A 71466-nucleotide genomic window follows, 5' to 3' on the forward strand; every position below is an offset into this window, starting at 1 on the left:
ATGTAAAAACTGGTAATCCACTTAAAGGAATCAACCTTGTGGGCATTATACCTGTGGCGTGTCAGTTAATCTTGTCCGGCCCTACAAACCGGCCCTAATGGACGACAAATAAGTAAAACTGTATACAAGATTATTTTTAATAATTGTCCCAAGTTATAAAAGATATTTTTGCCTAAGCGCATTCAAATTAATTTTCAAACTCTTTTCAAAATGAGTCAGTTAAGTTGTATTTACCAGTGTAAACTAACGCATTTTCCAAAAAGGCTAAGTGCAGGTACTATACGTAATAGGCTGGCTACTCCAGGCATCAATAATCAAGTCTCGCAAGCTCTAGATGTTAAAGCCTGTTGAACAATTTCCTTTTTCTTTCGATCCGCCTGTGGATCTGTTTCAACTATTTTGTTGTAACACCCCGTGTTTTCGAATGTCAAAGTCAAAGTCAAATTCCAAGTCAACTTTGACCTTCTTTGACTGTAAATAGTCGATTTTGTGTTTTAGTTATATTATGTGGAGTAAGTGTTGTAATCAGCAAGAATCGAAGTATTCGAATGTGTTTTAAAGCGAACCGACCTACGACTGTGAATAGTAGGAAGCAACAATGCGATAAAGCTAACTAATCAGTAATCAAACCGATCTAACAATCATCGAACTCGAGATTCGAATTATGCGAACTTTGGTATTGTTATACGTGTGTGTGTGCCTTATGTGTTACTTGTGCGTGTTTACTTTACGTTTGGTGTGGTATTCAAGCGAATCAATCGAAAATCAAAAATCGAAACTCGAAAAGCAATCGAACCCAATCGAAATCGACATCGAAACGCGACTTATCGAAGATTGTATGTTAGATATAGTGGTTGGGATTAAAAGTAATTTGACTAGGAACCCTATCGTATTCGTATCAGCGTCCATCGAAATCGAAACATCGAAAACCGTCGCAAAATACTCAAAGTGTGTCGCGGATCGAACAGGAGGCGCCTGATCGAACAGGCCAGCCGATCGGCTAGCATCTTGCCAGCCGATCGAGCGGCCCATTCGATCAGAGCTCCTGGCCGATCGGCTGCCACTTTCCTCTTTTGGAAGCCTATAAATAGGGTTGTCCTTGTCTTCATTTACACTTTTGGAAAGTTCTGACCGGCCAGCTCCTATTCTTCACCTTTTCTCAGATTTCTTCCAACTCCGGTAAGTTTTCACTCTAAATCTTGTACGTTTTTTATCATTACTTGATTCTACACCTTTCTATCTTTCAAAACTTGGATTCTAACCGTGAAATCATCAAGATCTAAGCGTTCTTGGATGATGTCATCATGGTGTTCTTCAAGAACATCATATTTTGGCATTATTCAACCGTGAATGGCTTAGATCTAACCGATTTCCACATAAACAAGCTAAGATCTATCAAAGATCTAAACATCCACAAGTTGTGAAGGATTGGAAGAAGGAAATCCCAACTTTCTTTTAACTCTTTTACACTCAATGCCTTTAAACCGCTAGAAACGGAGCTTGAACCGGCCAACTAATCATTCTAACAAGTTAAAAGGTTCAAGATTCGGGTTCTATCTACGAGGTTCACCGACAGTGAGTTAAACCCTAAGCCGACGCTCCGAACCACTCAACGGACGGATTTGGGTGATTCCTGTCCGAGCCGGAGAGACGGGTAAGAACGAAGGTATCATGGTTCAACTCGTTATCAAACTACCTCGATATAATGACAAGTAACCAGACGACCAAGTGTTAGACGAAAGGCCGACCAGGTCAGACTTGCTGGCCGAACGGCTAGGCTGATCGAACAGCCCAGCCGATCGGACACACCAGCCGATCGACCGGGCCAGCCGATCGGCTAGCACATGGCGTCTCACTTTTCCAGACTTTTGAAGTATAGTATTGACGAAGTAATGTTCGATCGAATAATTCACTCGATTGGTAAACATTACTGTTCGGATCATGAGATACTATGCTTCAACACTTAACCATATTCACAACTCGTTCGTAGTAGGGAATGCCAGCCGATCGAACAGACTGTTCGATCTAGTGTTCAGTTGAGGACAAATTCTGAAGTTCTAGCCGATCGAGTGAGCTAGCCGATCGAACGAACCGTTCGATCGAATGACTTGAAAGGTAGGAACACTTCAGTGTTCTCAAATACTGCAACAAAAACTTCAAAAGTTCAAATCCTCTAACACAAACACACCAGAGGAAGAAACAATCCACTCGAATGGTCCAGCCGATCGAGCCTACCGGCCGATCGAACAGGACTGTCCAACCGGACATACCAGCCGACCGAACATCCCGTTCGATCGACCAGCCCATTCGATCCATCCATACTTGTTTACTTTTTCTGCATTACTTATCGTTATGCTATCGAACTATTCAGGCTAATCTTACTCTCAGCGCTCCCTTCAATCCATAACCAATCACTGTGAGTATACTCGATCCCTTTTTGCTTTTAGCACTTTTGGGTGTTACATACGTTACCTATCAAATCACAATCAAACACAAACTATTGAACGCTGACCATTTGCATGTGCTACTTGACTAAATGAATACTGTTTATTATGTTTACACGTGGAGTGCTATCTACCTGCCTTAGCAACATAGTACTATAGTTTGGACTCAGCACCCGTTCACACGGGGGTTGTTAAGGACAATTACTTGCATGGATTACGGTGGTAATCATGTATTGCGAACCGTCTCGGACGGTCATCCCGCAGTTGTTGGTATCGATGGTCCCATGTCGATAATAACATGCATCGTTTTCCTCTGCGTACGTGCCTGGTTATGCGTAAACTATTCGAACTCTATATGCTATTATCAAACTTGTATGCTCACCTTTACATTTTATGTATTGACTTTATTTTAACGTATGTGACAGGTGTTTAAGGTGTTAGCTTGCTAGGAAAGCGAGGCAATAATAAAGCTTTAGAGCCCAACAAATAGTTGTCGGTAGAGGTCTACCTAGGGGTCTCTAAAAGCAAATAAACAATTGCCATGGAGCCGTTGGAGTTGTCCGATCAAGGGTCTATGGCATTAGCTATCTGTAGATCTTGTCCGAATAGGTCTTAATGACTTCAAGCAATACTTTTATTCATTTGGTTTGTAATAATTAAATCTGAGTTATCGGAACGGAATTACTTGCCTAGTTGCTTTCTATGATAACTTGTTTATTTATTTGGGATACGGTATGGGACGTATCATTTAACTGGATTTGTAATAATAGTTGTTGTGGAAACTTCTGAACAATCTGTTTCGCTCAGTTCCGCGCCCCGATGATTCCGCCATCGGTTGGGGTGTGACATTTGTGATACTTAATATTACTATTTATTCAGTTGAAATGAATCTATTTTTTTGCTTCCGCTGTGCATTTAAATTTGTGTTTTTTGACTATGATGATATCAACTACGTCACGATACTCCCCACCGGGGCCACCGGTAATACGTGGAAATATCGGGGTATGACATAGCATTTGTTATCTTCGTTATTCTACTTTGTTGGTTTTACATTTTGGGTTTTTGTTTCTTGATTTCGATTAAATGCATCAAAATCATAATGTGGTGATGTTGAAATACAGAAATTGTATACAAAGTTGTTTTGTTAGTTTTATAATAAGATTTATATGAACTTTTTTTTGTTTTGGATGAGTTGCGTCTAAGTAAAATTCTGACGTAATGTTGTTTGAAATATAGTTTGTTGAATATTTTCGGATTGCTTGTAGAATTATTGTGTAAAACTACTACAATAGGTTTACAGTGTTGATATATCTAATTTGTCATCGAATATAGTGTTGATTTTTTAAAAACATTGATGTTTCAAGTTGGGACAAAGATGTATGTTTGGAAATTTAGGGTAATATGGATGGTAGTGGGGACCGACTTGCAGTAGAAAGATATGACTTTGTCATAGAAAGTCTTAAAAGTTATTTTAGGGCTTACATATTATGATTTTGATATAAAACTGATTTATTGTTAAACTGTTTGATTTTTACTTTTTGTTTTTGAATTTCAGATGGATTTTATCATAATTGTGAATGTCATTGAACTGAAGGAAGACGGATTGGTAAGATACATTCTTAGAATTGTGTTTATATTTATAGAATAGACTTGAATGTCAGTAATTGAATTGTATGTATAGGTTTTACCAAGGATATTAACTAACCAAATACCGAGAGATTGTGAAGTGATAAAGCTGGTTGATTATTTGGGGGGTAAGTATAAGGTTTCTGTACAAAACATGGGTCATAGAAGTAGAAAGATATACGGTTGTGAATGGATTCGGTTTCTTGAGTCGTACAAACACAAGAACATAGAGAAGCTTTGTTTTAAAAAAGTGAAGGAAGCAAAATTTGAGGTGTTTGTTCTGAGCAATGAGGGTTTTGAAATTCGAAAGGATCGGTCGGAGAAAGATTATGTGCATGGTTGCTTGGTACGGGCTTCGGAGGAAAGTTACTATAAGCAGGTTAAAATTTCCTATATTGTTTTTATATTTTGTCAGTATCTATTTATTTGAAAATAAAGTTATAATATATATGTTGCATTGTTTGTAAAATGTATTATAATGTTTCTGAAATTTATGAAAATTGTAGGATTTACCGCATGGATTGTTGTGGTTGTTGTCTGAGAGACGGTTAAAGATTAACAACTTACATGCAAAAGTTCACGGACCGAAACAAAGTTCAAAGGTTGATGTCTGTTATGATTTCACTCCAGAAAATCAAAAGGGTTTAGCTGGTGGATTTATGGGGTCAGGATGGACCACATTTTGCTTCGAGAATGACATTGAGGAAGGTTGCCAGTTGCTTTTTCAATGGATGGGAAGTACCCCAGAAGAGCATTTTAACTTCAATGTTAACATTTTCAACAAAAACGGGGTTGGACTGCAAGTAACGGCTGAACATCAGTGCAGCCGTACCAACCACCATCACAGCAAAAGGCGTCCATCATACAAGAAAAGGTTGAATATCATGTGACAAAGACAAACTACATGGTATTTACATAACAACTTTGCTTTTTATAAATTATTTTCATATAATGTTGTCTTTAACTTTTACTTAAACTAAGGGTCATGAAGAACGAATAATAAAATCAATGATTTACTTTTACAAACTATACCAAAAAAGTTGTTCGAGACAACCAGCTGAATAGGTACGGTTGTGCAGTCTTGTCGTTTGGTCATGTCAGGTTTCTGGTACCCCAACGTGTCAGGACAGATGATAGAAAACCTAGTGATGACACCCATCTGGTAATGGTTACGGAGTGGCAGCATATACTGGATAAAACGGGGATGTCTGTGGACAAAGTATTGAGGTTTGAGATGGTGGAAGAAAAAAGTGTGACAGGTGACAAAGTACACTTTGAAGTATGTTGATGTGTTTTATGAACATGTTTTTAGGATTTTATGCTTTATCTTTTGGTGGTTATGTTGGTTGGACAAATTTCCTTTTCTTAACTTAAACTTTAACAGTCACATCCCGTTACGATGGTATCGTAATTTTGTTTTTGGGATGTATAACATATATAACTAAATTTGGTATATCGATTTTGTTGGACAGTGTTATATATAACTATATATTATGTATAGTATATCCATGGAGAACAATATAAAAATATAAATATTCATGAAAATTAGGAAAAATATGCAAAAGTACAGGAAACATTAAGGAAACATTGTCGTTTGTTACAAATTTTGAAGAACTTCCTTGTAAACAACATTAGTTGTAGTGCAGCTAATGTTGTTGTCTTTATCACATATCAATATCTTCAATCCTTTTTTAGTCTTTACCCTTGAAACGACAACATATAACTGTCCATGAGTAAAAACCAGACGTGGTAAGTACAAACTAACATGTGATAGAGACTGACCTTGACTTTTATTAATAGTCATGGCAAAGCAAAGGGCTAAAGGAAACTGCTTTCTGTTTATCTTGAACGGTATCCTCTTGTCAGAAGGAGTTAATCGCATCCTAGGAATGAACACGTGGTTTCCAATATTGGTACCAGTCATTATCTTAGCTTCGATTAAATTCTTTCCAAGTTTCACAATCTGCAATCGAGTACCGTTGCACAAGCCATTTGGTTGATTGATATTTCGGAGCAACATGACCGGAGCATTCTGTTTGAGTATTAGCTTATGGTTTGGTAAACCAGATAGTTTGAGGCTGTTAAGTACTTCAGGAGACCATAAAGCAGTATTCATTCCCGAGACGTCTTCACACTCTGAAATGCTATCACAACTAAGATAAACGGTTTCAGTTCCTGGAATCATTGACAGCAATTTGTCATTGATTGTATCTACAACTTCATGTGTTGGGCCAAGAATAACTCTATCGCGAAAATAAGAAGGATCAGAAACATTTCTTGAAATATCAGGGTATGTGAATGATATGAGAGAACCAATTGGATCAACTGTGTCTGTAATAAGCAACTCTTCAGGAATATCAATAATGCCATCTCCATCGTTTAGTTCTCCGATTTTACCATCACCGATCTTTAATATCCAATCTGCAAACTCTTTGATTTCATTTTTATCACAGCCTGATCCAACTTGAAATCTCATATTGACATGAAGCTTAAGGACTTGACAATGACTCCAAAGGTGAGAAGAGTTCAGGGAGGCATTCACTATGTCATGTCTGCTTCCTTTAGGAATGACGGGGAGAATTTGCCTGAAGTCACCTCCAAAAACCACAACCATTCCTCCAAATAGCCTGTCTTCGTTAGATGCATCCTTAAAACGAAGAATATCTCGAAGTTTTCTATCTAGAGCCTCAAAACAATGCCTGTGAGTCATTGGCGCTTCATCCGAAATGATAAGTTTGGTCATCCTCAGAAGTTGTGCCAAATCACCGTTAGGTTGAATAGAATAGACTGAATCCTCGTTAACGTTAATAGGAATGATAAATCTGGAGTGAGCGGTTCTACCACCACTTAACAAAAGGGATGCGATTCCAGACGAAGCAACGTTTAATACAATATTACCTTTAGAACGCAAGGCAGAAAATAGAGTTTTCCAAATAAACGTCTTACCAGTACCACCATATCCATAAACAAAAAACATACCTCCACGTTGATGCTCAACAGCTGCGATGACAGTTTCATAAACACACCTTTGCTTACTTGTGAGACTGGAAAGAAGGGTACTGTGCTCATCTTGTAACAAATCTTTGTTATATAAAAGTTCTTGATGGACCAACAGATTGGATGAGCTAATGACGTATCGTTGATCAGGAGAAGGCATGTCGGGAAAATTGGACAACGTGCTGCCATTGTTTCTAAGCAACCATTCTATGTCAGCTAATGCATGATTCTTAATCTCTTCTGGTTGGAGGGTTAATACTGCAAAAAATAAAAATGTCTATTAAAAATGATAGAGAGTATACACGAAAAATGATAAATCCAGTTGAGAAACAGAGAAATATTACAAAAAATATTATTAGTAACCTGGGTTTTTAGTACGATTCCTTTGTGTATGGAGAATGTCATCTGACATATCCTCCCATGTTTGGCACCATACAGATGTTGGTCTGGATAAACTGTTAAACAGCAACAGCATCACAAAAAGCGAACGAACATATCTACCCGATGCCCATGCATTAGCTTCTTTAATACACAAAACATACTCTTTGTCGTCATCCAATAGACCTAAAGCAAAACATGCTTCTTCATAAGAAGGGTACACTTGACCATTGACGGTACGAATATCTTCAAATGAAGTTGGCCCTATAACTTTATTTAGAAGAATCCGGAGATAATAGCATTCTCCTAGAGATGGAGGGACATAATGAATTCTTCCAACAGATCCACGTTTCTGTCTAGCTACCCATCTTCTGTGTTTAGAATTCCAAACATAAAACATTGGAAACTGGACATAGGTCAGTTCCCTTGCCTTTGGATCATTTTTGTTGCGTTCCATCCAACCCAAAAACATGGATGTACCAACAGAAGGCTTGTTTATAACATCACATAAATCGGAATCGTCTTCGTAAGTCACATAGTGTATGTCATATTTAAAAATTCTCCAGGCTGCCTCACATGCAGATATATATCTACAATCATAGAATTGTTCAATCTCGTCAACATTTGGTTGATCATTCTGATCATTAACATTTGCCTCACCTGAGTTGTCATTATTAACAGCAATAGTAACTCTATCAGGACCCTTGTTGATATACTTAAACAAATACTTGATAGCACCAGACTGGTTGCACCATTCCACATTAATATGTGCCTGGTACTTTCTAAGTAGAAAACCATTATAAGGAACAACGTAACCATTGTTTAATGGAATTCCACTTTTAATGACAAAATGTGAAGTATCTCTTCTCCTGTACACCGGGTAGCCTTCATCATTAACAGAAGTATGCTCTGTAAATGGTTTAGGGAACCTTTTAGAACATTTACTGTCAATCATACATGGGCAGCTTGGATTGTCGAGGCCACATGGACCATGAATCATGAATTCTTTCACAAGTTGATACAACTCAGGGTCAACAGCTTTGTCAGGAATCTCAGCACATATTACTCGATCAACAGATTCTGAGGAAGGGAACTTATAAGAAGACTCCAAGAAAAGACATATATGAGCATGAGGAAGGCCACACTTTTGAAATTCGACGGTATAAACAGCTGCAATAGTTTTAAGTCGAATTAGTTGGCATATCTAACATTGTTAAATAATTTGAGGTTAAAAATTAATTCACCTGATTGCAATTCTCCAAATACTTTGTTTTTTTAAATCTTTAATGATATCATCAAGCTTTATTTTGAACAATCGACATAGAAGATCAGGTCTATCTTCGGCGTTAAGGTTCTTTGCTTTTAAACACCGGACAATCTCAGGCCACTTTGGATTACATGTTACTGTTATAAACAAATCCGGATATCCAAATGTTTTACAGAGTGCCATGGCATCCAAGTACTTCTGCATCATATACCTTGAACCACCGGTAAATGCAGACGGTAGTATAACTCTTTGACCGGTCTTTAATGCGTCTGTGTTACCTGAAGCAATGGAAGCTGAGATGTTTTTATAAGAATCATAACGAAGTTTTGTCTGTTGCCTACGAATAAAGAATAATCTTTCAGACTCCACCATAGTGTATGCATCCACCAAGAATTGCTGGAAAAGTCTCCTTGCATTTAGCAATAGTGAAAAAACGACATCCCTATCTTGAATCCTGTAAGCAAAGAATTGTCTCATAGTAACATCAGTTCTAGAACCCTCTACATCGTCTTGCAACATTCCATGTTTTATACCAGTTCGGTAACCATCTTCTACTGTTGGGAAAATAAGAGGATACTGAAGTGGAAGATACGAAGGGTGAAGTTCAGAGATGCGTTTTAAATGGCCGGTTTGAGTCTCCACGATAATGTCCCTTTTATCGAATAATTTGTCGATGTCACCAACTACAATGGCAGCAACTTCAGAAGCAATTGGAAGGTTATGTGTTCTTCCATCGGATTGTCTTCTTCCAATAAGCCTGATATGCACATTCTTTTGACCAGTTTCATTTAAACGATCTCTTGCAATACGATAAGTTTGAACCAGCGGATTGGAATGATCCAAAAGATCCTTAAGATCATTAATTATCTGAGCATCCAAAGTATTTTTATTTTCAACATTTACAGCGGCTCCTAAACTGTCATTATAGAAAGTATGTAATTAGTGCAAAAACAATGAAAAGAATTAATGATTTGAAAAGGAAATGAATATAAATAATATAGGATGAGTTGGGGTACCTAATAGCATTTGATCTATTAGAAACTTCATTCTCTGTGTCGTAAATATATAGCTGACCAAATTTAGGACGGTCACCTTGTGTTGGCATCAAACCACCTAACAGGTGATAATTTTTGCCTTTAATTTTATATATATATGGGCCTCGTCCTCTGTTAATAGTTGAATCAACCTTCCCTAACATTGAAGTGAACGTAAACATCATATTATAAGCCCTGATGTTATTAATGAATTGGACGCTCTTTGGATGTTTATTGCGATATAAGTTGTACAAAAGCCTTGGAGGATCTTCGGTTGGAGGAAGAACCACATTGCCACCACCACAACAAAGGGAATAACTTGTCTTACTACAGTTACGATTTCCACGTCTTCTTTCTTCATCCCACAACAAAGCCCCACAACTATGACATTTGTTTACAGGATCTCCATGATCAAGATAGCCTGTATTAATTAAAGATTACATTATTAATGAATATGAATATGAATATACTAATATAAGTGGCAACTTTCTTACTCTTTGATATGCCAAAAATAGATTGCACTGCAGTTAAACATTCTGTTTCATCGGTATCAAGATCAAATTTAGGTATCTCATTTGTATTAAATCTTCTGGCTGTACATTTGGCTTTTATTGGTGGAGGTAAACAATTATCAAGTAAAGTTGCAGAAGAGCTGGAGCTGGAAAATGGTAATTCATAACATGTTGGTGTGAAAGTAGGTAAACCTACATTAACATAAACAGTTAGAGTGGTAACAAATATCAAATGTTTTCATCTGGTTGACATGTATCTTATTGAAAAGAATAAAAGACTATTGAAGATTAAAAAAATAAAAAAAGTACCGTTTTTAAAGGAATGAGCCGGACTTGTAAACGTAGGTGATAAGGAATACCGTTGGACAGATGATGAAGGAATTAAAGGAGAATGATGTAAGCTAAACTTGGTTGGTAAGGGAGTCGATTCATAAGCGCTACCATTTAAAACAGTAGAACGACATGAAGAAATAGGTGTGGGTGAATAAGGGGGGCTGTTTTGGAAATTTTGTATGCCTGAAACAGATTTTCCTTTATTGATAACATTGGTTTTATCTGTTGCTTCAGTTGCATTATGAACTACAATTGCTGGTTCCTGCAATAATCGTTTATAATTGTGTCTATGAGCAGGTTGACTGCTTTGTAATGCAACGACTGAAACACACGAAGAAAGAGGTTGGGATAAATAGGGTGGACTGTTTTCAGAATTTGGAAGAGGTGTAGCAGATTTTCCTTTATCACCACGATAACTACTATGTATAAATTCATCGGATTTTTTTTTACTCCCAACGGTTCTTCAAGAAACAAACGTTTGTAGTTGTGTTTAGGTACACGTTCAACAGGAACTGCAAAAAGAGAGTGAATGACATATCTTCTAAATAAAACAATAAACTTGGTTATAGAAGATGAACTATAAACTAACCGTTCGTAACATCTGTTGGAGGTGTTCTTGTTAACCGACATGAGTTTACTGCATTAGAATGAGCATGAAGTTCTGATTGCCGACGTGAGTTTACTGCATTAGAATGACCATCAACTTCTGATTGTTGAAACAAACTTGAAGATTTACGTTTAGGAGGAGGTTTGGATGTGCTTTGATGAAACTGATTTCTGGTGTGACTATTCATTTCGAATGCATATAATGAGGATGAAACTAATGATGTACTTAAAACTAAAACATATATGTAATTACTTGGCATAATTATCATTAATTAGAAAACATAATAATTAAGTAGTTACAAAAAAAATAAAACAATGATTAGGTACTTTTTCTTATTAACTTGGAAAAAAGGTTAGATAAAGGTGACACTTAAAGTATAATAATTGTGTCTACATTAATTAGATGAATAGTTACCAATGTTGTCTTTTGGTATTAACTTGAAAAAAAGTTAGCTAAAGGTGAGTGTTAAAGTTTAATAATTATGTCTACATTAATTACATTAACAATTACCAATGACACTTAATTAACATAATTTCTTTTGAACGGATCTTTGTTTAACATAATGATTGTTGGCTATTAATTTTTGTCGGTTTTTAAATAATTATCATAACTTCTGCATGCCTGCATTGAATGATTACTTGAAACACTTGTAGATAAAGTTAACAGAAAACGAAAAGTCATTTAAAACATCAAGATTTATTTTGTAAACATAAAGATTTAAGTTAAGTAGATAAAATGAAGAGGCGTTTAAAATATCAACATTGATGTTGAAAACATCAAGATTTAGGTTAAAGAGAAAAAAAACTGCCATTTTAAATGTGAAGATTTATTTTGTTAACATCATAATTTAGGCTACTTTAAATGATTTAAAAAACTTCAAAAACATGAATAAATACATCAAAATATATAAACAACACAAGCAAAAAGTAACTTAACAGATCAAAATTAAACGAAAAATAGGACCAGAATAATTGTTCGGAACTTGCATATAAAATATACAGAGAAAGTAGCAAAATTAAATTGTTCAACGATTAATACCAAAAAAACAAACATATAATCAGAATAAAATAACGTTCACTTCTCGAGTTTGACATTCAGAAGCCTTCGTTTTGTTGAAGAAGAGTCGCCATTTTCATCTTTTGAAACATCACTTGAACGTTTAGCAGCTTGAGGACTTGTGGCATCATCATTGGCAGCATCAGTTGGTACTTCCGAGTCTTCGGTAAAAGAAAAGGCCTCCTATGCACAAACAAAAAATATCCTAACGCATAATAGTGAAAAAAAATTATTATGAAAAGGATGTTTGAATTTAATAAAGAATTTATAACTTATTACCTTGAAACACGTAAAGGATCCAGATGCGGGTTCAGAATTGACATCTTCCACATCCTGTATTTTAATAACATGACATAAAGTTACATTTATTTAATCTAAAAAAGATAATTAGAAATTTGAATGATAATATTGATTACATTAGAATATAAGTTAACCTGCTCGGCGGCATCATCTTGCAACATGACTTTTATTATTTCATTGTCATCACATAGCTTCAATACAGTATAAACATGATAGTTGGACGTCAGATTGAAAGTTGAAATTTCAATTTTGAAAATGTATCTCTTGCCGACCAACTGTTTAACTTCCCTTGGGCAGACATTTTCCTCTCCATCCTAAGAGTAATAATTGAGTATTATTATTTTTTTATTATATATTAAAAAATAAATTTTACAAACATACCCTAAGCTGTTGATCATGTATATCACGAGCAGACCTCCCAATAACTTTGGAAACATCCTTGTCAAACATAACAAAAGATATAGTGCCAGTTGCATCTTGAACCCTCACACGTATCTTGTATCTAGAATTACAAAAATTATAATAAAACTAATAAATTAAAACATATGATTTTAAATAAATGTTGAAATGAACAAAATATCAGAATAAGGGTACCTAAGGATAGTTGTTGGAGAACGGATTTTACACTTAGGACAGTAAAGTACACCATCATCAGATGCAGCGTCATCTGCATCTATATCATCAAGGCCACCAACATGATCAGAAGCAGGAATCACCTTCTTGCTACACTTGGAACACCCAACATAAAACCATCCAAAATCTTCCTCAACGGACCTTATAGTACCAAGAACAACAAAGACAGATTCTTGCAAATAAAGTATTGTTTAACTTGAAATCTGGAACATAAATACTACAAAAAAATAAACAACGATGACTTACAACGGCGACGTCCCAAATCTCTTCGACAGACTTTCTCTCGTACTTCTTCAGGAATTCTTCATGAGAAGAGTAAACAGTTTGACTGGACAACGAAGCTGGTGTAATCTGTGAAGATCCTTCAACTTGGCCCCCTTCAATGAGCGTAAGAAAACAGTAAACAATCATTGAAAATAATAAGTGGAATGACACTAATTGTAAATAAAACAGTAATTATAAATCTTTAAAAGCTATCTAATGTAAATGGAGATAAAGATTAACTGATCTATTCCTGAAACTTGTAATTTCCTCAATATCATCATTGATAAACAAACGACTACCAAAAAATGCATTTTGAATATTTGGGCTGCCTACAAAAGTAAAGAGAAAACATCTTTAAACTTTCACAGTAATATTTAAGAAGTTAATATATACTATGATAGATGATAAATGATGGTTATAGAGTACCTCTCCAATTCTTAACTTTAGCAAATTGAATTAGAACAATGACAACGACATCACATGAATAACCCTGAATAAAAGTGGAAAATTGTTGTGCAAAACTATCCCAGAAAGTGCAACCAATGGTGTCTCCACTAACAACAGAACAAAAGGATGTAAGAAAACATAAAAGGAAAATAAAACAGATACAAACATAAAAATAAACCTAAAAGGTATGCAAGTTCATACGTAAAGTTAACAATCTCAAAACTTATCCTCTTGCTTTCCTTTCCAAAATGATTAAAAACTTCCATATCGGTAGTAGATACAACATAACCGATAACATCTAAAAAGGCAAAACACAAAGATAACTAACATTAACGCATCAACAATAAAATAAAGGAGCAGGTATATCTAGTTACGTGAAATACAAAAAAAAAACAAAAAAAAAACTAGCCCACTGTCGATTCAACTTCAACCTCACGATTTATAATATGATGTAGGTCAACAAACTGAAAACCATATAAAGGTCCGTCGAAATTCTCACAATGTTTGACATTGGTATGACGGTAGAATATGAGCTTATAGGAATACTTGATTACAGGAAACTTGCCATTCATCTCACCAACACCAAACTTGCTGAGAAACACCACACTACCCTCCTCAAGCTGGTTTTCAAACACACACATCAACACCTTCTTTATGGTGGCCTGAATCTTATCACCCTAATTAAAACAGAAGATAAAAAACATAAAAATAAAATCTTCTATAAACAAATACAAATAAAAACATAAGAATTTGTATTATCCAGAATACCTTTTCGTCCATCAAAATCATGTCAATCTGATACGATTGCTTCCACAAACGCAATACTCGCACCTTCAACTTCCATGTATCTTTCTCGGTAGATATTTGATGAATATAACTGCAGGAATCGTTAGACATTGTTGGATGGTTGCAATGACAAATATAGTAGAGCGGAAATATACGAAAGAGGTAAAACGGAAAAGAGGAATATGAAACCTGATTATGATGTTGAGTATTTAAAGACTATCTTGCATATTGAATGGAGTATCGATTTCTGCATATCAAATTCGAATTTGAATTGGGTAAAATGGCGTGCAAGGAGGAGAAGGGTTTAATTGGGGGAGAAGGGTTGGCCCAATCAAATGCAAGAATTGGTATTAAATAAAAGTAATTACAATCTTAATATTAAATAGAAAATTGTTTTATTGGTTAACTTATGTATGCATGTATGTATGTGGTCATGTATGTGTTTTAGAAAAAAAATGACATTATTTTTTGAAGAATTATTTTAAAATACCTGCCTATGATTGGGGAGGGCTACCTTATGACATCAGCCTTAATTCCCATTTATTAGATAAAATGATATATATATATATATATAGGGGAAGGTTCAAATGAAAACCACTAGTTATTGTGAAAACTCGAAAACTAATTAAAAAAAGCCAAAAAAAAAGATACAAATTTTTTTTTTGCAAACCAAATTTCGCAGGTTTTTTTATATAAAAAAAATTTTCAAAAAAAAAAATTTTTTTTGTGTAGTGCACATGTGTAATACTACACATGTGTATGTGTACTACACATGTGTATTATTACACATGTGCACTACACAAATTTTTTTTTTTTGAAAAGAAATTTTTTTTATATATAAAAACCAGCGATTTTTATTAAAAAAATTGAAAAAAAAATTGTGTGTTTTTTAGGCTTTTTTTAGTTAGTTTTCGAGTTTTTGCGTTAAAAGTGGTTTTCATTTGAACCATCCCCTATATATATATATATATATATATATATATAGGCAAGATTTAGAGAAAACACCCTAAAATGTGAAAACAGTGAGAACGATTCTAATCCGTTGGATCAAACAATGTATGGATTAGATTGGAGCGGTGGCGTTTTCGTAAATAACATCAACATTATTACGTGCACGCGCTTCATTAATGGTAAAAGAGTCTTTTTACTGCTCTAATACAAAACGCCAAACTCATGATCAAAACGCCATTAAAATTCTCGTCTTAACCTACAAGCCATACACATCAGTCCCTTCCAGATGAAACACCATATTTATCTAAAACGTCATTCATACTAAAATACCAGACTTGATGATGAAACGCGTTGCAGCTTTAACATATAGAGGTGAACAAACAGTAACTGAAACTTTATTACTAACATTTATTATAAAAAATTCTCTCCTAAACTACACGCCAAAAACATCATTATATAAACAGCATTACCATCTCTTCCATAGATCATACAAAAAAATGCCATCTTTAACCAAAACACCAAACAAACGCCATATTTACTAAATATCATTCAATTTAAAACGCCAAAAAGTTCAAAAACCACGCATGGCAAGTGTTCTTGGAGATTTAGTTTTGTTCTCAATAAAGTTTCACTCAATGTGTTGGACAAAATTCTTAAGTGAGAATTTTGTCCATCTCATTGAGCAAAATCTTATTGAGTTTTCCTCACCAATTTTTTTTTTTACTAAAAAGTGTTCTTTTTCTTTGGCGTTTATGTATGTGTATGCGATCTTCTATGGTTTGTTATGTACCTTCCAAATCACATGTTATGCACAAAAAAGTGATACATGAAGAAGGCCAATGAAACATAAACGCCATTTTCAAATATTACTTTGAAAAAAAAACGCCATTGAAACAAGCATAAAGAACAAAACGTCTATCGAAAAGTGTTCTTTTTCTTTGGCATTTATGTGTATGTGCCATCTTCTATGGTTTGTTATGTACCTTCCAAATCACATGTTATGTATAACAACCCTCTTAAAACCCCTTAACTTGACCCTAAACGTCTTAAATTATACCTCGTATACGAGAAACGGGCCTACAATACTTTAATATTATTAAAAATCAAATAAAAACCCAAAAATGGGGTTGTCGCAGGCCGCGACCCGGACTCCTCTAGCTATCGCGGGGCGCGAGGCCCAGAGACTTGCCGGACACACATAGGCGCCACGTGTCGACACGTGGCAGGTCTATATTCGCTGACTAACCATAGCTAGATCCTACCCTACGTTCTCGCGGGCCGCGAGAGAGTTAGAGGGGGTTTCGCGGCCCGCGAGCCGCCTCTCGACCAGCCTATAAATAGAGGCTTCAGGCCTCATTTGTTCCTCGTTCAAAATCTGAATTCTCTCTCAAATTCTCTAGGCAATTATAATACTCGGGTATAATACCCTAAAAAGCGAAGCTCTGCCTCGTTGTAAGTATTATAACCCTATTTGTTACCCTACACGATCAATCTAGGGCTCCGTAACGCATGTCAAGGCTCTGCCTGACTCAGTTGTTGGAGTTCTGTCTCGTGTCACACCCGATTGATCTAGGACTCCATAATGCATGTCAAGACTCTGCCTAACTCAGTCATTGGAGTTCTGTCTCGAGTTATATGGTTAATGTGATTTGGGTTATTTTACTAACACGTGTGCATTGTTTAATTTTAATAGATAATAACCAGGAGATTCACCAGGAAGCCTTAGTTATACTTAAGTAAACAATGTGAGTACATCTGCTTTTTGCCATCTTTTTGTAAACCGCTTATGTGAGTCAAAATGTTTTACCAAAACCTTAAATGTTTTAAATAACACTTAACAGTAATTGAGTATTTGTGATTCTACAATTACTGCCGGTATGTTGGGGTTTTGTATACATTACTTGAAACTCGTTACTATTGGAATAGTAGCATGACCACAAGTCAGGATTGACAGTACCAAAGGGGTAATTGGATAGATATAAACAAATGTAATTGTGGATGCTCTCAATACTGTAAAGCGATAAAATTGTTTTGATTAAACTGTGATGCACTCGCCAGTATTTCTTGCTGATAAAATCTTTTTAAAACGCGTTTCAGGTAATTTAATGTGAAGTTAATAGAAGCCAGTCGGAGAGCACCGAAGGCTTGGAAAAGTGGCTATAAAAGTTACCTAAATAAAAAGGAGTTTTGTTTTTCGATAAACTAGGGTTTATCCCTATAAATGTATTGTAATGAAAACTTGGGTTTTATCCCATCTATTTGTTATAAAAAGTTTGGTGTTTTAACTCTGATAAAATATATCCTAACTACGGTCCTGAGGTCTCATTTCCACTGCCAAATTAATAAACACCGATACCACCCACTCTACGTGCCGCGGCCGCACGCCTCCCGGGGCAGGGGTCGGGGGTTGCGACATTATGCACAAAAAAATTATATATGAAGAAGGCCATCGAAAACATAAACGTCATTTCAAATATTACTTTGAAAAAAAAACGCCATTGAAACAAGCGTAAAGAACAAAACGCCATATATGTTGCATATAACGCGACTTATTAAGGGGAACTTGAACAATGACAATCCCACCCCTACATATCGGGTATGTTTTGTGACACTCGGCAAAATACCCGTAATTCCGTACAACCTGAACAACTATTACATTATTTATTTTCGCATATTTGACTTGATTTTATTTAATTAAGTCTTAAAAGTCTAGGGTTATACAAAAATTATATCGTGAAAGGATATCAAGTTCGCTGCATTGCGTAACAATATAAATTATTTCCTAGACAAACTAGTAGAAATGCGAACACACTATTCATGCCAGAACTAGTCGCGGTACAGCCCGACATGGCAAAAAACGAGACATGAAGATATGTCCACTTCAAATATTACATGAAAACATTAGTTAGAAGTAACTTATGATTAATACTTCTAAAAATTTTCTATAAACATTAAATTGTCTGATCCGCAGATTAACTCCCGATTCTGCAGAAGTGTACGACACTTTGCAGAACAATACAACAATTGTCCGAAAAAAATCCAAAAATAAATATTAAAAACAGCACAAAAATCCATCTATAAATCTTATTACTTAAGGCTAGACAACTAGTTCGGTAACTACCCAACAACAAAGCCGATACAGGAACTGTGTCCAAAATAACAACTTTATTAGTTCGGAGAACTAGATTAATAAAATTGGATGATAAAAATACCACATAGATAATTGTGTAAATAAATTTACATAAATAATACAAAATGTCGGTATTCGACCCGGTACAAAACCTGAACCGAGTCTATCAACTGAACAAAGAAACAATAAGTCTAGTGAGCTAGTTGGATGTAAGACCCTTGTTAAGAGGACGAGATTTAATAATAAATTACACGAATTTCATACTAAAATCTGAGTTTACAAAAGTTTTCATGTGTAAAGACCAAACATATTCATGATAAGTACAAAAGCAAGGTTTCAAGTAACACCTACTAGTTAACTACCGACTAGTTTAAAACATTGATTACAATTCATTTACATCAAAACATTGTCTAGTCAAGATTAAGTTAACGCGGAAGCATCCAAAATTTGTGTTCGGTTCTTGTAACATGCTTGATCATCATCCGGAAGGACCCCATTAGTACCTAGAGTCAAAACCACTTAAAAAGTTAGATATGACATATATACAATGCTTATAAACGAGTTCTAGTATTGAACCATCAAAAATAAAATATAATTCAACTTTTCACCCTGTCACGTGTCGCGAAGGGTCCTCGCGTGGCGCGGGCGGCCCCCGCGTGTCGCGCCAGATTTACTTACCCCTGTCGTGTGGCGCGGGGGAACACGTTTTCCAGCAGGTCCAGTTTCTGGACCTGCATTTTCTGCCAGCTCCGGATTTTCACTATATTCAACTTCAAATGGTCATAACTTTGGATCCGTAAGTCCGTTTTAGCCAATTCTTTTTCCTACGTGACCGTAATTTAATTACGGACACGTTTATCAACACGATTTGCATAAAAACATCATTTCAACAACAGTTGTCCTATAATTCATCTCTTGTTTATTCGACCCATTTGTCTACAAGTTCCACAATATGTATTATTATCATTTTAAACTTTAAGCGAATGCACCCGTTTCTACGTTTACCAAATATGAGCTTTTGCTCCCCTCCCGAGGGTTGCTTATGCAATAACTAAGATGCTTAATTCCAAGGATTTAATCATGCTTTTCGGAATCAATTGACAACCCAATGTTCCGAACTATAATCCCTCTACAATGGCTCATGCTTTTACAATGAATTGGCGTGTCCGTTACACGGCCTACGCTTAATATATGACCAATCACAAGTGATGATTATTAGTTTATATGTTTGTAACCCAACTTGTTTGACCCGTTTGGATGCCGAATGGGTGTCACCATTACAAGACACATACAAACTCCATTTCTAGCACATGTTCGACCCGTTTTACTTGTCTAAGGCACTTTGTCACTCTCGTGACTTAAGTATAGATTTTTATATAAGATACATAATCTAATAATTGTGTGGAAAAAGTACCAACAAAGTTTCCATTTTTTTGAAGAATTATGAACATGTCTTCACAATAAAAATGATTTTATGAATTGTATAAAGTATAAATTTTTATTTAAAATTCAAGATTTAGAAATTTTGTTGAAAAGTACTAATAAAGTTTCCATTTTTGGAAAGAGATGAAAATACCACAAATTCATAACATTCTTGTTAAAAGTTTATGATTTAAAAGATCAGTCTTTGATATTTGATTATCACTTGAGTTGAAAAATGATTACAAACATGTTTATAAAACATGGGTGAAGTCCATAGTTTAGGGGAAACTATGGCCAAATTTTATAACAATTAATTGTGATCAAAGTGTAATTAAATAAGGGTTTATTGGATTGAAAGTGATTTAAATTTTTTTATCATAATTAAACAAGTTTTGGGTGAAAAAGTTTAAGTTAAAATTTTTAAAGTTTACTTAAACTAGTAATGGATAAATATATACTTTTAGGATAAAATATATATTTAGATGTGACCAATTATGTGTATATATTTTGTGTAAATATTATGTATTTAGTTCATGTAGGAATAAATACAAAAATATACAATTACATAAAAAGTACAAATATATATATATATATATATATATATATATATATATATATATATACACACACACTTGAAACATGACAAGTATAAAATATATTTGTCCAAACTTGGACATAAACAAACAAATCAGACAATTGGACAAAACGAACAAAACAAATGACACGGACGATATATACAACACGGATGAAACTGACGATGCGGACGAAACGGACGACGCGAACAAAACGATCAAAATAAACACAAACCGTCACACAAAATTTACTAAAAATGTATATGCACTAGAAACTATAAATTATATAAAAATACTTAGCAATTTTTATACAAACTAAATTTTTATGAAAAATACAAGGATTCTTAAAAACATGGATCAAGCCCATTAAGATAAACCTATTTAAATAAATTATATGAACTAGCCCACTTTTATAAATCATTTTGGGCTAGGCCCACTATTACAAACTTACTTGGGCTAAAACCCACTCTTGTAAACCAATTTGGGCTAGACCCACTTTTATAAATAAACTTGGGCTAGGCCCACTTTTTATAAATCAACATGGGCTAGACCCACTTTTTATAAATTAATTTGGGCAAGGCCCATCCTTACATAACCCATTTGGACTAGGCCCACTCTTATAAACCAAATTGCGCTAGGCTCACTTTTATAAAACCATTTTGGGCTAGGCCCGCTCTTACATAATTTATTTGGGCTAGGCCCATTCCTACATAACTTATTTGGGCTAGGCCCATACAAACAAAAGATGAAAAGGGTTTTCATACTTAATTCATAGACTAGGCCCATTCAAATTCAAAGACATAAAATATATATGACGTAAATATATATTAGATACAAACAAAGAAAACAAACAAATACAAGTCTAATAACGAATTCAAGATGAACGACTTGTACGAAAATCAAACATAAACTTAAGTGTCTAACGGAAATAGAACACTTGTAGGTCGAGACTCAAACCGAACATCATATAGAGATTTGCACGGAGCGCAAATCAGTGAGTTCATGTTTTCCTCTTTTATTTAAATGTTTATAGTTTTAAATTTTCGGGGATGTATACATGTTACAATTGGTATGATTATAAAAATGAAAATATTTAGATCACATGCGGATGAGGATTAAACGAAGGGGCCATAAATGTATAAACAAGTACCGAGGAACGAAACTGATAGATCTATTGGGTTTTGGCGAGCCCCACTCTTAACAACAACAATAACAGATCGTTAAGCGTGCTTTTGTGTCTAAAACGAGTGTCTCAGACACAGTATATCGTCAAGGTTTGGCTGCCTCCTATTCGGCATACAAATTAGTGTCCTTGCAAAACATTAATGATCTTACAAGTTTCATTTATACCAATTTAAATCTATCAAATATTTTGAAGAATTATTTGACACAAACTTAATACATGAATTCAACAGCTTTTGTTGACGATTTTCAAAACTAACATGTATTACAGGTAATCAGTGGATGACTTTGGAAAAACATGCCCGTGTTGTTGTTGAGAAGTCCAGCTTTTAGATGTCATCCTGTTTTTAATTATCATATATTGTAAACTTGTGTTAAACTTTAAACAATGTTGTTAAAGTTGTAGTTTATCTTTGAAACAAGTTGTTGGATTGTAAATTATGGTTTTTAAATAAATGTATGGATGAACATCTTATTATGGTTTAAATGTGTTGTTTACTTGATGAATGTAACCATTACCGCTTTGGCCACACCTCGCGACGCTTCCGCAATATCGAAAAATCGGGGTGTGACATGTTTGGCAAAAGAAGCTGGTGGCTGGAAGCTGGTAGCTGTAGCTGTAGCTTTTTAGATATATTTGGTGTTTGGCAGTGTAGCTGGAGCTTTTAATAGAATGTATAAAATGATCAAAATGGACATAACTAAAAATTTAAAAAAGTTTGTGCATTAAAAAAATTATTATCTTTAGAGGTTAAAATAGTCATTTTTTTCTTAAAATCTTGTAGCTCCTTCTAAACGCTACTAGTAGGAGCGTTTAACCAAAAGCTTCAAGCTTCTAACCTAAAAGTTTCAAGCCCATTCAACCAAACAAGGTTTTTTTATTAAGTAGGAGTTTTTCTTAAAAGCTTAAAGCAAGAAGCTCCTAAAAGCTCCATGCCAAACATACCCATCATTTAGCGCGCCTGCCACGTGTTCGACCAGGATCCGTTCTCACCGTTTTCACACTTCAAACCGTTTTCTCCTTATCACGTATATGATCAAGAGAGAAACTAACTTGAGTTGTGAGATTTAGAGAACTTCGACTTCACGTGCGACTTTTGCCCTCATTTCTTGCACACACGTAGATTAACATGTTACAAACATAAGTATAAAAAAAAAATATCAAATTGGCGTTTTCAGCCATTTTCAGCAAATGTAAGGATCTTTTACGGGTGGTGTAAATTAGCAAATACTTTTTTTTTTGTAAAAATTGATTTTTTTTTTAGGATTTTTGGTAAGATTCTTTTTTTTTTTTTAATAAGAACTAAGTTTGTGCCACATAAGGTGTCATGTTAGGAAAAAACTAACCCAGTTAGAAAAAGATCAATGAGGGCCAAATTCTTACAAGTTGGTATTGTTAGAGGAAATTTTTGAAGTTTTGATTAATGGCGGTCAATGTGTGAAAGTTAGGATTATTAAAATCCAATAATCCAAAAATATAATAGGGGTGAACCTTGTACCACAAATATACAGATAAGCAATAACATTATCTCTGTCATCCACTTACAACCATTATAATATAAGATTAAAGGGTGTGGGGGCATGGGTTGGGTCATCAATAGCCACGTAGGACCATTAATGGATTGCTACATCACCCCCCTTGTTTCATCTACCATGGTTGGCATTAAACCATGACAAGCATGTGCCTTCTTTCCTTTTTCAATATTTCCTTTTCTTTTTTCCTGTAATTTACTCGCCACCTATATATAGGTGTGTGTCTACATATATGATACCCATTCACTCACTCATTCTATACCTCGTGGGCTATAAATATAGGATGTATATTAAAGCTTGCAAGGTAGCTTTCACTACTGTGAAACCTTATAAACTGCTTCTGCAGATGACACAACTACACTAGTGCAAAAATAATATAATAATCCTGTGAGAAACAAATCCCTTTAATTCATCTCCATGAAGACCGGCATCTTCTCTCGGACCACCACCATCCACCACCACCACCGCTTCTCTCCGGCTGCCACTTCTCATTGTCTTCTTCCTTCCACCAGTATCCCTCTCTCTCTCTCTCTCTCTCTCTTCATCAGTGTTTGTGCATGAATACAAAAAATAACGATAGTTTCTATTGATTTCATAAATAATATTTTATAAAATCTGATTTAAAGTCAAAATCACTATACACGTATGTGGAATTCAAAAGGGGGTTACGGCGTAACTTATTACCCGTTTACCTGCCGTTTATTTGTAATCTGTTGTTTTCTCATTTTATAAAGTTTAATCGATGGTTCTGGACCATTTTATAAAGAATATTTTTATAAATCTGATTTGAAGTCAAAATCACTATACACGTATGTGTTGGATTTCGTTGTTAATATAAAGCAGATAAAAAAAAAAGGATGGTCATCATTGAACTTTATTCCTTTCTGCTTTCATTTTAAGCACCTCATATACATCAGCAACACCTCATTATAGATTTATAGCATAAGTTAATTTTCCTTTTTAATATTAAAAATAACCGTTTTTATCAAAGAAAAATCACATGTACGTACAAAACTAGTGATTTTTTTCCTACTTCTTTTATCTGTAAGCGATTTTTTTGGCTATATGTATTTGTTTCATTTTCACTTACCCACTTTATTTATTTTTTCTTACATTTCCCTTTATCCACTTTATTTGTTCTTAAACTTGAGTTTATACATTTTCATACATATATTAAAAATTTATTCTTTTCTACTTTAATTTCAAGCAACTTATATTTTATAAGTAACACAACAACACTTTCTTTTTCTATACTAAAAATAACCTTATCATATTGAAACCACTGTTTTTTTTTTCTTTTTGAAGAAAATTTGACAGAAAATCTTATATTTTAGATATATTTATATACGGGTGTATCGTCAAAAATGACTTGAAGTATTAAACAAATTAATCTTTTACTAGTTTCTTTTGTTAGATTTATAAACGAATGTATTTCTGACGTCTATTTTTTCATGGATTTCTTTTGTTTTCGCTTCCCATTTTATTTAATTTTTAAACGAGTAATGTTTATATATTTTAAGACGTATATGTGAACTCAAAATTCTACTCCCATATTCAATGATCATTGGGGTATAGTTAATTAGGCTCAAATACTCAACCAAGTATGATACAATAATACAATGATTATATGCTTTGTATAACTTATTTTTATTGTGAATAAAATATGTTTAGTTAGTCTTTAAATATTGCTATTGCTTTACAGGAAATGTAAATCTTAGACATACTGGTTTCGAGTGCAAAGCCGTATCGAAGTCTCCTATACAAGGTATTAAGCATCCGAAATGTAGCCTTTTAGATATAAATTAAAGCCCAATGTTTATGTAAATCATATTGTGGGTTTATTAGCGAAACTAAAACTTTTCAATGGTTTTAATTAACTTTTTTCTTTCACATGCACTTCAACTATTCACCAACAATAATATAAAGGTTAAACTAGGAGAAAAAACTAAAATTTTAGTTGCTACTATTAATAAAATATATTGTTGTTGTTGAAGAGATAATCCATTATAAAGGTATATTTTCTTGCTCTTGTTCAATTCTACTTTACAACAATAATATCATATTTTCTTGTCCAGATATTGAATCTGGAACCTTTCGTTAAGAGGCATATACCTCTCTACCAAGTGAGCTAACCCTACATTAGCAAAGAAAAAAAAACACATTTACAACTCGTTGGGCTCACTATTACACTATATGACTACATCAACAAATTAGGTTGTTAACCTGATCATGTTTGCGGGTTGCTAGATCAAGCGTGACATTAACTTGATCATGATACATAGGCATATTTAGAGATCGACAAGAGAATGTAACCTATTATTATTATTATTATTATTATTATTATTATTATTATTATTATTATTATTATTATTATTAGCATTTTAATACTCTATAAACCCGAAGTATAAATATGTATAAAACAATTATGTAACAATTTAAGTTACAACAAAGATATTTTGATTAAAAAAAATAAAGAAAATGAGTTGACGCTTAAGCTAAACGAGCTTACAATGCACATTATGACTTTTTTTTTAATGATGGAAGATTTTACGATTCTAGAATAGAGCCAGCATAGCAAATCCACACTATGTTGGTTTTCTTTCTTGTTCTCGTACACAATCTTAAAGAAAACACATAAATTATGAACAATGAAAACTTTGTAAATTGTAACTACGTTAATGTGTATCCCTATGTGTGTAGGTGGAGAATACTATGATTTACTTCAAAAGAATCATTTGCCACTAATCAACTTGCACGATGACAACTTGACGAATAACGAGGACACGCACAAGGTATTTTTAATTTTATTTTATTAAATTAAAAAAAAATTAATCTATAGACAAAGTAACAATTTTAAAATGAATATTTTTTTGAATCACATAATACACCATACATATGTATAGAATGCTTAATAGTGATAAATAAGACATGTATGTTTGCTCACCCTACATTTGTCAAACACTATATACTTATAATATTCTTCTAGTTTTTTTTTCTAATCAAAATTGGTTCTGTGACCTTTAGCCATAAATATCCCTTAAAAAGTTTGCTATTTACTTTAATAGCTTTTTAAAAGTATAGTATCTAAATAACATAGAAATTTTGTTCTTTCTCGTTATTACTTTTATATTTACATTTTTTTTATCTTCTAACATATATACTCACTTTGTTAAAGATTGTGTATCCAAGCGATGAAATTACACAATTTGTAGACATAATAAAAACAATGTTGGGTTCTATGGACGACGGAGAGATAAGTGTATCTGCTTATGATACGGCTTGGGTTGCACTCGTACAAGATGTCAATGGAAGTGATGGTCCTCAGTTTCCATCAAGTTTGGAATGGATTGTGAACAATCAACTATCCGATGGTTCTTGGGGCGACCCTTTAATATTCTCGGCTCACGATAGGCTCCTGAATACATTGGCTTGCGTTATTGCACTAACTTTTTGGAACGTTCAACATAGTAAATGCCAACAAGGTAAATCTTGTTCATTAGTCCATTGTGCCCAAAATCCTTGTTCATTCACATTCTAGCTTGTGTCGCTATGTTTTTCTACAAAAGTGGTTTGTGTATATATGGAGGACGTTCAATACAGAACCATATTTAAGTAGATATGCGTGAAAACCGCATAAATATTTGTAGTGTGTACATATATACAAGGACGTTCAATACATAATAACCATATTTAAGTAGAAATGTGTGAAAACCACATAAACATTTGTCACTATTGTTTTATTTTTGTGACTAATATTTTTGGTGACATACTTGATCAGGATTGAAATTTCTGAAAGAAAACATAAGCAAACTTGAAGACGAGGATAGGGAACATATGCCGATTGGTTTTGAAGTGGCGTTCCCTTCACTCATAAACATGGCTCGTAAGCTAAAACTCGAAGTCCCTGAGGATACTCGCGCAATGAAAAAGATCTATGCAAGTCGAAACCTAAAGCTCTCAAAGCAAGTATTTTAAAGCCATTATTTTTTAAAGAAAAAAAAGTATTGATATCAAATTTGACGAAACCAGAGGGTCAAGGGGCTCCGCTAACCTTGATCACCAAATTTTGTCTTGTTTAAATCTTAAGTGTTTATTAAGAAAAACATTAGTTTAAACTCTCAGCTTTATGATGAGCCCCGACCAAGAAATTTTGGTTCCGTCATTGAGCAAATTAGGTTGCTTTAGTAGGAAAAACCGATATACAAACATAAGTGTGAGGTTTTGTTTTTATGTTGAAAAGGATACCGAAGGAAGTACTACACAAAGTGCCTACAACTTTACTTCATAGTTTGGAAGGAATGCCTGATTTGGAGTGGGAAAAGCTTCTAAAATTGCAGTGCAAAGATGGATCATTTCTCTTTTCTCCATCATCTACTGCATTTGCACTCATGAATACAAAAGATGAAAAGTGTCTTCATTATCTTACAAATATTGTTACCAAATTCAATGGTGGAGGTATGTTTTAATAGTGGTTTATGGAACCATTTAGTTGTTAAAAAGGGAACTTGTTTATAATTAATTAATTATGGAAGCTTAACAAGTTTTTGTGTTATGATATGTTGTAGTCCCGAATGTCTACCCGGTGGATCTTTTCGAACATATATGGGTCGTTGATTACCTTCAACGACTTGGGATTGCTCGTTATTTCAAGCCGGAGATCAAGAATTGTGTTGAGTATATCCACAGGTATATATGCAAATTACTACCACAAATGTACACACTATTTGCTGATTTTGTACACGTGACCTCTATATGTTTATCTATAGAGAAACTCTTATAATAAGGATTAATCTTCTTTTAATTGTAAAATTTATCATCATAACCCCCCCTAGGTCTCACTGAATAGCATGTATAGTGAAATATTGTGTACACCTTAATTCCTTAAACGTAGCGAACACAATTAGTACACCTCTAGAATTGATGCATATATCATATGCCCTTAATAACAATATGCCACATATAAGTTGTATATAACATGTTATATCATAGTAGCTAAAGCATTGTTTGGTGTGCACAAATCACCTCCTAAATCTAAGGGTATCATTTACGTAAGTGAATCATATAAATGGTAATAAGATCGTTTGATGGTGAATCCGAGTGAACTCAATTTTAGGTATTGGACGAATGATGGGATTTGTTGGGCGAAAAACTCAAATGTACAAGATATTGATGATACCGCGATGGGCTTTAGGGTTTTGAGAATGCACGGTTATGAAGTCACTCCAGGTTGGTTTTAGGCTTTGTCACGCCGCTATCAATCTTTAGCAACAAAACTGGGACTAATGGCGTTTTTGCGACAGATGTGTTTCGACAGTTTGAGAAAGATGGTAAATTTGTTTGCTTTGCTGGGCAGTCAACACAAGCCACCACCGGGATGTTCAATATGTATAGGGCTTCACAATTTTGCTTTCCTGGAGAGAAAATTCTCGACGATGCAAAGAAGTTTTCATATAACTACTTGAAGGAGAACCAATCGAAAAATAAGCTTCTCGATAAATGGATCATTTCCAAGGACTTGCCTGGAGAGGTATATCATATATGCAAAAATTACTTCGATAACAATTATCGACAAAATCTCTAGAACTATTTGCTAAAAGGCTCTATCGTGACATCTTTTATACAAACTTACTTATAGAAACTTATTTGAATTATAAATCAACAGGTTGGATATGCACTAAATGTACCATGGTATGCGAGCTTACCTCGACTCGAGACAAGATACTACTTGGAACAATATGGAGGCGAGGACGATGTTTGGATCGGGAAAACCTTATACAGGTATGACAAGTTTAAAAGATGAAAGTTGCAACAACATTTTGAAAATGTTACTAAATTTGATAACAAAGTCATTTATTATAGGAAAATTATATATGTCACACAACTTGAGTACTACAACTAAGAGTAAAATAGATCTTGAGGGTAAAAAATGAAATTCTATTTCTTTAGGTTTTGCTTTCACCCAAATTATGTACTTATTATCTCCTAGTTAAATTCAATCAAAATAGTAAAAATATTATTATCATGTGGGATACTAGATATTAATAGTTTAACTATACCCTATTGTCCGATAATAATCCAAAATGATTATGTGACCAATAATACTTCTGATTTTCACTTCCATTGCGCCCCCGGGAGGGGGGGGGGGTCCTACTCTAAGTAAATGTATCTTTCTAACTTTCAATTATGTCCTTTCAAAACAACTTACACATATAGAAAAATCAGTTTCAATTGTTCATTGGAGGCAAACGGAATTACTTTTTCGTTATAGTTGGATTGCCCTTGTCATCGAAAGTAAAAACTTATGAGTACATTGGTCACGTTATCAGTATGGATTAATATATGTTGTAGTTTGGATTATTAAAATCCATTTTGCTTGGATAAAACTTTATGCATTGCAACATCATATAATATCATGTCAACTTCTAAATATTAGTATAATAGTATTACTATTTTCTAACGATAAAATACAATTGTTATAAACTTAGATACGTTATCCGTATATAAAAGAAGATAAGTTGAATAGTAATCATAGGCTAATGTGAGCTTTGGAGATTTGCTAATATGCACTTGCTTTTCTTATTTCTGTTTTCCTGTCTTTTTTATTCTTTTTTGGCTTTTTTTAGTTTAGTTTTTTAAAACAAATGCAACGATACCCTTTTGGACATATTTTTTTTACTTTTTTATACCGAGTGCACTGAAACCAGGCGAGTTCCTATCGTTTTCTTCTTCGTTTACCTTTCTTATTTACCTTATATTGTTTTACATTTTCTTATTATTTTAATATTCAGAGTCAAGATACAACGCAAATAAAATAACACATCTAGATATAAATTTACAAATTTATTCATCGGTTGTCATGGCGAAGCTTGAGATCTCCGGACCCGAGGGGCGGAAGTTACCGGACCTAAAAATATCTATAAAACCGAGGGGTCGAAAACGCATATACCAAAAATTTCTATACAAAAACTACATACTCTCCACTATTGAGCGAAAAGTTTGGGGGGTCGGCCGTACCCTCCCGCCCCTTAAAAGCTTCGCCCATGGTCATGGTGTGCATCACGTACTGAATTTCAACCGCGCGGGTGACTGTGACCCTACTTATAAATAAATGTTAGATTGCAAGTCGGTTGGTCTGTTGCATGGACACTTTTGTCATTGTTAAGTTATCAGGATTGTCGTTCCACCTTGTTGGGGTGCTATAATAGCTTATGAGTAAAAACAACTGTATGCCTTGAACTTATTCACCTGCAACATGTTCTTGGATTTTTCCTTAAAGCTCTCTGCACAATTTTGGCTGTCAGTTGCATACTTGCATGCATTCTAATTGGTATGCATGGAATGATCTTATCTAGTGCTAATTAACAGATTTGTTTTTATTTATTATTATATTTATTGTTTGTAAATAATTAAAGTAATTAATTAATGAAATTATGAAAATGTAGGATGGGAAAAGTGAGCAATAATACGTACCTTGAAATGGCTAAATTGGACTACAATAACTGCCAAGCCATGCATCAGCTCGAATGGAACAATATTCAACAGTAAGATACTAAGTCTGCTATTTTTGTCATGTTGTTTTATAAATATAAATCACTTTATTGGTTTAATAAAAAGTCGAATCTAGAGCTCTTTAAAAAGCGTATTCCTCGAGGCTCGCTCGAAATTAGTTTGTTTGAAAATGAGCCGAGCCTGAGTAAAGGTAAGCTCACTTGTTTGTTTGTTTAAATTATTGCTCAAATTTTAATCTCTCTCTCTCTATATATATGCATACACTGAAAGTGTAAAATACAATATTCCTTAACGTACGATAGAAAATTATAATGTGCGTAATTATTTTTATAACATGCGTGATTAGGGTTTACCCCATGCGTGATTTCTGATTTTCTACATGCGTGATTATGTGTTTTTGTTCATGCGTGACTAGGGTTTGATTTTTATAACATGCGTGATTTAATATCGTACGTATCGCACGTTCAGGAATACTAAATTTTACATCAGACCCAAATTATGCATTGAACATAGATTATAAATTCTGCATTATATGTATTATTATGTGTAAAAAATAAATAATTTAAAAAATAAAAAATAAAGGAGTTGTCTTCAGCTTTTTGCGAGCTAAGCTCAAGCTCAACATTTAAGCTCTTTAAGATAAACAATTGAACCGAGCTGGCTCATCTAACCTCAAGCCTGAGCTCAAGCTATCTCAGCTCGGTTCGTTTATAACCCTAGTAGAATTCGGTAAAATTTTTATTTTATGTGTAGATGGTTTGTGGAATTTGGTATCAAACAGTTCGGGACAAGCGATCTCACAAGCCTTTTGGTCGCATATTACCTGGCCGCAGCCAACATATTTGAACTAGAAAGGTCCAAGGAGCGAGTATCATGGGCGAAAACCGCCATATTGATCGACGCCATCTCAAAGTTTTTTGATTCACCACAACTCTCAAAAGATGATAGACAAGCTTTTGTTGACGATTTTCGAAAGAAATCTACTTCCAAAAGACATTCCATGTACGATTTTTTTATATGTTATCTTAAATTTAGAATTACAGCCTAAAGATAAGTTTGTTTAACTTTTAGTGACTTGAGTCTTTCTATAGTCCCTATTGTGTGTTAACATTGTTCTTGATTTGTTTGGTTGCAAAGAAATGGAGAACCGTGGCACAAGGTGATGGTTGCACTGCGAGGAACCCTACACGAGCTTGCATTGGATACACTCATGGTTCATGGTCAAGACATCCACCAATACCTCCATCATGCGGTAAGCTCGATATATATTACCCTTAAGGATTTTTATTAAATATTTTTAGGTGGCTTTTTTTAAAAAAAAATATCGTATTTGTAAATGATTTGTAAAGAGTGTAAAACTAGGCAAGTCATAGGGGTGGGAAGCGACGGTCGCTGGGGAGTGGGAAGCGAGTTTCACTAGGTTAAACGTGATTTTTTTTCGATATTTTATCAAACATACATTTTTTTAAAGTTTACAAAAAAAAAATAATAATAATTAAAATACAGTGTTGCTTAGTATTTTTTTTTCTCTGCGTTATGATGTAAATTTGATCCAAAATCAAGTTGTATGTGAAATAAAATATTTGTTTCTTTCTTGTGACAAAGTATGTGAAATAAAATATTTGTTTATTTTTTGTGACAAAAAAATATTTTATTTTAAATACAACTCAATTTTTAATAAACTTTACCTTCGACGTGGAAAAAAATTAAACAAAACTATATATTTAAAATTTAGAAAAGAAAACAAATATTACAATTACAAGCTATATAGAAAAATCAAGTTTTATATTTTAATGAAATATATTGAAAATAAATAACTTTCATAAATGTGAAACTCGCTTCCCCTTAGGGATGAGCATGATATCAGACAGGTACTGAACCAACACTGGTATTGAAAAACGGACAAAACAGGTACCGATACTGGTATTGAATATACTGGTTCCCGGTACTGGTATTTATCGGTAAATAGACCAAAATACCAGTACCGATACTGAAAAATAGAAAAAATAGGTGCTGGTACCGATATCGTATATAACCGAACGGTTTAGTAGTGATACCTGATACCAAATGCTAATCCTACTTCCCCTGTTAACTTTGCTTAAAGTCACCTCCTACCCCTCCACAGTTTTAAGGTTAGTTTAGTTTCTCTAAGGCTGCACGGTATGGCAGCGTCCCCCACCTCCGTCTCGGTCCGGCGCCGGCGTCGACCCATCCCCCCCCCCCCCCGCGTCCCCGTCTTCAACGTCAAGATATGGACGTCCAGGACGATCCACATGGTGGGCCCAACTTTGTTTGTTTGTTTGTGAATGAGATTTGTACATTAGGCTTCAATACTTGTACATAGGGCATAGAAATTAAAAAAAAATAAAAAAAAAGTGGTGGGGGAGGATCATCCTCCCATACCATCTAGTGACCATCCTTAGAAGGACTATTACATGGCGCGTACGTAGCAGATCATCCTCCCTTGGAGGATCATCACCATACCCTCTAGCCTAATCATTTATAAATACAAATGATTTTTTTCTAAACCACCTATAAAATATATATATAAAAAACCTTATGTGATTTGTGACAGCTTGTGTTGTCTACAATGACACTTGTATTTTTTTTGTGATTAGTGGGAAATGTGGTTGCTGAGATTGCAAGATGGAGAAGACGTGGCACTACAAGCTGAACTGATAATACAAACAATAAACATAACAGCTGGCAGATTGGTATCAGTTGAACTTTTGGCTCATCCTCAATATCAACGGCTTTCAACCGTCACTAACTACCTTTGTATAGAACTATTTAAGTTCCACAAGTCCAAGGTATAATGATAGTGTTAAAATATAACTAAAATAAATCCTAACTAATATATTATATGTATAATAATACACAAGTTCGTCTTCGAAAATCACAAAAAAAAAAAGTCATCATGTACAAGATAAAAAAAATTGGGCCCTATTTATTAATTCTTTATGTTTGTTTATTGATTTGGGTCAAGTCATTAATCCATTACACAATAAAACAGTTGGGCTTCAAAATAGTTGAGCTTTAACGTTTTTGGTTTATAATCCAGGACCATTAAGTTTTTTCTTTAAAAACATACAGATATTTTTTTAAATATATATACAGATAAATAAATTTATAAATATTTTTTCCGGACCCTATTTCAATTTGGGCCCTGAGTGGTAGCCCACCCGGCACTTGCTCTAGGCCGACACTGATAATACATAAGTTCATATATTAAGGCCGGATTGAGTTTTATTAATATTGTTTCGTTTTTTTTTTTTTTTTCACTTTAACTAAGAAAACATGTTTTTATTTCGTTAGGAGAATGGCACCACACATTGTGACAATGGGACTACGAGCACGGCAATAGACTCCAAAATGCAAGAACTAGTGCAACTTGTGCTGAGCGACTCGCCCCATGATGACCTTGATCAAGATGTGAAACACACGTTTCTAACTGTAGCAAAAACCTTCTACTACAAGGCTTACTTTGATCCTAAGACGATAAATGTTCATATCTCCAAAGCAATGTTCGAGGTTGTAACATGAAAATAGTAGTGGTAAGTGCCATATTTCTTGCTTTTATGTAAAAGAGATATGGTTGAATAAGTGTAATAGCTAAGGTCTTTACGGTTGGGTCTAGTTTACTAAGCATAATCAATAGTTTCAGTTATTGTAATAAAATTTCGTTCAGTTCGGTTAATTTTGGTGTTTGGTTATTGATTTGATCCTCAATTGTGTGTGTCTTTTTTTTTTATTTTTTTTTGTTGTTGTAGCAAAAGTAAATAAGTAATACATATGTGGAGTAATCATTTTGAGTTTTTAAAGAAATTCCTATTAGCTTACATCCCTTGAGTTTAGTTGGTTATTTATTTTGATTTACGCTACAATTTCAAAACTTTAATAAAGTTATTATTTTGAGTTTTTAAAGAAATTTCTATTACGTGATTTTCTTAAGAGTTTCATTTTTTATGTTAACGCTCCATGCGAGTTATTTTTATCTATGTTTCGACGTGAATTTTCATAACATTGTTTTTAGACCGAGCAATTGTTAATAAGGTTTTTAAAACTCTTCATTTTTTCTAAATCACCCGACGCTCATCTCTAAATACACCATTGAGGCGTGATTTTTATCTACGTTTAAATTGATCTACTGTAATGGGCCGTCGTGTTTATCTTTATATACGTCTTGGTGTAAATTTTGTTCGAATAACTTGGCTTTCGTATACAATGTAACTTTTTGTGTGATTTTCGAATATACCGTCACCATGTGGTTTTTTATCATCACGTTGACGATTTGCTTAGTTTTATCTTTGATCAGTTTTGTTTAAACATTATGGAAAACATGAATTACATACCTGTTACAGCAGACATGCCAGCAGAGATGCAGCCATTGAGTTCGACATACTTGTCAGGATGATCTGGTTCCTCCTTAGGGTGTAAAGTTATGATGGTGATGAACCGAAACAAGGGAGGTTTCGGTTATGGAGAGAGAGCCGAGAATGATGTTATGAGGGTTGTGAATTGTCTAATTGTGTAACCCTTAAACTCTCTAATAATCTCCTTATATATACACCTAAGAGGAAACCTAATTAGTTGATAAGGGTAATATGGTTCATCAACAATTACCAACTAATTATTAATAGATTATTAATATATTTTGATCTATATAATATAAATAATTATATTATAATGGCTACAAGATTAAATATTATAATAATAATAATAATAATAATAATAATATATTTAATCTCACATTATCTACTTTTCGAACCTGTGATAACCCACTAATTTAATAACAAATATAATTAATCGATCTACAACTCCAGAATGATGTAAGCATTATACAACTCCACAAAACAAATAATAGTAGGTGTATACTTTTCATTAGCTGGACATGATTATAAAAAGGATAGCGAAATACTCGTGTACCTTGATCTATGATAATCCAAAGTTTAACCTTTCAAATAACACGAATCTATGCAAAAGTGAACATAGTCGTGTGACATATTATTCCAAAACTTCATTTTTGCTAACCGAGAGTAGAGTTGCACAAACCATTTTTTTTTCAAACTGGTTTGGGTTTGTAACTTGTTTCGGTTTGGTTGGTCAGTATCGGTTTTTGTTTGGAATCGTTTATTTTATTTTTTGGGGGTGGGGGTCGGGATCAATTCAGTTCGGGTTTGAGCGGTCCAAAAGGCTTCAAAGTATAGGTTCCCTACTTGATTAAAAGTCGTTGGCTTGGGTCAGTTCCAAACCAGTTGCAGGCAAACCGGTTTCACTATCGGTCTTGGTTACATGTTACAAGCCGGTTGCAGTTCTCGAATCGGTATTTTTGCGCACCCCTAGGTGTCAATGGTCCTCGTGTAGATATAAAGTTGTGAAAACGATTCCTAAAAATAAACATGTACAAATGATGGAAATACATCACTTGTTTAGTCCGTGGAAGGATGGTCATTTTTCAAGGTTGTTAGATTCTTCAATTGATCATTTTATCCTTGCACAATGAATGTTCCAAATGAAAAGGTTGAACTTAAACAATTTAAATAGTCTTTAAAAAAAGAAAATAGTTGAGTTAATGAAATCTAATGAAAAACTTCAAGCTTATTCCTCTTATGACTTGTCTTTACTACCATGTACAACTAATATTTCTCTCACAAGAAGTTTTTCTATTTACACTGATAATTTAATAATTTTAGGCTTACACACACAATAGACTTGCATATTTTGTAGTTTCCACAAAAAGACATCAACAATGTGTGGTTTTTGGTTTACAAATCACTCTTTGATCCAAAATGTTTTGTCCAAACTAGTATCTCTAAAATCACACTAATTATTTTCTACCTTTTTATGGATACTTGCTAAATTTGGTCAAAGGATTGATTCCTAACTTTATAATACAAATTTATAATATTAAGGATATGATATGAATGAACCAAACCATTTGTCCATTTGTGAACTTAATAGAGACCACTTCAGTAATGTTTTGTCAAAACTAGTAACTCTGTTCCCGAGTCTCATTTAATAGGATAGGGGAAATAAAAGAGATGAAAATATAAAAAAAACATGTTCTTGAGTTTTTTTAAGGATAAGTGGGGAGGGAAAATGAGGGAAAAGGGAAGAAAATTTTTACATATATTCATCCTCTCAAATTAGAGAGATTAGGAGAGAAAATATTATTAATTACTAAATTGCCCTCATATCTAATAAAAATGTCTTATGTTTAAATGGTATAATGATAAAATTGTTCCTTTCTTTTCTCCTAACTCATGAATACATAAAATGCTTGATTTCTTCTCTTTTCCTTTACTTTTCATTAAACTCGGGAACACGAAAAAAATCACATATATTCCTTCCTTTTCTCTCTTAATTTATTTTCCTTCCCCTCTCCTGTTAAATGAGACTCATGAACACAGTAAAGTTACACTAACGCATGCTAAGACTGTGAAAAAGATTAGGTATATCGTAACACGATTTTCTTACACTATGTTCCAGAGTTTACTAACGGAAGGAAAGGAAAGGAAACAGAAAGAAAGTAAAAATATTTTGTGTTCCAGAGTTTCATTTAAGGAAGGAAAAGAAAGGAAAATAAAACATGTCGTGTTCCCGAGTTTCATTTAAGGAAGGAAAAGAAAGGAAATGACAGGAAAACTAGGCTAAATTCTTTAATTTTTCTTTCCTTCCGATTTGGGAGGAAGCGGTAAGAAAGTCATCTTTTTTTTCCTTTCTCATCCTTTCCTTTCTCACTTTTGCTTTCTTTTCTTATCCCTCGTTAAGTTAACTCGGGAACAGAGCGTTAAAGACGACGGAAACGTGATAGCAAAAATGTCTTTAACACTACTTTAACTCTAAACTCTTAAGCCATCACGAGACGAATACAGTGATCGATCAGTCATCATCATCCTCTCGTGAAAACCAGGGTTTTGCAACTCACTCTTCACCACCACTAGTACCACAACCCTTCCTCACTCAATGGCCAAACGCACCTGCTGCTCCGATCCGTCAACCGCCGTATCTCCGCCACCTATCTCGCCGGAATCTCAGACCGATCGTTTCAACAACGACTTTTTACTCGAATCCTTCTTACACGCCTCCGATTTCGACTCAATCAACACCTCTTTCGACACGCTGATTGAATCTAGGTCTTCTGATTCCGATAAACACGATTTGATTCAACGCGCTCTTCACATCGGTTCGATTCTTCTGGAAGCCGGAAAACGGTCCGATCGGAAACGTTCTCTGTTTCATAACGCTGTTGTTTGGCCTCTTCCTCCTGACCTAACGATTAAGGTATTTTGAAGTTTGTATGTGTTGAGATTTGATTGATTGAGTGTTTTGGTTTTGGATTTGATCGGTAGTGATGTAGTGTGAATGCTGATTTGTAGGTTTTTTGAATTCTGTATCATGTGATTTGGTTGATTGTTGTGTTTTTATTGAATTCGATAGGTTAATAGAGTAGTATAAATGTTGATTTGTAGATTTTTTTTTGGAAATTGATAGGCAATAGTGTAGTTTGAATGTTGAATTGTAGGTTTTTTAGGAAATGATCGGTAATACTACAGTATGAATGTTGATTTGTAGACTTTTCGAAGTCTATATCAGTTGTGATTTGATTGATTGATTGTTTTGTTTTTGAATTTGATCAGTGATGATGTGTAGTATGACTGTTGATCTGTAGGTTTTTGCTTTGCTTGATACGCAAAGTGTGTGCTATGCTGCGGCTACGTGTTCATTTTTTCAAAAGTGTGCTGCGGATCCTTCGTGTTTTGCTAGTATTGACTTGATCACGTCAGTTCCTAAGGTCAATAATGGTGTAGTGTCTTCCTTGATTCGACGAGCTGGAAATGCACTTCAGTAAGCTCTCTTATTTGTGTGTTTGTAGGAGCGTATAGTATTTCTAAATTGTTAATATTTGCTTGTTAGAAGGTTACATGATGCCCAAGTCCCCCAAAATCTATAACAAGATCAACATATCACATGTAACAATACCAGTATGGCAGTATCATTCTAAATTAATATAGATAAAAGGAATCGGGATGCTTTAAAATAATACCAGTAAAACTTATATAACTGTGCACTAGAATATGAATAGGGGTGCAAACGAGTCGAGTCCGAGCTCGTCCAGGCTCAAGCTCGAGCCCGGCTCTTTGGTAATATCTCAAGCTCGAGCTGGCTCAGGCTCGGCTCGTATATTATCTATTAATTAATATATTAAATAAAATAATATAAATAATAGACTCGTTTAAGCTCACGAGCTCGATAAGCAAAGCTTGGGCTTGGGCTCGTTCACTAAACAAACTTATTTTTAGGTGCTGGCTCGGCCCGTAAACAAGTTTAAACAAGCTCGGCTCGGCTCGTTTACTATACAACTTTAAAATAAGGGTTAAATGTTGTTAAATATTAATAAAAACTAATATTACACTAACGAGCTTCACATGTCAGGCTCGAGCTCAGACTCGATAAATAAACGAGCTTTATTTTAGGCTCAAGGTTGGGTCGGCTCGGGCGCAATAAGGCTTGGCTCGTTTCGAGCTTTTTCACAAGCTGATCCTGAGCGGCTTGCAAGCCACTCGGCTCGTTTGCACCCTAAGTATGAACATACTTACCCCTATTTACTTGTTCTGTTGCTTGTGAAGGTCTATTAAACTTGGTGTGCTCCCACCCTCGACATCTCCTCTTTTCTGTTCATCTGAGCCGTTGGTTTATAGTATTAGAAACTCAACCGATGCGTCAGGAGTTTCATGGAATGACAAGCGATCTAGGCAAGGAAAAGAGTCATCTATTCTAACAAGGTCCTGCTTAAGTTATTTGAGTGAGAATGGTGGTGCACCTGGGTAGGTTTCCATCTTTTTAAAATGATCTATATTACCCCGTTCATGTGTTCTTTTTGTTTTGACCTTTTCGATTATGACTGGTAGGGCTCGTTTGAGAAGATTGCACTTGTTTAATATTGAAAGGATGGATAATGCTGCACTCTCGGCGTCATTGTCAGCTTGCCCTTCTCTTCTTGATCTAGAAATCGTGGGCCTGTAAGTCAATTGTCTTTGGCGAGTATGATATGTTTGCTTATCTCTTCTATATCCTATAATGCATGCATTGCTATTTCCCATTGTCTAAGATTACATATGTTAATAGGCATGTTGAGTTGAGGCAGACATTGGAATCTGTGAGCAAGCATTGTCCCTTAATAGAGCGTTTGGTCTTTGAATCATCAAAAACAGGTATAATTTTGTTCCATTATATATAGAGGCCATTATATATAGAGGCCGGTTAACGTACAAGACCACCTTATCGTGCAATGTGTATGTGAGCATCTCAACCGCACATCTGATCTAATCTAGGCCTTCAATTGAACGTGGCACAATAGTAATTAACTTTGCATAATTAGGCACATCATTGCATAATTAGGCACAACATTGCATAATTATGCACGTTATAATACATAATTACGTATGTTATTTCATAATTACGCATGTTATTTTCATAATTACGCATGGGTTAGGTTAAATCTTACACGTGTTATTTGCATAATTACGCATGGGTTGGGTTAAGCCTAATTACGCACGTTATTTGCATAATTACGCACGTTATATTGGTGGTCGCGTACCGTCACACGTTAATAGCCTTTTGTATTTAAACTCTCTGTTTTTAGCTTCAGTTTTGGCACTATAAAAGATTGTAGGATAACAAGTGTTAAATTCACGTGCAAGGATATAATAACTAACATCATGATAAGTTACTAATAAAGAATATTAATAGATAAAATACAATTAACTGTGATAATAAAATTAAAATAATAATAGGGATAATAATAACAGTAATATAATAAAGATAATTAATAAGACACAACTAGCGTTTAATATATCATAAATGGTTAAAGGAATATGTTGTGAGAAAGAATTCTTCGAAATCTAGAGGGGAATTGGCGCTTTGGCTTTAAGTTTAATGATGTGTAATTTGTATTATGATACACAGGTAGAGATGATGGTTTGAAACACCCAACCTGCTATGAATTCGTGCACAGTTGCCCTAACATAACAACCTTGGCACTAAAAGGATTCAAGTTGCATGATTACAAGGCCCGTATGCTGGTCAAGGTATGTTTCCGGAACTTTCTTCCCTAATTGGATTTCCTTTTCTATGAATGTTTTTATATCTTAATATCTGACTATACTTGTGCTAAAAGTACATCAAAGTAGATCAAATATCCAGAAGTGAGTATTTCTGCCATATAATTAACATTGTTCGCTCTCTTTTTTTATACAGTAACTTTCTGTTGATAAAGAGCTTGAACTTGTGAATAAGTTCAAGTCTAATGTGTTAATCTATGTTTCAGGGGCTTCGCAAATTGAAAATTGTTGATTTCTCAACGTCTTATTCATTCACGGGTGCCTTTTTGAAGTAAGGGGAAACTTATACTCCAATTACTAAATGATACTTATGAGTTATTTGTCTGTTGGATTAGAGGTGTTAATATGGCTCATTTACCCAACCACACCGAACCGTGCTGATATTACGTGTTTTGACCCGTTACCAACTTTTTGAGTCCTAACCTGCCTGTTTTGCCATCTTTAATTGTATAATATTAATTAAAGGTTTGGATTACAGGAACCTTGGTGCCAGTGGTGGTGGAAAACATCTGGAGGTTATGATATTACGAGACTGCATGCATCTCAAAGAAGTATGACCGACCGACCGACCTACATTCTTTCAGTCTCACCTTTCCTACCAAGTTTAAATTCATTAACATAATTCACTTATATTTAAAACATGTGTTCTTGTCAGATTGAAGTTGAGCACTTTATGGGAGCTGTTCTTGCAGGAGAATTCGAGCGTTTAAGACATCTTGTACGTAAAAGATAAATTGTTGAGTTACTATTCTTCTCTGTATAGGTGGCAATTTCAACCTATTTACTGAAACATTGGTTTTTTAATCTCTTAACATGTCAAACGGGTAAAAACCAATAACGAAAAAGGAAACGGTGCGAAAGCCTTTTAAAGTCTATTTTTAATGCAAAAAATGGCTTAAATCGTTTTGTTCAAAAAGCAAATTATTCTTTAATAGTGTTGGTTTTTGTAATCATATATATCACCTCTGTATATTCTTTAGGGTAAATTGCATTTTACGTCCTTTAAGTTTCAGCTAAATTTCAGGCGATGTCCTTTAACTAACGAAATTACAATGGATGTCCTTTATGTTTTAATTTCTTTACAGAAGATGTCCTTTATTTTTGTGATCTTTTAGGGAGAAAGGACACCGCCTGTAAAGAAATTAGAACATAAAGGACATCCGCTGTAATTTTGTTAGTTAAGGACAGCGCCTGAAATTTTGCTGAAACTTGAAGGACGATTAATGCAATTTACCCTATTCTTTACAAATGTTTATTGCATAAAGTTCATTAGACATCTTGTGCATGTAAATTATGATACTACTGCATATTCTAGGTACTCGTTGCTTTAGAAAATGTCATATTTATGTGAAGGTGTTTTTTTTATATCTCAAACATGCAAAAAAGGTAAAAAACACACACATAACCTAAAAAGATAAACATGTCAAATGGGTCGAGCAGCTCGAATGCACATTAAGTGTGTTTTCAATGCATACTGATACAAATCAAATCATATTATTCAAAATCACATATTGTTAGTTAGAATATATTAATTCTTGGTAAGTTGTAACCATATAATGCGACCTTCGTATATATGGTTAATAAATGACAACTCTGAGTCTTCGTTTTCCAATATATAGTTTGGGTTACAATTTGAGATCTTTATATGAACAGGACATATCGAACCGCGAAGGTCTGGCGTCTGATGGTGATTGGTTTCGTAGATGCTATAGTGCGAGGTATGGTGGTTTATTATATTTATCCACTAGGGTAAACATTGTGTACGAATTTCTTTGATAATTTTTATGCATTATTATGTAGTTTCATTCCCATAAAGCAATTATTGGAAGAAAGGCCTAATTTCTGTCTTGTAGCCGAGTTTCCCAAAGGAAGGTAAGTGTGTCACTTGGTAAATCGTTATTATTATTGGCGCGAGTGAAATGCCATTTTCGTCCCCGAGGTTTGACCAGTTTTGCGACTTTTTTTAAATGTTTGTTTTTCCGCATCTGGGTCCAAAAGGTTTGAAATCTTGCCATTTTTCATCTGGCTCGTTAACTCCATCCATTTTTCTCCGTTAAGTCAGGGTATTTTCGTCTTTTTTGTTAAATTAAAGGACAATTCGGTCTTTCTCAAGGGTATTCAGTTTTTTACATAAAGCGAAAAAGACCGAATTGCCTTTTAAGTTAGCAAAAAAGACAGAAATACCCCTGACTTAACCGAGAAAAATGGATGAAGTTAACAGGCTGGATGAAAATGGCAAAGATTTCAAACCTTTTGGACCCAGATGAGGAACAAACCTTTGGACGAAAGTCGCAAAACTGGCCAAACCTCGGGGGCGAAAATGACATTTTACTCAAAAGTTACATATACTTTGTTTGGTGTATGTATACATGCTCTCTTCTTTTCCTTTTTTAGTTCTATAATAATTTGTTTAAGCTATATAATATCACAAATTTATTTTTTATCAAAGCATTTTATGCATTTGAGTACATTTCTGATGACTTTCAATCCATTTGACCCGTTACCCTTTTAGTTAAATCTCCATTTTGACCCGTTAGAAATACTATGGCTAAACATCATATTATATTTTCTGTGTAAACCTTGCAGTTACATTGATGTTGAACAACCAACCTCCGGTGATTTAAACAGTGATGTGAGTTTAGCTTCTCAGTTCAGCAGCCATGCATCTGATGGCTCGTTTCTCATGAGCGCATCAGATAGCGGTTCTGATAGCGGTAACGAGGATGGTCAAGAAACTAGTTTTCTAACTTATGATGAAAGTTCAGATGAGATTGACTTTCTCTCCGCTTGACATTTTTCACATACGAGTAGTTAATATAAGGTACGTTTTTCACCTCCATCATCATTATTTCAACATCATCTAGGCACTACAACAAATATATCATTTACGCATTTTTTCTGCATGCTTTTGAAAAATGTGAAATTTTGTCAAGTTTTTCAGACTTATAAATGTGTGCAAAATGGTTACATTTATAAGTGAAAATCATGAAGAATTATAGATATTTGTCTTCACTAAAAAGTAGGGGTGTTCACGGTCCGTTCCAACTGGATTTGACTAAAATACTGGGTCGAAACAATGACCTAACGTTTTGGGAACCGACAAATCAAACCTGTCGGGTCGGCCGGACGCAAACGATTTGGCCTTTTGAACGAGTTCTTATTATTTCTTTTCAAAGTCATTAGTTTTCTATTCATGATTTCAATTAATAAAGATGGTTTGCAAATATAGTACGTATAGCATAATTCATAAATGAAAAAAATAATAAGGTTAAACGACCTGTTCCAAGTTCCAAACCGTCAGCCGAATTTGGTATAGATATCAAACCAGTCGAACCGACCGGCTTGCTTGCTTCATTTTGAACAGTTTAGTCAGTTTTAACGGTTTATGAACAACCCTACGAAAAGGGTATTGTTTTCTACACTCGATTTTCTCACACGTCCACTCGCGTGAGAAAATTAGGGGTAACGAACTGAGCTTTCTACTTTTAATTTTTTAAAAGTATAAAAGTTTTATGGTTGTCTGTGCTTATAATTGTTACCATCTTGTAAGTGCAAACAAACTGGTTTAAAAGGTGTGGAAAGAACCAGGTGGAAATGAATCAATGATGTATTTGTTGTAGTTAGGGGGTGACAATTTGGGAAAATAGATATAAAATAACCTAAACAAGAAAATGGGTCAAAATTGGTCTAGAGTGTATTTTTTATGCTTACAACCTTCTAATTAGATTGTTATTGTAATAACACATGTTTTGTAGTCAAAATTAAGGAATTAGATTTTTTATTGGTTTTTTTACGAGTTAAATGCGATTTTAGTCCCTGTGGTTTGGGTCATTTTGCCAGTTTAGCCCAAAGGTTTCCTTTTTCGCCCGTGGGTACAAAAAGGTTTGGGTCATTTTGCCAGTTTAGTCCATTGGGTAACTTCATCCATTTTTTCTGTCAACGAGAAGGGCAATTCGTTCATTTTATATGTAATTTACTAGAAGGGTAATTCGGTCATATAAAATGACTGAAATGCCCTTTTCGTTAACAGGAAAAATGGATGAAGTTAGCCCAGTGGACTAAAATGGCAACGGTGAAACCTTTTTGGACCCACAGGCGAAAAATAAAACGTTTGGACTAAACTGACAAAATGGCCCAAACCACAGGGACTAAAATGGCATTTAACTCTTTCTTTTATGTTATTATGCTTACAAACTTCTAGTGGTTTTTTGCTGATTCAGGGAGTTGAAGCTGGTAATGGTGAATCGAGGGATTCTCTCCAACCGTAGGCATGATTACTTTCTCCTTGTAAATAAGCCGAAACCGTAAAAGGTGAGCCATGGGCACATAAACAGTACACCGCCTTTGGTTCACGAGCTATGTGAAAGCACAGGTTGTTCACCGACCCAATGTTGGGTTTAGGGTGGCAGTTAGGTAGTTCATTGCTCAAGTGGCAATGTATAGAAGTAACCATCGAGCATTGATTGATCCGGAAATCCAAAGCATTCACGTTAACCCAAAGAATTTGTACGTGTAACCTGTTACTGAAAATTCACGGGGCCCACCAATACCCTGCCAACTAGTGGGACCAAGAAAAGCGAAACATACACTAGACCGGTTAGGCCCAGCAAGCATTGATTCAAAGTTTCAAACCTTAGACCTTCTCTAAAGGGGAAGCAAGCGCTTATCATAGTGCTATTGAAGGTTGTTATTAGGTTTTTTGGGTTCTTATTTTATTTAGGTTTGATTTAGCCTTTTGTTTCATTTGCCTCAAATTGGGTCGATTGGGTGGTGAAAAATTCAAATACCTACTAATTTTTTACGGATATCGCGAATCGGTGTAATTTTTGCAATTATGTTTGATATGTTATTCGCGAATCGGTGTAGTTTTTGCAATTATGTTTGATATATTAATAGTCGTATATTTTGCGTTGAAAGTAAAATGTTATTAGATTAACCTGAACCGTATAAATGAGGGTTGTTCACAAGCCGAAATGATCCAAATCGTCATTGGCTCGTACTCGGCTTGGTTTAGAAAAAAATCGTTAGCATGGTTAATACAGCTTGAGCAATCTATAAAAACCAGCAGCAGTGAGCAATCAAATGATATTGAACATTTGAACTAATACATGAAATTCGAGTATTCTGACAAAATTTACTTGATTAACAAAACACGATTAAAATAGCTAAACACCACCCTTATTTGAGTGGACTGCAAAGTTTGAAAAGGCTTTTAAACTACCCGAACGGAAAGATCTGAATTACAATAGCTAAGCCTGCAAACAAACCAAATGAACACGAACTTTAAGAAATACGTGTTCACAAACTGTTCATGAACATTTACCGAACGAGTTTTTTATGTTCGTGTTCGTTTTTTTAAGGAAGAAAACTTGTTCGTGTTCATTTGTTAATTTTAGGCAACGAACAAAAACAAACGTTGATTAACACAAATGAGCACAAACTAATGTACATGAACACAAATGGAAACAAACGAACACAAACAAGCGTTCATGAACATAATATATAATAGGCTCACGCTTATTTGTCGAAGTTTTGAAGTATTTAAATAAAATATAGATATAGAAACTAAAAACACTAATCAACTATCGAACACAAACGAACACGTTACCGTATGTTCACGAACATAAATGCACGAACGCGGTTTCTGTTCATGATACTAAACGAACGAAATTTCTTGTTCGTGTTCGTTTGTTTAATAAAAAAACCGAGCTACACCCGTATTATGTAAATTTTAGATTTAACTGATTAATATTTATTTAGAGCTCATAAAATTGGGAAGCATGATGAGAAGTTTAAAAAAACATCCTAACCCTAATCCCTCGCCTCCATAGATAAAACCCAATGATCCTCAGAAGCGTCGAAAACCTAACCTTAATCCCTCGCCTCAATGGCCACAGTGCCACACTAACATCGTCTCCAACCTCACATGATCATTCGACTCGCTACATCTAGAACGCGCGCATTGACGAATGCGTTAAAACCTTGCATGGCCACATTGATCTTGTCTTCTACTCTTCTGCATCAACTTTAGCGTTTATTCCAAACATATCATCCCTCTCGATCATCTGACGAGACGAACAAGGTTTTGGTATGTGAAAACAGGAATCAACCACATCATCTTACTCATTACCTGTTACATCTGTACACTTTGACCATGACAGATCGTTGATTGTTCCCCTCAACCATGACAGTAGCTCCTATTATTTTCCCGTTTCTTGGAATTGATTCGTGTAAGTGTGAGTAGCGAACCTATAGAACTCTAGAGAGTAGAGATCTAGTAGTGTTATAAAGGCTGGTTCATTTCACCTGCTGCTAGAATTATACTTGTTTTGTGCAAAATCGATCTAGGAGTGGATAAAACTAGAGTGCAAACGAGCCGAGCCCGAGCTCGGTCAGGCTCGAGCTCGAGCTCGATTAACTTATGAGAGCTCGGGCTTGAGCTCGGCTCGATTCGAGCTTTGTTTTCAAAGCTCGAGCTCGGCTCTTTTGTATTTTATCAAGCTCGAGCTCGGCTCGTTTATTATCCATTAATTAGTATATTAAATAAAAATAATATAAATAATAGACTTTTTAGGCTTACGAGCTCGATAAGTAAAGCTCGGGCTCGGGCTCGTTTACTAAATAAGCTTACTTTTAGGTTCGAGGTCGGCTTGTAAACAAGTTTAAATAAGCTCGGCTCGACTCGGCTCGTTTACACTAAGGCTCGATAAAGCTCGACAAGCCAAACGAGCTTCACATGTGAGGCTCGAGCTCGGGCTCGATAAACAAACGAGCTTTGTTTTGAGGCTCAAGCTCGGCTCGGGCTTGATAAGGCTCGGCTCGTTTCGAGCTTTTTTCTCGAGCCGATCTCGAGTAGCTCGCGAGCCGCTCGGCTCGTTTGCACCCCTAGATAAAACTATAGGCAAATTTAAAGCTAATGCAATTGAATATGATCTTATAATAGTTTACAATTTACATACAAAGAAAATCACCCTCCTGCCAGCTGTGTGATGAGCGTTCCCAGCCAAAGATTAAGAGTTGTTTCTTAAGCCAAATGTGTCTTCAACACCGCTGGTAACTTTCTTTCTCCGCTCAGCAATCATATCCGTATAAGCCTGAAACGAAAAACAAAAATAGATACCACTGCATTAAATCTAGCAACCAATATCTTTTGTATCTACTTCGTCTAATAAGTTAGGGTTATAGGTAGGGCTGCAAACGAACCAAACGTTCGGCGAACAGTTCGTGAACCGTTCGGCGGGAAGTTTGTTTGTGTTCGTTCGGTTACTAAACAAACGAACACGAACAAGAAATTTCGTTCGTTTAGTTAAATGAACAAACATGAACAGAGGTCATGTTCGTTCGTTTATGTTCATGAACGTTCGGTAATGTGTTCGTTTGTGTTCGATACTTCATTAGTGTTTTTAGTTTTTATATTTTTTTAAATACTTCAAAATTCCGCCAAATTAAATATCTAATAAGTGTCGGTGTATTATATATTCTGTTCATGAACGATTGTTTGTGTTCGTTTGTTTCCATTTGTGTTCATGAACATTAGTTTGTGCTCGTTTGTGTTCGTCAACGTTCGTTGCCTAAAACTAACAAGCAAACATGAACGAACACGAACATGTTCACTTCCTTAACAAACGAACACGAACATAAAATCTCGTTCGATAAGTGTTCGTGAACGGTTCTCAAACACATATATTTCTTAACAAACAAACACGAACAAGGTCTTGTTCGTGTTCGTTCGGTTCGTTTGCAGCCCTAGTTATAGGCTCAAACTCGGCTTGTTTTTCAGATTAAAACTTATGTGTACACCACATTATGTTACATAGAAGCTCAAATTTGGCTGGTTTAAATTAAGAGAGCTCGAATTTGGCTCCTTAGGAGCCATATGTCTAAACAATGAGCTCAGCTAGTGATTGGTTTTATAGGCTAGAGCTTGACTCAGTTGTAAAGATCATATTTACTATATATACAATTATTATAAATAAATTTATGTTATTTAACTGTATTATATTATAAATAAGGTCAACTCCAGTCATGGCTAGGGCTGTAAATGAACCGAACGAACACGAACGAGGCCTTGTTCGTGTTCGTTCGTTAAAGAAATAAATGTGTTCACGAACGGTTCATGAACACTTACCGAACGAGATTTTATGTTCGTGTTCGTTCATTAAGGAAATGAGCGTGTTCACGAACGGTTCACGAACACAAGCGAACACAAATAAATTTGGCGAACGCGATGAAGGATAAAGGTGGATGGCCCAGAGAGTAGCTCTAGAACTTGAATCCCTTGTTGTGGAACGGAGTAGATCATATTCGTCAATGTAAATAATGAGAAAAGAAAGGGAAATGGTGCATAAACAAGGTGAAAGAGGGTTTCCTAGTTTAATTGTTAGGGTAATGATATAAATAAAAGTTTAATAGTATAAAAAGTATAGATAAAATATATGGAAGTATAAAAATCTTTAATTAAAACACGAACATACGAACATAAACGAACGCAAATGAACGAATGTTCACGAACACCTTACCGAACGTTCACGAACACAATTGAACGAACGAGACCTTTGTTCATGTTCGTTCATTTAACTAATCGAACGGAATTTCTTGTTCATGTTCGTTCGTTTATTAAACGAACGAACATAAACGAACTTCCCGCCGAACGGTTCACGAACTGTTCGTTGAACGTTCGGTTCGTTTACAACCCTAGTCATGGCTCGTTAGCTTGAAAATCGATCATGGCTCGTGGCTCGGCTCGCTTACACCCCTATTGATTCTCACACTAGGACATATGATTTAGTTGACGAGTTGTACCTTCGGGTAAGAATAGAGAAAGATGTACCACCATGTGCCAATTAAAACAGAAGCTACTGAAGTGGCTATAATATTGTGCAATATTAGCCAGCTGCCAGCAATGACTGATGCTCCGGTCAACGTTATCGTCCATGGTTGACACCTAGAAATAAGATAAAACAAAAAAAAAATGAGTTTTAAAAACTTTACAAGAAATTTTATCACGTTAATATGTTATGTCCAGACTTCCCAAAAAAACAAGTAAGAATGAGTCTCTCAATCTAATTCTTCTACTGACTGGTAAACTATTGATCTAATGTCTTTCCTATTGGCTATTGTGATCATGGTGGAGATATGCCATAGAATTTTGCCTCCTATTCATGGTTGTAAAAATCCCGACTAGTCTCCGATTAGTCGCCAATTAATCACTAATCGGAGGTTCACCGATTAATGGCGATTAATCACTAGGCGGTCAATGGTGGTCCTATTCTGGCCAAATTTTGGCCTGCCGGCCAAATTTCAACCAAACCTTATAAATTCCTTCCAATTACTTAAAAAATGGGTCAATGACTCAATGAGGGGTTAAAACATGTATATTTTAAAAAACTACATATAAATATGTGTGTGTATATAGTATAACTAAAAATTATATATAAAAATCTCAATCCGATTAATTCCAATTAGTCCCTATTAATCCCGGTTAATCGCTAGTCGGTACCCCACCGCCTGACTAGCGCCTAGCGATTCTTACAACACTGCTCCTATTGTCATCCTATGTCTCCTCACTGTTAGGGGTATCGGATCAGAGTAGGCTCGAGCGGAAGCGGAACAAACACACACACACTAGCAGAAAATAAAGAACACGAGAATTTACGTGGTTCGGTCATGGTGACCTACGTCCACGGGTTGCAACTAGGGTTTTACTTTTATTAGATGCTCACAACTGTTTTTAGAATGACACAGACTACAGTTACATAATAGGTATTTATAGAACAAGATTAGGGTTTCCTACTTGGTCAACAAGTTAACTAAGTGGGCCTAATAACTAGGGCCGGCTAACCCTAACTAGGGCAGGCTAACCCTAATTAGGGCCGGCTACCCTAAAGCCTACGAATCCAACAATCTCCCACTCGGAGGCTTTGCATAGTCCACAAAGTACATCCAAGAAACCCATCACCAGTAACTTCAGTAATCTTTACGTTCAAGTCTTCCCAGCCTCCAGTTCCAAGAACAAGCTAAGACTTTAGTCACATCCAAGCCACCTAGTTGCAACCACACCTCTCATCAAGTAACTGAGAGACCAGTTGAAGCTCCCACAAGCTCCAACCCAACAGTCTTATCAGACCCATTCTCTATCTCAACCGGCTTGCACGATCCACCAGCTCCAGAGATACACCGAGAATTAATACCACTCTCCACATTTTGCAAACTATTTCCAGGAGAGCTTTTTTCTTCAGTCGGAATCTTCGTCTTCAAAACCCAACGGTTCTTTGTGATTGTACCCGGAACACGACCCATGCTCCCACTATCACCAAATCCCCTGACTGGCTTAAACTTAGACCCCCGACCACATTCAACTGACATCCCCAAAGCACCAGGATTCAAGTTCGCAAATTGAACCCTCTTCCGCTTACTAGATTCAGTGAACCAGACTTTATGTTGTACAGGGACGGCTACTCCCTCAGCAGGTATCTCAACTAGATACGACGATCCTCGTCTCCTTCCACAGGCAATAACAAGATTTCCATCAATCACCTTCCACTTCCCACCACCAAACTTAACATCTAGTCCCTGTTTATCCAGTTGACTAACAGAAATAAGTTTCTTCGTTAAACCTGGAATTACCCTAACGTTCTTTAAGTTCCATGTAGTGCCCAGTGGAGTCTTCAGATTGACATCTCCCATACCCGTAACATTAAGAACATGACCGTTAGCTAATCGTACCTTTCCAAAGTCTCCTTTTTTCAGATTCACCATCGTCTCCCCGCTGTGCATGGCGTGAAACGAAGAACCAGAATCCATAGCCCAAGAATCTATAGACTCTTCACAGCAAACCAGTACGTCACCGTCAGATTCATCTGACACAACACTGTTTACATGCTGCTTACCATCCTCTTTCTTAGGATCAGGACACTCGTTTTTAACATGCCCCTTTTCACCACAGTTCCAGCACCTCACATTCTTCCCAGCTTTAGACAAGCTTTTCCTACGATTCCCACTGTTTCTGTTATTACCTCTTCCCCTGCTAACACTGAACATACCAGAAGTAGATCCTCCACTAGTGTTCCTCCGGCGAACGTCTTCACCCAAAACACTATCCCGGACCCGATCAAACTTCAAATTTCCAGTTCCAGCAGTTTCAGTGACCGTTGTCACAAATCCTGACCAACTATCAGGTAAGGAAGATAACAAAACCACAGCCTGAGTGTCATCATCCAACTTCATGCCCACAGTTGCTAACCTGGACAAAATTGAATTGACTTCGTTAATGTGATCAGCAACTGAACTGCCCTCGCTCATCCTCATATTAAACAGTTCTCTCATCAAGAACACCCTATTACCGGCAGACGGTTTCTCATACATATTTGACAGAGCTGTTAACATATCACGAGCAGTTGTTTCTTTCATGATATTAAATGCAACGCTCCTCGTCAAAGCCAATGTAATTTTACCTCTTGCCTTTTTGTCCTTTGAGTTCCAAATTGCCTCGGCAGCTTTATCCATTCCAGCAGGTTTTTCTTCCAGTACCACATCCAAATCGCATTCACCAAGCAACGCCTCTATTTGCATTCTCCACCAAGCAAAATCAGTACCATTGAACTTCTCGATTCGGAACTTCCCGTCTTCAGCCATAGCAAACGAGAAAAACCAGAAAAAAACACAAGGAACCAAGCAACCGAAACCCGAGCAACTTTCAATAAACCAGAAACCCGAAGTACCCGAACCAACGACTTCTCTTGCAAACCCGAGCGTAAACCAGCGAATAACCAGGGTTCAAGAACCGAAACCCTAATCGCCAAACACCCCAAAACCACCAGATCTGCAACAGCAAACCCTACGGCGCAAACCCTAGACCTTACGAGCCGTAACCAGAGAATAGGTACGGGCCGTAAACAAGTTAGCGGCGACGGCAGCAACAGCAGATCAAGATCTCTCGTCCAGCTCTCTCCTTCTCCTGCGATAACCGTGTGAACCGTGTATTTTACTGAACCTTTGGCTCTGATACCACTTGTTAGGCGTATCGGATCAGAGTAGTCTCGAGCGGAAGCGGAACAAACACACACACACTAGCAGAAAATAAAGAACACGAGAATTTACGTGGTTCGGTCAAGGTGACCTACGTCCACGGGTTGCAACTAGGGTTTTACTTTTATTAGATGCTCACAACTGTTTTCAGAATGACACAGACTACAGTTACATAATAGGTATTTATAGAACAAGATTAGGGTTTCCTACTTGGTCAACAAGTTAACTAAGTGGGCCTAATAATTAGGGCCGGGTAACCCTAACTAGGGCAGGCTAACCCTAATTAGGGCCGGCTACCCTAAAGCCTACGAATCCAACACTCACATTATGTTGAATGCTAAAATCTTCTGTTAGTGTCATTTATACAAAGAGAGAGCTTAATTCAGCAGACAATCACATTGGAGCATGGTTGTAAAACAAGGTTTCCAAGTCCGAGTACTCTCCGAGTAATCGCTCCAAGGTAGGCTGCCGAGGCGACTTTCTTCAACTCCGACTAATTACTCGGAGTCGATCAAACGCGGTCAACCTCGGCCAGAATCGGATCTAGTAGGTCAACTCAGGCCGGGTTTAACTTAAAAAAAAAAGTTAAAACATAATTTCTATGCCTATCATATAAAAGAATAAATATCATTTTCACGTAATTTGTTATAAATATTAGTAAATTTATGTTATTTGATATATATCTAATTTCCGAAAACTAATTTCTTAATAATTAACATGTCCGAGTACTCTCCGAGACTCCAGGTACTCTCAACTCTCCACTCGACCGACGAGGGAGCGCCTAGCGACTTTTGCAACCATGATTGGAGTATAACAAACATGACCATTGACGATGCCAATATCTTATATTCAGTGTTTAAAAGTTAACAAACTAAGGCATTGTCTATAAGGAACTCATCGTGTATCAGCTTCTGAAATCAAAAGGCGTCCGAGCTCAAAACGCTTTATAAAGCCAAGGCAACAACAATCTGAATCAAGTCAAGCTACTCACGCAATTATAAACGATGAACGGTGTAAACTTATTAAGTTTCATTTACACAAACAGCTAAAGCAAACCTCAAAACAAACAATTGCATACTATAACAGATATACAAACCAGATCACACTATTTTATCCTAAATTCATCCTATCTAATCTAACATCAACATCTCACCGAAACAATCACTTACACAAATCAATCACAAAAACAACAGAATTAACAACAGATTAACAAAATCACTTACCACGAAGGTTTCGTGTCCCAAACGGAATCATATTCGAGCGAAAGATAGTTGAGATAACCGTCCATATCCTCCACTACACCGTCCTCGTTCAGAAACCTTCGCGCGCTCGAATTCGATTCCTCATTTTCTGGTTGTCCGTTTGAAGAACTGCTGCTGTGAATGCGTAGGGTTTTGTGGCGGAAAGTGGAGGTTCGAAGACGGAGACGGTGTTCATGCCGGAATATTCGGTCGGAGGATTGAGATTCCGGCGAAACGGTTACTGGTGACGGAGTGGAGTAGAGATGGAATGGAGAGATGGTTGCCATGTTTTGTTTGGGGTTTTGAGATGTTTGTTGTTAGCCTTTTCAAACTGTTGGTGATATGTTGGAACTACAAAACGGTGTCGTTTAGATGCAGCCATAGTATTATGATATGATCTGTCAAAACTCAAAAGTAGCCAAGAATCAGATACTTTATGATGAGTTTTAGCTTCAAGACCCCGTTTTAACTTATTTCGCATTATACTAGAATTGCTTCTCCCCTTTATGCCTCTATAATACCTATAGGGACGGTGTTGGGGGCGTTATCAACCCCCTTTTCACGCCTTTATAATACTCATTGCGCATGGTTTAAGATTGAAAATTTTGCTTTGGCTACTGTTAGGGGTGGATTCACCTATGATCAGTGATCCTCATTTACTGATTGGATCTGGTGATCCTTGTTTTTGCTTCAGATAGTGATCATCAGGAGGGTTGCAGGATCAGGATCATGGATCATGGTAAGGATCCTTATTCTAACGATTGTCTACTTTGAATATGTTGTTGTTTTGCAGGAGCACGAGCTTGGACTTGGTCTTGGCGAGATTCCTGGAGCATATTCGTTATTTCTTCCGCACGTGCTTGACCAATATGGACGTCAGAGTTTGTGGGGGACTTGCATGAAATGCGGATAGTTAGTTAGCTTAGATATTTTCCATTTTTAAGGGGATAGCGAGCTAATTTTAGAACACTTGGCTAATTTGGGCTGAACACACACACTATTAACCGCTCTCTTCAGCTCGTTACCATTCACTTGGCGATTACACACTTTTATACACTTTGCACTATAGTGATCCTTGTAACTAGCTCGCTATCATCCGAAGTTGTAACAGATTTGTTATTTAATTTGAGTTGGTGATCGGTAGTTTCCATCACCCGAGGTTTTTTATGTCGGAGATCATTCATTGATTAAGGGCTTTTTCCTCGTATAAATCTCCGTGTCACTTGTTCATTACAATATAAAGTGATCCTTCATATCGTTCAATAATTCAAGCATCATTCCCCGTAACAAAGAGTTTGGTTGCATTATCATTGCTTGATTTTTTGACCAAAACAGCTACCTCAACAAACCAACAATTTAAGTTTAAATTGTGGAGGTAGCGGCTAGGTTCAGCGTCTACCTACATCTGAATCTAACCACTTCAGTTCATTCTATAGACTTTTCATCTGATTCAATTGGTGGAGGCTACAATCAGGCGCATCAACAAATGTATAGTTTATTTAGACTCTTTAACACATATCTTTTCATATTGGGTCTCAGGGTGCATCCATCGTCAATTAAGAGTTTATTTCTTAGACGCTTTGGATAAGTGTCGCATTAAGTGAATGGTTTCTCGTGTGTACCCTAAGCTTAGACATGTCACGTCAAAGTTCGATTTTTAAAGATGTATCTTGACAAGTATATGTGTTAACAAATGAAATTATATTTTATTCAACCTGGCTAATACATGATATTATTCAACCTTCGTCATACACAATTTATTTTAAAATAAAGTAAACTGCAATTTTACCCCCTGGGGTTTAAGCCAATTGACACTCTGACCCCCTCCATGGAAATAATTGCAATTTACCCCCAACGTTGATGTTATGTTGCAATTTTACCCCCTGCTATCTAATTCTGTTTAAAGTCAACATAAGTTATTAACGGTCAAAGGGTATAATCGTCTTTTCCACACTAGTTTTATATCTTACTCAACATAACACCCTAATATATCACACTCGCTGCAATCTTACCCCCCCCCCACCTATTAAGCTCTCCTTCGTTTCTTCTCCGGCGACAAAACGATGAACAGTACGGAGATGGTGAAGGTTTTACAGTCGTCGGTGGTTGTCAGAGAAGGTGTACGGTGGTGATGAAGGTGATTCAGGTTGTAGGTGTGAGGAAGACGACCGGAGATGGTGATAGGCGATAGTGATTATGGTGAACGACGACGAACAACGGTGACTAAAGATGATGGACGATGGATGGAGGTGGTCGTCGATGTGTTTAGTGGTTCGAGAACGGAGATGATGACAATGATTAAACTCGAAACCGAAAACTTAACTCGGAACCTCAACTCGAAATCAGGAGATGATGAAGTGAATTTTTTTAGGAAAAAAAAAGCCTATCCCTAGTGGTGATGACATTTTTTTATGTCATCAACTCGAAACCGAAAACTTAACTCGGAACCTCAACTCGAAGTCAGAGATAATGACAATGATCAAACCCGTAAAAACAAACTTGTGGTGCTCAAAACTACACTCACGACATTTTTTTTTTGAATTTTTTTTACAAATGTGTTTATAATACACGCATCTACATTTATGAAAAAAAAATTTGGTCCAACTCGCCCCGTACGGTGTAGTTCTCATGGTTCTTACAACTGGAGGTGGTTTTCATTTTAGCGGTCCCCTATATATATATATATATATATATATATATATATATATATATATATATATATATATATATATATATATAGTAGGAGTTGGGTGGAAAGTCTATTTTTCCTAGAAAGTCTAGGAAGCAATGAGAATTGGACATGTGGCATTGAGTTATTTTAACTAAAAGGGCAACTATGTAATTTCACATTTTAATTTTATTTTTAGAATTTATTTTTCATTAACTAACATTCTATGATTTTCGGAATTTTTGTTTTTTTTCGAATTCAGATCTGGAGGTCAATGTGTTTATCTGGAAAACTATCAGCAGGTCTTGGTGATGTGTTTTACCAGTCAGAGAGGTTGAAGTCGGTGTGTTTTAACACTCTGAAGTCAATATATAATCACGTTGTGTTTTAACAGTTCTTTTTGCATTTTAACACTCTGAATGTGTTTTATGTTGTCGTCTATGTCACATTACATCACATTGTGTTTTTTGATGATTACATTACATCATAATGTGTTTTACAACAGGTTGTTTTTATACCGGAGTTTAACAAATCTGATTGTGTTTTAAGTCAACAGATTTGCTGGAGGATTCTTGATATTGTGTTTTAACAGCAAGCAGATTTCTTGACATTGTGTTTTAACTGCAAGCAGATTTCTTGACGCTGTGTTTTAACAGCAAGCAGATTGCTGGCCATTGTGTTTTAACAGCAAGCATATTTCTTGACGCTGTGTTTTAACAGCAAGCAGATTTCTTAACGCTGTGTTTTAATAGCAAGCAGATTGCTGGAGGATTCTTGACATTGTGTTTTAACAGCAAGCAGATTCCTTGACATTGTGTTTTAACAGCAAGCATATTTCCTTGACGTTGTGTTTTAACAACAAACAGATTGCTGGACATTGTGTTTTAACAGCAAGCAGATTTATTGACGCTGTGTTTTAACAGCAAGCAGTTTTCTTGACGTTGTGTTTTACCGTCCATGCTGGTAATCCTTCCATTTATCAAGAACGACTCAGAAACCACGGTACAAGCCTCTCTACAATCATCAATTAAAACAACAAAAACGCAGCCAAGTTACAAGCATATTACGACCGAAGACGTATATGCACTTCAAGAACTTTAATCACAACACAAGATATGAATACCTAGTGAAGAAAAGGGGTATGAACAAGCCTTGGAACCGAAATCTGAATGCTCTTGGGTGTCACACCCCCAAAATCCCACCTGCGGAGTACTACCGCTTGGAGGCGTGACTGACCAGGATCCAGCCACCAATCATACTGAACAAGCATATAAGCAGTTATAAAAGTTTAACCAATACGATTGGTGTTTCAAAATAAACAAGTTAAGTTGCAAGCGGAAGCATAAGTTTAAAGTTATAACATAAGTTCAAAAGTTTCAAGTTTAACATAGCACGTAGCAATCCGTGTCCCACAACGACCCTCCTCCATGCAAGCTCCAGCTGAGTACCTATGGTCCTGCAAAGCATGTAGTAACGAGTCAACAACTAGTTGAGTGAGTTCACGGTTGGGTGTTCGTTTTAGTTGTTTCGAAAACAGTTTCATTTAACTGGCATCCTGCCGTGGGGGTTACCCCATAGTTTAAAAACGTGACATGTTCATTCCCAGTTACTCCGGCACTCCAGCCGTGGGGGCTACCCCATGTTAGTTATCAGGCATTTCGGCCGTGGGGGCTACCCCATGTACATCATCTGGCTCTCCAGCCGTGGGGGCTACCCCATGTTATACTAGACTCGTTACCATATCGACTGCTGACTGTAGTCATGTTTATGTGCCCTGAAAACATCAATGTCTATCATCATTGACGTGCCCCAGATCCATTAGTTCACGCCCGTCCTCTGCGGCACGGTGTGAGGCTTGTCAGACCTAAATAGCGCTATCTAACTAATGACCCGCTCGCCATTGGCCCGGCGATTAGTCGATACAAAAAGGAGGGACTTCGTGATAGAGTTTTAGTCTAGTACGTTTATCCGTCCGTCCGGACGAGGAATCACATTCCTGAACCACTGACGTCCTACCCAAGGAGGACGAGGAAACCACGTTCCTTAACCCCGTTCCCAACCCAGGGAATCCCATGCTTTGTAGAGGGTGTGAACTCACCTTGGTTTGCTCGGCAGTTAATCACAGAAAGGTCAATCAGATTGCAGGTAATCAATTAGGTCCTACCACAGATGTTATTCGTATCAGATTCAAGTCCAGCAGTGCACGAATGTTTAACACGTATTGTTCACAGGTAATGGCAACACATTTAACGTTAACAGTCCACAGTTAACATTCAAACACAATCCGGAGTCTAAGTATAAAGCCCGAACAGTTGGGCTCGTAGTAACAGGCCCAAACAATACGTCAACAGTAGCACAGAAGTCCATAAATCCGGCCCACTAACTTAGGCCCATAAGTGTGGTCTCGAGTCGCAACCGGACTCGCAAGCATGGTCTCGAGTCATGCTGTTTGTGCTGATCTCAGGTGGTTGCGAGTCGCAACCTATGTCGCAACCGTGGTTTCGGCTAATCATGCTGAGGTCTCGAGTCGCAACGGGACTCGTAACCTGTGGTCTCGGCTTGTCCTGTTATGGTTGCGAGTCGCAACCGCGTGGTCTCGAGTTGTCACGCTGTGGTTGCGAGTCGCAACTGTGTGATTGCGAGTCGTAAGCTGTCGTTTTCATGTTCACGTGTTGATTCAGATATAGTCAGCTTAATGGTACAATGTAATCAGGCCCAAATCAGGAAACAACCAATAGGATTCTACTAACAAGTTTTCCTAATCAGGCTATTAGTAAAAATGGATCAAAATCACAAGGGTTTTCACATCTTCAACTATCATTCAAATTGTTCTTCATATATTCAAACACATATTCATCAAGTTCATAACATAAACAACCCAAAAACACAATGTAACATACTTAACATACTCATCAAAACATCCCAAAATCATATCTACACCTATCCGATTATCATGATACTACACATAAACAAAACCGGTTTTTCATAACATCAATAATCAAGGATTTGTGTCATATTTGGTCACAAGATATCATGAGTTCTTTAGAAACACATTCAACATTCAAACTTTTTAACATACATAAAACATCATCTCATTCATACATCCATTCAAGCATATCTTACACTAGTTGAATCATATTAATCATATTATCATGTAATCAACAACAAACATCAATCAATAAACATGATAAATACTAACCGGTTGGTGAAGTGTGTGTGTGTGCCGATCCAAAGTCCAAATCCGAGAGTTCTTGTGCCAACCGATTGGATCCGAAAGATGAGGAGTGTTTGTGTTCTAGAGTTTTAGTGAGAGAGAGGATAGGAGAGTGTGTGTGTTGTGATGTTCAACAAAATGATAAAATAACTAAGGGTGGTTTATATATGCTAGCTCCAAGTGTTGCACCCTTCATGGGTTCGGTTAAGGGTTTACGGCCCAAATGGCCCAACCGGCCAAAGGCCCGAACCGGCCTAATGGTTACGGTTCACTCGAGACCACATGGTCTCGAGTCGGGTTCTCGCTGTCTCGTGTTGGGTTCTCGGTTCACATATAACACGTACACATATATATACAATGCACACATAACAAAGCACTTATCACATAAAGGTTCACGTTTATCATTAAGTTTAATCAGTCAACTAGTCACATAACGTACAAGCAAGTTACATCAAGACACAACGAAAGGTTCTAGATTTCGGGTTGTCACATCATCCCCAAGTTGAAAGAAATTTCGTCCCGAAATTTGATGGCACTCACTGAGGAAGCTAGTCAAGTTGCATGGTTTTCCCGGTTTTCCTGGGGTGTCACATCCACCCCCCGTTGAACTGGAATTTCGTCCCGAAATTCCGTAGCTTCAGCCTCAGTAGCGGTTGTACTGTTCTCAAACAGTTGGGGATACTTTTGTTTCATCCGATCTTCGCGCTCCCAGGTAAACTCTGGGCCGCGACGTGAGTTCCAACGAACTCGAACGAGAGGTATTCTAGTGCTCTTGAGGACCTTAACATCCCGGTCCGTGATTTCGACTGGTTCTTCGACGAATTTCAACTGTTCGTCGATCGTGAGTTCCTTCAGAGGAACCACGTGCGTCTCATCTGACAGACACTTCTTCAGATTCGACACATGGAAAACGTTGTGAACTGCACCGAGTTCTGCTGGTAAGTTCAGTCTGTAGGCCACCTTGCCTATTTTCTCAAGGATTTCGAAAGGTCCAACGTATCGTGGGTTGAGTTTGCCTCGCTTACCAAAACGAACCACACCCTTCCAGGGTGAAACTTTGAGTAATACCCGCTCCCCAACCTGGAGCTCAAGTGGCTTCCTGCCCTTGTCGGCGTAGGCCTTCTGACGGTCACGAGCGGCCGCCATGCGTTGTCGTATTTGAGCAATCCGCTCAGTATTGTCTACCACATGTTCTGGACCAGTGATTTGACTATCCCCCACCTCTGCCCAACAGAGGGGTGACCGGCATTTACGTCCGTACAATGCCTCAAACGGAGCAGCTTTAATGCTGGTGTGGTAGCTGTTATTATACGAGAATTCCACGAGTGGCAGATGCCTTTCCCAGCTGTTGCCAAAGTCGATTACACATGCACGAAGCATGTCTTCTAGGGTTTGAATAGTGCGCTCGGACTGCCCGTCCGTCTGCGGGTGATACGCTGTGCTCATATCTAGACGTGAGCCAAAAGACTTGTGCATTGCCTGCCACAGTTCCGAAGTAAAACGTGCATCTCGATCAGAGATGATAGAGGTGGGCACCCCGTGCCTCGAAACAACTTCCTTGAGGTATATCTCCGCCAGAGTGGAGAACTTATCCGTCTCCTTAATTGCCAAAAAGTGTGCGGATTTTGTGAGTCGATCCACGATCACCCAGATAGTATCGTTTCCGCGCTGTGATCTAGGTAGGCCAGTAACGAAATCCATGGAAATTTGCTCCCATTTCCATTGTGGTATCTCTGGTTGTTGAAGTAGGCCTGAGGGTTTCTGATATTCCGTCTTGACTAGCGCACAAGTCAAACACTTGCTGACGTAAGTTGCTATGTGGGCCTTCATGCTAGGCCACCAATACGTAGTTTTAATATCGTGGTACATCTTGTCCGAACCAGGGTGTACCGAGTAGCGAGATTTGTGCGCTTCATCCATCACGAGTTCTCGTAAGTCGCCATAGAGTGGGACCCAAATGCGTCCTGTTACGTAGTAAGCACCGTCTTCCTTCTGTTCTAAGCGTTGCCTTGACCCGCGTAGGGCTTCAGCTCTAACGTTTTCTGGTTTCAGTGCTTCTATCTGAGTAGCTCGTAATTGCGAAGGTAGACTAGAATGGATCGTGAGTTGTAGAGCTCTTACGCGCTTAGGCGCAGTGTCCTTTCGACTGAGGGCGTCCGCCACAACATTGGCTTTGCCCGGGTGATACCTGATAGAGTACTCGTAGTCATTCAGCAGCTCGACCCATCGTCGCTGCCGCATATTCAGTTCCTTTTGCTTGAATATGTGCTCTAGGCTCCTGTGGTCGGTGTAGATGGCGCACTTGGTTCCGTACAGGTAATGCCGCCATAGTTTAAGTGCGAAAACAACAGCTCCCAGCTCTAAATCATGCGTAGTGTAGTTCTTCTCGTGAACTTTGAGTTGTCGTGAGGCGTAGGCTATGACTTTATCTCGTTGCATCAATACGCAACCCAGACCTTGAATTGATGCATCACAGTAAACCACAAAATCTTCTGTGCCCTCTGGCAATGAAAGGATAGGTGCACTACAAAGTCTATCCTTTAGATGCTGAAAAGCCAACTCTTGTGCATTTCCCCAATGATAGACAACGCCTTTCTGCGTTAACAAGGTGAGAGGCTGCGCGATCTTAGAAAAATCCTTGATGAATCTCCTGTAGTAACCTGCCAATCCCAAGAATTGGCGAATTTCCTTTGGTGTGCGAGGCGCAGGCCAGTTCTTAATAGAGTCCACTTTGGATGGATCAACGTGAATCCCATCCTTGTTCACCACATGCCCTAGGAAATGGACTTCACGAAGCCAGAAGTCGCATTTCGAGAATTTCGCGTAAAGCTGTTCTGTTCGAAGGAGTTCCAAAATAAGTCGTAGATGTTGTTCGTGCTCCTCTTTACTCTTAGAATAGATCAGGATGTCGTCGATGAAGACTATAACGAACTTGTCCAGGTACGGCTTGCAAACTCGGTTCATCAAATCCATAAAAACTGCCGGTGCGTTGGTCAGCCCAAACGGCATGACCAAAAACTCGTAGTGCCCATATCGAGTCCTAAAGGCCGTCTTAGAGACATCCTCTTCTCGAACTCTCAGCTGGTGATATCCCGATCTCAGATCGATCTTTGAGTAGTAGCTCGACCCCTGCAACTGGTCGAATAAGTCGTCAATGCGCGGTAGAGGATAACGATTCTTCACAGTCACCCTGTTAAGTTCGCGATAGTCGATACACATCCTGAAGGTACCATCCTTCTTTTTCACAAATAGTACCGGAGCTCCCCAAGGCGATGAGCTAGGACGAATAAAACCCTTATCCAGGAGTTCTTGTAGTTGCGTGGAGAGTTCTTCCAATTCTGATGGCGCTAAACGATAAGGTGCACGGGCTACAGGCGCAGCTCCAGGAGCTAGTTCAATCTGAAACTCGACTTGGCGATGGGGCGGAAGACCAGGTAATTCCTCAGGGAATACCTCAGGATAGTCGCGGACAACTGGAAAATCTTCTAGCTTCTTCTCTTTTTCTGTGGTATCAGTAACAAGAGCCAAAATCGCAGTGTGGCCCTTTCGTAAGCACTTCTGGGCCTTAAGAAGAGAGATAATGTTCTCAACAGCACTTCTCTTGTCGCCACGAATTATGAGAGGTTCACTACCTAAACCAGGAATACGAACGATCTTCTCGTTGCAAAGAATCTCTGCTCGGTGTTGGGATAACCAATCCATCCCAATGACAACGTCGAAACTACCCAAGACAATAGGAATAAGATCGATAGAGAAGGTCTGGTTAGCGAGAATAAGCTGGCAACCCTTGACTACGTGTGAGGCTTCCAAACTCTTACCATTAGCTAGCTCTACAGTGTGCTTGTCGCTCAGGGGTGTAGGAATACGCTTAAGCATCTTACGAACTTCTAGTGACACATAGCTAGTATCGGCACCCGAATCAAATAAGACTGTAACATAAAAGTCGTCGAGAAGGAACTTACCCGTCACCACGTTGGGATCATTCCTTGCTTCTCCTTGACCAATCACGAACACTCGTCCCCTAGCACCATTGTTGTTGTTCCCATTGTTACCATTCCCCTGATTGTTGTTGTTCTGATTCAGTTGGGGACAATCTTTCTTGAAATGGCCTTTAGCTCCACACTGAAAGCACCCTTTGTTGTTACCCTGCTGCTGTCGCTGGTTCTGCTGAGGTTGCTGACGATTCTGATTGACGGGATATGCGCTCCTGCAATCCTTTGCAACATGACCAGGCTTGTTGCACCGATGACAGTTGCCCCTGGTGCATGGCCCACTGTGGTGTAGGTTGCAACGATTGCATTTGGGGTGATTCCCCTTGTACCCACCATGACTTTGACCACCGGATGATTGCTGACTGGGGCTCTTGTGATCGTCCGTCTTTCTCTGCTGAGACTGAGATTGCACAGAGGTTGAACCCCTGCTTGAAGTTCCATCCCATTTCCGTTTGTCCCCACTAGAAGTACCAGAAGTAGTTGCAGCACCTATACGCTTCGGTAACTTGTTCTGCTCCACCGCCTGATCAGTAAGACGGTGAGCCAACTGTACAACCTGCTGGATAGTAGTCAAGTTTGCTGAAGTCACATGACTTTGGATCTCTGGCACCAAACCCTTGAGATAGAGTTCAATTCGCTTATACGGAGGATCCACCATAGTAGGACATAACAAGGCTAGCTCATGCGATCTCTTAGTGTATGCCTCAATCTCTGACCCCGTCATCTTGAGATTGTAGAACTCATCTTCCAGCTTGTGAATGTCGTCACGACTGCAGTATTCCTCCCTGATCATTTCTTTGAAAGTTTCCCATGGGGTGGCGTTGGCAGCAACCAACCCTAACATCTGCACTTGAGCATTCCACCACGTGAGGGCCAAACCCTCGAGAGTACCAGTAGCATACTTCACCCTGCGCGCTTCAGGGCATTCACACATTTCGAACACAGATTCTAGTTTCTCAAACCAGTGTAGGAGACCTACTGCTCCTTCAGTTCCGCTAAAAGTCGTGGGTCGACAGTCCATAAAGGTCTTAAAAGTGCACACCGGTGCCTGGGCATATTGACCTAAGGTAGGTGAAAGAAAGACAGAGTTTAACACAAAGGTTGGTTCACGAGAGTAGGATCCAAATGATCCTAGAACAATTTCGGACTGCAGGATGTACCTCCTGCGTGTGCAGCTGCGAGTGCTGCGGCAACTCGTTCGTTGATCAAAGCCGTCAACTGGGCTTGTGTCATGTTAACGCGTCCAGACATGATTCTTCATAATAAGAGTAATACGTGTGAGAGAGGTTCGCGAAAGTACGATAGTAGGACAGAGTGAGCACACACGTGTTCAAACAACAGTAGTTATACTAATCAAGCATACCATGGGCAATGTACTACGTAACTAACAAGTAGGCAATATACACACATCATATTACCTAGTATGTCAAGCCTTGCATGAGGAGCGAAGTGTCGTTGTGGACCGTTGAGCACTAAACCGGTTATAGTCTGGTTTTAACAAAAACGTTTTCTCCTCTATTAAAACCAAGTTCACTATAACCAATGGCTCTGATACCAATCTGTCACACCCCCAAAATCCCACCTGCGGAGTACTACCGCTTGGAGGCGTGACTGACCAGGATCCAGCCACCAATCATACTGAACAAGCATATAAGCAGTTATAAAAGTTTAACCAATACGATTGGTGTTTCAAAATAAACAAGTTAAGTTGCAAGCGGAAGCATAAGTTTAAAGTTATAACATAAGTTCAAAAGTTTCAAGTTTAACATAGCACGTAGCAATCCGTGTCCCACAACGACCCTCCTCCATGCAAGCTCCTGCAAAGCATGTAGTAACGAGTCAACAACTAGTTGAGTGAGTTCACGGTTGGGTGTTCGTTTTAGTTGTTTCGAAAACAGTTTCATTTAACTGGCATCCTGCCGTGGGGGTTACCCCATAGTTTAAAAACGTGACATGTTCATTCCCAGTTACTCCGGCACTCCAGCCGTGGGGGCTACCCCATGTTAGTTATCAGGCATTTCGGCCGTGGGGGCTACCCCATGTACATCATCTGGCTCTCCAGCCGTGGGGGCTACCCCATGTTATACTAGACTCGTTACCATATCGACTGCTGACTGTAGTCATGTTTATGTGCCCTGAAAACATCAATGTCTATCATCATTGACGTGCCCCAGATCCATTAGTTCACGCCCGTCCTCTGCGGCACGGTGTGAGGCTTGTCAGACCTAAATAGCGCTATCTAACTAATGACCCGCTCGCCATTGGCCCGGCGATTAGTCGATACAAAAAGGAGGGACTTCGTGATAGAGTTTTAGTCTAGTACGTTTATCCGTCCGTCCGGACGAGGAATCACATTCCTGAACCACTGACGTCCTACCCAAGGAGGACGAGGAAACCACGTTCCTTAACCCCGTTCCCAACCCAGGGAATCCCATGCTTTGTAGAGGGTGTGAACTCACCTTGGTTTGCTCGGCAGTTAATCACAGAAAGGTCAATCAGATTGCAGGTAATCAATTAGGTCCTACCACAGATGTTATTCGTATCAGATTCAAGTCCAGCAGTGCACGAATGTTTAACACGTATTGTTCACAGGTAATGGCAACACGTTTAACGTTAACAGTCCACAGTTAACATTCAAACACAATCCGGAGTCTAAGTATAAAGCCCGAACAGTTGGGCTCGTAGTAACAGGCCCAAACAATACGTCAACAGTAGCACAGAAGTCCATAAATCCGGCCCACTAACTTAGGCCCATAAGTGTGGTCTCGAGTCGCAACCGGACTCGCAAGCATGGTCTCGAGTCATGCTGTTTGTGCTGATCTCAGGTGGTTGCGAGTCGCAACCTATGTCGCAACCGTGGTTTCGGCTAATCATGCTGAGGTCTCGAGTCGCAACGGGACTCGTAACCTGTGGTCTCGGCTTGTCCTGTTATGGTTGCGAGTCGCAACCGCGTGGTCTCGAGTTGTCACGCTGTGGTTGCGAGTCGCAACTGTGTGATTGCGAGTCGTAAGCTGTCGTTTTCATGTTCACGTGTTGATTCAGATATAGTCAGCTTAATGGTACAATGTAATCAGGCCCAAATCAGGAAACAACCAATAGGATTCTACTAACAAGTTTTCCTAATCAGGCTATTAGTAAAAATGGATCAAAATCACAAGGGTTTTCACATCTTCAACTATCATTCAAATTGTTCTTCATATATTCAAACACATATTCATCAAGTTCATAACATAAACAACCCAAAAACACAATGTAACATACTTAACATACTCATCAAAACATCCCAAAATCATATCTACACCTATCCGATTATCATGATACTACACATAAACAAAACCGGTTTTTCATAACATCAATAATCAAGGATTTGTGTCATATTTGGTCACAAGATATCATGAGTTCTTTAGCAACACATTCAACATTCAAACTTTTTAACATACATAAAACATCATCTCATTCATACATCCATTCAAGCATATCTTACACTAGTTGAATCATATTAATCATATTATCATGTAATCAACAACAAACATCAATCAATAAACATGATAAATACTAACCGGTTGGTGAAGTGTGTGTGTGTGCCGATCCAAAGTCCAAATCCGAGAGTTCTTGTGCCAACCGATTGGATCCGAAAGATGAGGAGTGTTTGTGTTCTAGAGTTTTAGTGAGAGAGAGGATAGGAGAGTGTGTGTGTTGTGATGTTCAACAAAATGATAAAATAACTAAGGGTGGTTTATATATGCTAGCTCCAAGTGTTGCACCCTTCATGGGTTCGGTTAAGGGTTTACGGCCCAAATGGCCCAACCGGCCAAAGGCCCGAACCGGCCTAATGGTTACGGTTCACTCGAGACCACATGGTCTCGAGTCGGGTTCTCGCTGTCTCGTGTTGGGTTCTCGGTTCACATATAACACGTACACATATATATACAATGCACACATAACAAAGCACTTATCACATAAAGGTTCACGTTTATCATTAAGTTTAATCAGTCAACTAGTCACATAACGTACAAGCAAGTTACATCAAGACACAACGAAAGGTTCTAGATTTCGGGTTGTCACATTGGGGTCCTGTTTTGCGTCGCCAGCAGCAAGGGGAAAGAGATCGCAGGTTTTGTTAGGTTTAGGGTTGGATTGGAGAGAGAGAGAAAGAGAGAAAATCAAATCAATAATGGAGAGAGAGAGGGAAAATCCCGTGAAAGTAGGGATTGCGGTTATCTAATTGATTTAAAACACGGTACATTGACAAAATTGCCCCTAGTCTTTTAAAACAATGATTTAAATAAACTAAAAAATTACAAGATTGTCATTGACTTCATCTCAACCATTAAACACACCCATTGGATGGCCCAGATCGCTTCCTAGACTTTATAGGAAAAACACACTTTCTGCAGGATCCCTACTCTCTCTCTCTCTCTCAATCTATATATTATAATGTATGTTAGTATACCACTTTTACAACTATCTTCTAAAAATTTTTAATTGATCATCTTAAAATTTATAATTGATCATCCACGTAACGTTAATAGGTTGACTTATCCTACACAGTCTCCTAGATTTATAAAGTGTACAAAAACACAATGGAGTGAAAAAATATAACACAATGCCGAGCAAAATATAACACAGTGTCGAGGAAAAAAGACACAGTGAATCGCAAAAAAACCCCGTGACAAAAATTAAAAGATACACAATGCCAAATAAAAGGGCATAGCGATTAGAAACATAAATTCTAAAATCTACAAGCAAAAAATCCAAAAGTGAAAACCTAAAATCGAAAATCGTAGAGTTTGACAAGACGTTCCAATGCTGCTATAATGAGTTCAATCAGAGTCTGTTTAATATCCTTCCTACGACTTCCTAATTTACTGGTTTTAGAATACTATGTATTTGAACCCAACTCTAACGTCAACACTAAATGATAATAATGTTAGGCTTGTTAATGAACCGAACAAACTCGAATGGGGCTTGTTTGTGTTTGTTTGTTTAACTTTAACCAAACAAATGAACGAACATGAATACTTAAACAAACATATATTCTTGGTCATGTTTGTTCGTTAAGAAAAAGAACTTGCTTGTGTTCGTTTATTAATATTCTAAGCGAACAGTTCACGAATATAATCGAACATAGATAGATATAAATCAGCATAAGCGAACAAATAAACAAATATAAACAAACACTAGTTAAAAGTGAACACGAATATCCATACTAAAATCTAAAATAACATAATCATTACGTTAAACATCTCAAAATTAAAGAACTACATTTAAACAAAGAGTTTTAAAATATGAAAACCAAACTGATTACAAATCAATAACCGTAATACTAATAATAAATAAACTTGAATAGTGATTTAAATATGCAAACCAAACTGATTACAAATCAATAACCGTAATACTAATAATAAATAAACTTCAATAGTGATTTAAAGGAAAAATATAAACGAACAAACATTTCATAAATGAATGAATATAAACTAATGTTCCAACGGATATTATATTCATGTTCGTTTCTTTAATTATACGAACAACAAATTGCGTTCATGTATGTTCGTTTATTAAGTTTATTAAATAAATGAATAAATATAAACGAACTTCTAGCTAGATAATTAATGAAATCTTTACTAAACATCCGGTTCATTTGGGTGAAGGGACGAATCGGGGCTTTAATCTCAGGTTCAAACCTGACTGAGGACGAGGGTTTACAAATTCCGTCCGGTTCCCACGCATAAGGGGTACGGTCTCATAATAGGCAAGGAGTCGACATTGGATATAGTCCCAAGCAGGGTGAATTTACACGTAAAATTCTATGTTAAAAGAAAAAATAGTTACCAATGGGGTGGTGGCCCATTGGCAAAGACAATATCTTTAAACACTTTAGAGGGGGGGGGGGTCTTGGGTTCGAGTCTCACAGACGACAACATGAGTAAAGAAATTTGTTGTTAAAAACAAAGTAAATTGCCAAAATCGTCCTTAAGGTTTGGGCATGTTTGTCATTTTCAACCAAAACAATTTTTTATACCGTATAATCCTTCACTTTTGGATTTTTTTTGTCATTTTTCATCCAAATGTTTGATAGAAAAAATAAAGCAAATTAGATGTTTGGATGAAAATGACAAAAAATCCAAAAGTGAAAGATTATATAGTATAAAAATGTTGTTTTAGATGAAAATGACAAACGTGCACAAACCTCAGGAGCGATTTTGGCAATTTACTAAAAAATAAAAATCAGTTTGTTAGAAAAGCCCTAAGGTGAAATACAACAAACGGGGTAAAATTGGGGAATCTCTTCTTTACCACTCGGAGAATGAGGCCGAGAGCGGAATAAGGTTTTTTAAGGGTGGTTGCCGCCTCTCTCCGCCAAAGATTTCAATCATCTTTGCTGAAATTCCAACAACCCTCTATTACGGTGGTGTTTGGGATTCCTTATTTTCCCCCAACTTTTAAGTTATTGACTTTTATAAGTTAATAAGTTGTTAAAATAGTGTTTGGCAAAATGAGAAGGACTTTTAAAATGACTTTTAATTTAGTCTTGATAAGGGGCTTTTTGAGAAGTCATGATTTCTCACTTCTCAAACCCCAAAAGTCCTTTTTATGAACAAAATCCCCATTTATGACCATTACACCCTTCCATCGTTTGTATCTCAATTCTCCATTTCTTGTATATAATTCTACAATTCTGTTTATATTTATTTGTTCGATTTGAGTTGTGAATTTTCAGGTTTTGACCCTTTTTTTTATTTGTGAATTTTATTAAGTTGATGTGGGAAACTTTACTCGATTTATGATCAAGAAAATTGATTGAGTGCTTTGTTTTTACATGATTAGTTATGCCTTTTTTAATGCCATTCACTGCATAGGGATTATTCTCACCAAACTTTATTAAAAAAGTTTCAAGCTTGTTACTAGTATGCAGAGAATTGTTATATGTTATACACATACACATGTATCATGTATCATGTATGTTATAGTTTATACGAATTGTGGATATTTAATTGTTGTTTTGGTAACACAGCATAATATATCTCAGTAAATGGATGAAAAACGCCAAAAAGTCGTTGGTTGTGAAACATCATCTAACAAGAATAAATCAAGATTATTGTGGGATGATTTATGTTCAAGGCGTTTGTCGATGCGTGTGTGCTTGAATATAATAGAGGGAATAGAGATTATTGTGGGACGATTTTACCGGTACCGGGTCCATTTTGCTCATCCCT

The 71466-nt window shown here is 36.8% G+C and overlaps 7 protein-coding genes across 8 annotated transcripts; 2 read left to right on the plus strand and 5 right to left on the minus strand.

The window, feature by feature from the left end:
* Positions 1 to 5667: 5667 nt before the first annotated feature.
* Positions 5668 to 11385, minus strand: LOC110913191. The gene is made up of 7 exons (XM_022158036.1): positions 11181 to 11385; positions 10241 to 10450; positions 9729 to 10167; positions 8712 to 9628; positions 7431 to 8615; positions 7050 to 7325; positions 5668 to 6968 (listed from the first exon to the last, which is right to left on the minus strand). The coding sequence occupies exons 1-7, from the start codon at positions 11383 to 11385 to the stop codon at positions 5668 to 5670; spliced, it is 4533 nt and encodes a 1510-aa protein (XP_022013728.1).
* Positions 11386 to 12166: 781 nt separating this feature from the next.
* Positions 12167 to 13573, minus strand: LOC110913192. Of its 2 annotated transcripts, none has more exons than XM_035984112.1 (5): positions 13149 to 13573; positions 12936 to 13056; positions 12689 to 12868; positions 12534 to 12587; positions 12167 to 12434 (listed from the first exon to the last, which is right to left on the minus strand). In XM_035984112.1, exons 2-5 carry the CDS (start codon positions 13002 to 13004, stop codon positions 12273 to 12275), a joined length of 465 nt encoding a protein of 154 aa, XP_035840005.1. In that variant the 5' UTR covers positions 13005 to 13056; positions 13149 to 13573; the 3' UTR covers positions 12167 to 12272. The 2 variants fall into 2 exon arrangements, with proteins under 2 accessions (XP_035840005.1, XP_035840004.1); XM_035984111.1 differs by having other exon boundaries at positions 12167 to 12437.
* Positions 13040 to 14164, minus strand: LOC118487411. Its single transcript, XM_035984244.1, has 6 exons — positions 14100 to 14164; positions 13878 to 14005; positions 13709 to 13780; positions 13424 to 13564; positions 13180 to 13359; positions 13040 to 13056 (listed from the first exon to the last, which is right to left on the minus strand). Exons 1-6 carry the CDS (start codon positions 14162 to 14164, stop codon positions 13040 to 13042), a joined length of 603 nt encoding a protein of 200 aa, XP_035840137.1.
* Positions 13883 to 14841, minus strand: LOC118487346. Its single transcript, XM_035984113.1, has 2 exons — positions 14667 to 14841; positions 13883 to 14575 (listed from the first exon to the last, which is right to left on the minus strand). Exons 1-2 carry the CDS (start codon positions 14793 to 14795, stop codon positions 14303 to 14305), a joined length of 402 nt encoding a protein of 133 aa, XP_035840006.1. The 5' UTR covers positions 14796 to 14841; the 3' UTR covers positions 13883 to 14302.
* An 8883-nt stretch (positions 14842 to 23724) lies between these two features.
* On the plus strand, positions 23725 to 34703 carry LOC110910286 ((-)-kolavenyl diphosphate synthase TPS28, chloroplastic). The gene is made up of 15 exons (XM_022154979.2): positions 23725 to 23985; positions 25177 to 25239; positions 26175 to 26266; positions 26650 to 26956; positions 27253 to 27436; positions 27715 to 27929; positions 28040 to 28160; positions 28588 to 28700; positions 28775 to 29001; positions 29137 to 29252; positions 30917 to 31015; positions 31737 to 31985; positions 32121 to 32235; positions 33602 to 33793; positions 34299 to 34703. Exons 1-15 carry the CDS (start codon positions 23892 to 23894, stop codon positions 34524 to 34526), a joined length of 2415 nt encoding a protein of 804 aa, XP_022010671.1. The 5' UTR covers positions 23725 to 23891; the 3' UTR covers positions 34527 to 34703.
* Positions 34704 to 37830: 3127 nt separating this feature from the next.
* On the plus strand, positions 37831 to 45910 carry LOC110910287 (F-box protein At4g02760). The gene is made up of 13 exons (XM_022154980.2): positions 37831 to 38267; positions 38656 to 38831; positions 39614 to 39811; positions 39896 to 40006; positions 40113 to 40198; positions 40953 to 41074; positions 41314 to 41378; positions 41586 to 41658; positions 41763 to 41825; positions 42761 to 42825; positions 42908 to 42979; positions 43694 to 43928; positions 45328 to 45910. The coding sequence occupies exons 1-12, from the start codon at positions 37950 to 37952 to the stop codon at positions 43896 to 43898; spliced, it is 1554 nt and encodes a 517-aa protein (XP_022010672.1). The 5' UTR covers positions 37831 to 37949; the 3' UTR covers positions 43899 to 43928; positions 45328 to 45910.
* A 2093-nt stretch (positions 45911 to 48003) lies between these two features.
* On the minus strand, positions 48004 to 54723 carry LOC110910288. The gene is made up of 3 exons (XM_022154981.2): positions 54358 to 54723; positions 49910 to 50051; positions 48004 to 48201 (listed from the first exon to the last, which is right to left on the minus strand). The coding sequence occupies exons 1-3, from the start codon at positions 54660 to 54662 to the stop codon at positions 48118 to 48120; spliced, it is 531 nt and encodes a 176-aa protein (XP_022010673.1). The 5' UTR covers positions 54663 to 54723; the 3' UTR covers positions 48004 to 48117.
* Positions 54724 to 71466: the final 16743 nt, after the last annotated feature.

The sequence above is a fragment of the Helianthus annuus genome, chromosome 15, assembly GCF_002127325.2.
Source record: "Helianthus annuus cultivar XRQ/B chromosome 15, HanXRQr2.0-SUNRISE, whole genome shotgun sequence".
Taxonomy (NCBI): domain Eukaryota; kingdom Viridiplantae; phylum Streptophyta; class Magnoliopsida; order Asterales; family Asteraceae; genus Helianthus; species Helianthus annuus.

Coding starts and splice junctions, on each gene's coding strand:
- LOC110913192 (XM_035984111.1), bottom strand. CDS start 13,004: ATGTTTGACAAGGATGTTTCCAAAGTTATTGGGAGGTCTGCTCGTGAT. Junction 12,588..12,688: donor AAGATGATGCCGCCGAGCAG/GTTAACTTATAT, acceptor ATTAAAATACAG/GATGTGGAAGATGTCAATTC. Junction 12,438..12,533: donor GATCCTTTACGTGTTTCAAG/GTAATAAGTTAT, acceptor GTTTGTGCATAG/GAGGCCTTTTCTTTTACCGA.
- LOC118487346 (XM_035984113.1), bottom strand. CDS start 14,795: ATGTCTAACGATTCCTGCAGTTATATTCATCAAATATCTACCGAGAAA. Junction 14,576..14,666: donor TGATTTTGATGGACGAAAAG/GTATTCTGGATA, acceptor TGTTTTAATTAG/GGTGATAAGATTCAGGCCAC.
- LOC110910288 (XM_022154981.2), bottom strand. CDS start 54,662: ATGGCAACCATCTCTCCATTCCATCTCTACTCCACTCCGTCACCAGTA. Junction 50,052..54,357: donor TGGGACACGAAACCTTCGTG/GTAAGTGATTTT, acceptor TCTTATTTCTAG/GTGTCAACCATGGACGATAA. Junction 48,202..49,909: donor TTCTCTATTCTTACCCGAAG/GTACAACTCGTC, acceptor TTTTCGTTTCAG/GCTTATACGGATATGATTGC.
- LOC110910286 (XM_022154979.2), top strand. CDS start 23,892: ATGAAGACCGGCATCTTCTCTCGGACCACCACCATCCACCACCACCAC. Junction 27,930..28,039: donor TACCAAATTCAATGGTGGAG/GTATGTTTTAAT, acceptor GATATGTTGTAG/TCCCGAATGTCTACCCGGTG. Junction 28,161..28,587: donor TGTGTTGAGTATATCCACAG/GTATATATGCAA, acceptor ACTCAATTTTAG/GTATTGGACGAATGATGGGA.
- LOC110913191 (XM_022158036.1), bottom strand. CDS start 11,385: ATGAATAGTCACACCAGAAATCAGTTTCATCAAAGCACATCCAAACCT. Junction 9,629..9,728: donor AATAGATCAAATGCTATTAG/GTACCCCAACTC, acceptor CTATAATGACAG/TTTAGGAGCCGCTGTAAATG. Junction 8,616..8,711: donor TAAAGATTTAAAAAAACAAA/GTATTTGGAGAA, acceptor AAACTATTGCAG/CTGTTTATACCGTCGAATTT.
- LOC118487411 (XM_035984244.1), bottom strand. CDS start 14,164: ATGGAAGTTTTTAATCATTTTGGAAAGGAAAGCAAGAGGATAAGTTTT. Junction 14,006..14,099: donor TTTGAGATTGTTAACTTTAC/GTATGAACTTGC, acceptor TTCTGTTGTTAG/TGGAGACACCATTGGTTGCA. Junction 13,360..13,423: donor CGTCGCCGTTGTAAGTCATC/GTTGTTTATTTT, acceptor TTTATTTGCAAG/AATCTGTCTTTGTTGTTCTT.
- LOC110910287 (XM_022154980.2), top strand. CDS start 37,950: ATGGCCAAACGCACCTGCTGCTCCGATCCGTCAACCGCCGTATCTCCG. Junction 42,826..42,907: donor CGTAGATGCTATAGTGCGAG/GTATGGTGGTTT, acceptor ATTATTATGTAG/TTTCATTCCCATAAAGCAAT. Junction 42,980..43,693: donor GCCGAGTTTCCCAAAGGAAG/GTAAGTGTGTCA, acceptor TAAACCTTGCAG/TTACATTGATGTTGAACAAC.